Genomic DNA, 60948 nt, shown 5'->3' on the forward strand with positions numbered 1-60948 from the left:
ACAGCCAGGGTGTCTTCCCGAGAAGATTTTGTGTGTGTTTAGGCTACCCCACTGCCGCTTACTTAGATGCACAAACTCACGATAATAACAGGACATAACGAAACGACATCTTTTACCAGTAAAACATATGGGTCAATACGAAAGGGGTTTTGTCAGATATTCTTTGGTATCAAATTCAAGCTGATAGATCGTATTGATGCAATTTATTTGAATAGCATCATTGATACATGTCCTGAACTTCAATTCAAGTTGAATGTTTGTAAAAATGTAATTACTTATAGTATAGTAACAGTTTGATATCTAAGTCACCTTGAATGTTTTTTAGTGCAATTAGTCATAGTATACATGTAGAAACATTGGTAAATTAAGTGAATGGATTGTAAAACTCCAATTACTTATAGTACAGTGACATTGATAAATATCTCGATGTGGATATTATTCAAGTTGAAGGATTGTACAAATAAAAATTCAATTCCTCGATCCATGAGGCATTTGTCACTAAACGTTGTGACCACTGATGTAGTTTCATCTCTATTTTCAAATGTTCAGGACAATTTTTTCAAAATTGAAAGCAAATAGCACCTGACGTGTACTGAGAAAACAAGATGCAAAATGATGCACTTCCTCATAGATAACATCTTTGTGACATGTGGGTCTACAACATTTAGGCAAGAAGGAGGGATCCACGTGGGCACAAACTGTGTCCCCTTTCTTGCTGATCGGTTTCTTTACGAATATGAATCGGAATTTTTGCTCAAATAGCCAATTCCTTTCCACTAATTTACACATTGAAGTAGAGATCAAAGAGGCCAGTGAAATCGCGTCCATATTTAGATCCATAAATACGTTATCTGTATGACAAAACGGGTGACTTCAACCCTTCCAATAGCCAACTTTACCATGTCGAGCAATATTTAAACAGCTCCAGTCTGTGGTGTCTACATTTCACAAATTTTGAGATACAGTTGATTATGCTTTTTCTATGAAGATTTAAAGGAGCGTCATACGACTCTTGTTCAAGAGTTGTCAGATCGGGGCTCCATAAACTCCATAAAGTTTTCAAAACGTTCTAAGCTAGCTATGTGGATATCTGTTTCAAATTAAGGTTTGTATAAGTGCATATACTTCAAGCTATGTAACTCTGAAATGTCTTGATTTTAATGCAAAGTACAATCACGTCAAGTTATGCAACTTGGAAATATGTCTTGATATTTGGTACAATCACGTAGTCATTATAATGGGAAAGCGTGTACTTACTTTAACCATTGGCTACGAATACGTTCCGAATGCAGTAAAATACCTCACTAAATAAATCAACATTCAACGTAGCATCAACAATTTCCAAGCCACACGGGGACTCGCGCATAAAGGGAAGTATATATACATATATATTAATAAAATATTAATTTTGAAATGGGAATCATTTTTATTATGATGATTAGTTTCACTATTAACTTACGTAAGCTTATTAGAATTGATTTATCCCCGACCCAATAATGGTTGACTGAGTTCTGAAACCTTTATCGACAAAAGAGGCAACATCCGTACACTCATGCTCAACAGAGATCTTGCCCTTCTCACAATACCAAACTCATCCTTACCCTTGGAAGAACATGTCATTATCTCACGCGAATAAATAACCCAAACTAGTGGTTCCTATGTGAAAATCACTGGCAACAAAAGGCTACACAGTTTTGATAACGTGTACGCATTTGCCTAACACTAAATTTGAATGTCGATGATGAAAATTTTGAGATGGTCCCTAAATGTTGAAGCAAAATATAGCAAACAGTGATCGCACGATGACCTTTATGGTGACGTCACTCTTTGTTTGGCAGGGTCACGGGTAAACATATTCTAAGATCAGTTGTTAATGACACACATTTCACCATCTAGATATTTGTCATACGTGCTGAGGAGAAACCTAAGTAGTTTCTTTTCAGGGGTAACCTTCACATGAATCACTGACCCATAGAACTTGCCCAATGTCGCCGGAGTTGTGGAATTATCTAAAAATCTTAGAGCCTACAAGAGCAATACGGTGTACATAATTTCCGAGTGGTGAAGAATTACGTACTATTGAAGGCTAAAACTACTGTTGCAGTTAAACATTTGTTCATTTTCCATGCTATGAATCTTAGAAAGCATGCACTTACTCAACTACTTGATTTAATTAAACGTTATCATGGTTACTGATGTAAGTCCTCCCTCGTTATAATGCCAGTTTTCGTCCAGCAGAAATTATGGCATTATAAGCAGGGCGGCATTGTAACCAGGGCGGCGTTATAACCAAGGTGGCATTATAACCAGGGTGACATTATAACAAGGGCGGCATTATAAGCAGGGCGGCATTGTAACCAGGGCGGCGTTATAACCAAGGTGGCATTATAACCAGGGTGACATTATAACAAGGACGGCATTATAAGCAGGGCGGCATTGTAACCAGGGCGGCGTTATAACCAAGGTGGCATTATAACCAGGGCGGCATTATAAGCAGGGCGGCATTGTAACCAGGGCGGCGTTATAACCAAGGTGGCATTATAGCCATGACGGCATTGTAACCATGGCGGTATTATAAGCAGGGCGTCATTATCAAGGTGCCATTATAACCAGGCCGGCATAATAACCAGGGCGGCATTATGATAAGGGCGGCATTGTAACCAGGGCGGCGTTATAACCAAGATGGCATTGTAACCAGGGTGGCATTGTAACCAGGGCGGCATTGTAACCAGGACAGCATTATAAGCAGGGCGGCATTGTAACCAGGGCGGCGTTATAACCAGGGTGGCATTGTAACCAGGGCGGCATTGCAACCAGGGTGGCATTGTAACCAGGGCGGCATTATAATCAGGGCGGCATTGTAACCAGGACAGCATTATAACCAGGGCGGCATTATAACCAAGATGGCATTATAACCAGGGTGGCATTATAACCAGGGCGGCATTATAACCAGGGCGGCATTATAACCAGGGAGATAAAAAAACAGACATTAATGGCATGATGCATAGAAATGTGAAATGCCAAGATATTTTATCTTATGAAAAAAGGATATCAATATTAACATCAAACTAATTTGTTTGTAATTTTAAGTAAGTGAATCATTCCCTGATGGTATATATCTCTCTGTCTCTGAGTGTGTGTGTCTCTCTCTCTCCTAGTATATAGAGAGAGGGTATTAGAGAGAGAGAGAGAGAGAGAGAGAGAGAGAGAGAGAGAGAGAGAGAGAGAGAGAGAGGTGAGATTCAGTTGTGTGCAGAAGCGCACACATGAAGAAATTCACGTAATATTGACACGACACGAATTATTTTCAATTTTCATTTATCTCTTCAGGAAGAAGTGATTACATGCATCGACAACGTCGCTATAGTATGACGTCACAATGTATATATCAGGTTTATTTAGTACAGTACTGAGTTTGTTATAATACGAGCTCTTATACACATAGTTTACACGATCAACAACACGACTTTACATTTACATTTACACGACTCAAGTGACAACCAATTCCCCTCATGTGTTCATGCGTAAAAGACGTTCACTGTTACTGGATAGTTTTGGCAGTAATCGAGCTCATATGGGTTGAATCATCTTCCCGAGGCAAGGACGTCACCTGACTATAAAAGTCCAGTTTCCCTCCTTACCGAAATAGGCTGGGATTGCCATGCTCGATCGTAGCGCCATTAGTAGCTATTACGAGTTATGTCCCTTCTATGTACCTCCTATTGACCAATCAGATTCCACCTCTCTTATCACTTGCAATTGCTTCAAACGAAATGGCAGTGCCCAGTCAAGACAATATGATCGATAATCAACACCTATATTGTAATAAAACGGGCCTTACCTCGCGAAGTGCATCAAATCATTTGAGCACCTTGATTAATAACATGAAGAGATTTGAAAATATCTGTCCGCTTGGCGGTATACATGATTTTTAAATATGCACGATGAAATCCATGTTGTTTACAAGCGGATGCCTACTTCGCTACGCAATTTTGATCGGACTATGTATAGACTCGTTAGTCCAGCCAAAATGTAACTCCGGAATACCAGCCTAGTTGGAAAGATGGAAACTGGACTTTTATAGTCAAATAACTCCTTTGCCTCGGGACGATACAAATTATTACATTTCCGTGTGTCATGTGTATTATAGAAAGATTTGTCTTTGTATTACAATGTGTAATTATAAGAAAACAGTCATCATGTTTCTTTAGGCCGCTTTGAATAGTATTTCAGTTATATCAGGTCGTGTCAGCTAAATGTGGGAGGAAAGCCCGAAGTGTCACAGATTGTAGACGATAACTGAAGAGCACGGGTATGATAACTGAAGAGCACGGGTATGATAACTGAAGAACACGGGTATGATAACTGAAAAGCACGGGTATGAAAACTAAAGGGCGCGGGTATGATAACTGAAGAGCACAGGTATGATCTGAGGAGCAGGGTATGATATCAGACGACCAATGGTATGATAACTGAAGAGCACGGGTATGATAAATGACGAGCACCGGTTATAACTGAAGAGCACGGGTATGATAACTGAAGAGCACAGATATGATCTGAGGAGCAGGGTATGATAACAGACGACCAATGGTTTTGATAAGTGAAGAGCACGGGTATGATAACTGAAGAGCATGGGTATGATAACTGAAGAGCATGGGTATGATAACTGACGAGCACGGGTATGATAACTGAAGAGCACGGGTATAATAACTGAAGAGCATGGGTATGATAAATGACAAGCACGGGTATGATAACAGACGACCACGAGTATGATAAGTGAAGAGCACGAGTATGATAACTGACGAGTACGAGTATGATAACTGAAGAGCACGGGTATGACACTTCACTTCAGCAGTAGTAGTAGAAGCAGTAAATGAGGTGAGGTTTCCCGTTCAAGATTATTGCACTTATATAGCGACGCGTCATAGGACTCGTCATTTGGTACAATGAATCTATTGTACAGAATTATAAATAAAAAAATAAATAAATAATTAAATAAATAAATAAATAAATAAATAAATAAATAAATAAATAAATGTGTGTGTGTGTGTGTGTGTGTGTGTGTGTGTGTGTGTGTGTGTGTGTGTGTGTTTAACGTATTGAACCATCGACCAGGAGAGACGGTCTATGCACTACACAACGGAGGCAGACAGTCGTAGTAGTAGTAGTTGTAGAAACAGCAACGACAGTAGCCGTACTTGTAGTAGTAGCTGCAGTAGCAGAAGCAGAAGTAACATCAGTAGTAGTAATAGTAATAGTAGTGGTAGTAGTGGTAGTAGTAGAAGTAGTTATAGTATTAGCAGCAGCGGGAGTAGTAGTAGTGAGTGAGTTGGGTTTAACGCCGCTTTAACAGTATTCCAGTTATATCGCGGCGTGTCAGCTTAATGTGGGAGGTTAAATAAACAGTATTAAGTCGTGATATTGCTGGAATATTGCTAAACGCGGCGTAAAACCATACTCACTCACACACTCACTCAGTACAGCCTTGAAACATGGCTAACTGTGACCACGTATTAATCGCAATCCCAACAAGAGGCAGTGGGTTGACTTTACTGCCGCAACACGAGAATGCGTCGACTGTTATACGACAAGAATGGGGTCGGTTTCATTTTTTGCAAGCCATCTCATTGAAGGAGTTGACCTGCTATATGTTATAGAAAAAACACGGTAGCACTCGTAGGCATATCAGTATGTAAGTATTTCTGCGTGGGTTCACAGCCAGACGTCAGCACACGTTCCATGGATGTCAGCCGTTATCGAACGGTTAGTGCGAACTGTGGGTCGTTAGCCCCATGACACAGTCAGCGTCCACAGGCTGGGGTACAGTTGATTGTATGTATAGTCAACACAAGTCGTACATAACATGCGGATAACGTTAAGACCATAAAAGATATGTAGATAATATTAAGAAATAAGGGCGGTCGGGTAGCCTAGTGGTTAAAGGGTTCGCTCGTCACGCCGAAGACCCGAGTTCGATTCCCGACATAGGTACAATGTGTGAAGCCCATTTCTGGTGTCCCTCGTCGTGATATTGCTGGAATATTGCTTAAAGCGGCGTAAAACCATACTCATTTTTTCATTATTAAGAAATAATAACAGTGACAACATTTCATAACAAATGGGCGTTGATTGTTTCATGACAACCATCCGTGTGCATTGGGTCAGCTTTGGTCTGCAGAACCCTATGCTTGAACTCCCGTGAAGATTCGTGTTAGAATTGATTTTCAGGAGCCAGTGCTTGGACTCCCGTGAAGATTCGTGCTAGAATTGATTTTCAGGAGCCAATGCTTGGACACCCGTGAAGATCTGGGTTACAGTTGATCTTCAGCAACCAATTCTTGGACTTCAGTGAAGATTCGTGTTAGAATTGATCTTCAGCTACCCATGCTTGAACTCCCGTGAAGATTCCTGCTAGAATTGATTTTCAGGAGCCAATGCTTGGACTCCCGTGAAGATCTGGGTTAAAGATTATCTTCAGCAACCCATTCTTGGACTCCCGTGAAGATTCGTGTCATAATTGATCTTCAGCAACCCATGCTTGAACTCCCGTGAAGATTCCTGCTGGAATTGATTTTCAGGAGCCAAAGCTTGGACTCCTGTGAAGATCTGGATTAGAGTTGATCTTCAGCAACCCATTCTTGAACTCCAGTGAAGATTCGTGTTAGAATTGATCTTCAGCAACCCATGCTTGAACTCCCGTGAAGATTCCTGCTAGAATTGATTTTCAGGTGCCGATGCTTGGACTCCCGTGAAGATCTGGGTTAGACATGATCTTCAGCAACCAATTCTTGGACTTGGCTAGAATTGATCTTCAGGAATCAATGATTGGACTCCCGTGAAGATCAGAGTTAATATTGATCTTCAGCAATACGTGCGTATTTGTTTTTCTTTTGTAAATGGACATTCAAGGTTATTCTAATCGAGGAATGGCATATTGCATTGTTGTGATGGAAAAAATAGACAAAATATGTCGGTGTACATGTTTATCTGACCCCAAGACCATTACATTATCTTCAGTTTTTATAATCTCTCGTGGGGCGGTGGGGTAGCCTAGTGGTTTAAGCGTTCGCTCGTCACGCCGAAGACCCGGGTATGATGAGTGAAGCCCATTTCTGGTGTTCCCCGCCGTGATATTGCTCGAATATTGCTGAAAACCGCGCCAAACAATATTCACTTACGATAACCTCTCTTCTGGAGCAGGGCATGACTTGGTTTGAATCGTGAGGAGTATGACCCCAGAGTGTTACATAATCTTTCACTCTCTCTGCCACCTGTCGTCAGTCTATGTCTGGCCATGGTTTGGTTTGAATCGTGAGGAGTATGACCCCAGAGTGTTACATAATCTTCACTCTATCTGCCACCTGTCGTCAGTCTATGTCTGGCCATGGTTTGGTTTAAATAGCACTGGGTCATTAGTTCAGAGAATTATGCCACTTTGTCTGAGAATCTGACAGTTGGCCTGATAGTCAAAGCGTTTCACTGACACGCCGGAAACCCCGGTTAGATTACCAGCGTGAGTACAGTACATCTGTCGTAATGGGCGGTGGGTCCACACCAAGGTATTCGATTTCTACATTGCTCGTGTCTCTCGCCATCGTATGGCTGAATGGTGCTAAGAGCGGCGCAAAACTTCACTCATTCACTCTTCTGTCGTGCTAGAAAGACAGTGTGAGCTATAGAATCAAAGTTAGAGATATTTTAGTTTGTCTTTCCATTATTGATATAGATTTAGACACATCTCCCGCACATGAGCAATTTGATTGTGTAGTATCCTTAGGCAAGTGACTTTGTTTGAAATTTGCCTTTGTTCACCCAGCAATGAATGGGTACCCGGTAGTATGAGATGGAAATGTACCTAACCTTCTTGCGCCTCGCAAGAGCTAGGCTATTGTCTGACATGATTATTTTGCCAATACCCTGAATTTCTTGTTTTCGTCCAATCAACAACATCAACATCATACGAAAGGACGGGTACGGCATAAGCATTTGTGGCTAAAACGTTATTGTGAGAGTTCAGCTCTGAAATTCCGATTTTCTGAAGTGTGCATTTGTATTCTTTGATGTGAACATTCTGGAGCTTCTAAGTACGTATAGGCCTGACCTTCCACGAAATGGTCAATAACTCCTCCCCCAAGTAAACTGACCGATCCGCACTCTTCTACCTTGCCACGTTTCAGATGAAGAATGTTGCATTTGTCGAGATGAAAGGGCAGGCCAATATCAATAAAAAATAGGACTCGTCATTCGGTACAATGAATCTATTATACAGAATTATAAATAAATAAATAAATGAATAAATAAATGAAAGGTAACAACAAGTACCATGTTTAAACGTGACCATGACGCGGCGATCACCGACCTTCCGCTCTTCGAGCAGACGCTCCGACTACTAGACCACGGAGGCGTTCGCTTGTTTTGTTGTTGTTGTTGTTGTTGGTGGTGGTGTGTGTGTGTGTGTGTGTGCGTGCGTGCGTGCGTGCGTGCGTGCGTGCGTGCGTGCGTGCGTGTTTTCAAGTATATGATATACCAAAGTCGGGGCTAGGTCTTTTGTTGGTCATCATAGCATATTTTCGGACAGTTCCGAGCGGTTAGAAAAGGGGATCGAGGTGACCAAAATGGCGACTGTTATGGCCAAACAACTCTATTTCGTCAGTTCCGACAGAACCGTTCTTAGCGACTGGTTTCTGTCGCAATATTGACATCAGGCAGCCTCGGCATGAGATGCCGCCGACTTAGGTAGCTAACGCCATTACTTACTCACCCATAGGTTATTGTTTGTTTGTTGTTTAACGCCGCACTCAGCAATATTGCAGCTATATGACGTCGGATCTGGGCCAGACAATCCAGTGATTGACATCTTGAATATCGATCAACGCAATTGGGATACAACGACATGCATCAACCAAGTCAGCAAGCCAGAATACCCGATCCCGTTAGTCGCCTCTTACTACAAGCGTGGGTTCCTGAAGACCAATTCTAACATGGACTCTTCATGCGACTAGATGGTATTTAAACCATTACTCATCGTACCATAGGCGACGGTGAGTACTATCTTCATACAAGGTGATACAAACGACAAACAAATGTCAGTATATAGATATTTTAGGAACGCTTCTGTCAACATAGCGCCTTCCGCAGGCTGGTGATGAAGGCGGCCACACGGGACAGTCTTATCACGGCGGTCTTTAAGTAAGACTGGGCCAGCAGTTGACTGGTAACAATAGTACTGATTAACCAAGGATAATACACCCGGGAACAATCTAGGATTCGAACCCAGAAAACGTGGATCCCTGCTTGGCTAAGAGGCGCAGCGTCATTTATGCCCAAACATCCAGCTACAACGATGGAGACAACTTGAGTTACAATTTTCTAACCAGTAATACTCTACGTCGAGTCACGGTCTAAAGAATCTTAGAAGGGCCAATGTCGCCTTTACAAAAACAAGCAACACACTGTTCAAAATAATCAAACAACGACAGTGGAACAATGTCCCTCTAGGATTCCATACGTTCTGTTGACTTGCTGTGATATAACTGAAATAGGGTTCAAAACAGCGTTAAAGTCAACTGAGTCACTCACTTTCCACTATACAGTACACATACTGACGGGGAAAACAAAGTATACACTTCAAAACTGGATTTGACCAAAACATGACAAACGTTATCAAAACGTTACTGGGTTGAAACAGTCGTCGAAACAACGCAAACTTGAGGTCTAACTATGATACACTACTATCGAATAACCATTTTTTGTTTGTTGCATTTTCAGCTGACATCAAACATTGGTGTATAACTTCTTTTGCCCGGCAGTTTATGAGGTCTAGGTATATGGAGTTTTATTTTGCTGTTATAATAACGCATTTTAAAGTATTTACAACGCTTTTTTGTGAATCTATGGTTATTAACAAGAGTTAGTATTTTTAGAGTAGTAAAACAAACGCGAACTCCACACCATATCCGCGGTCACGACACAGAGTCAGGAGGAAGAGTGCTGCTGTCGCTGTGAGGAGCCCCGCGGTGGGGTGGGCGACGTCGTTGATACCACACGGACTCGGGGAAGGGGCTGGCTCCCTGAATGTGATCCGACCCTCCATGCCCGTGATCAGAGGGGAGGCTCTCTTGGCGTACTCAATGAACACGTCCGTGTCAACATTATCTGCAGCAGTAACATCGTTACATGTTTATAATGGTGAATATGATAAGAACAAAAAAAATATTCATGCTAAAAAATAGAGACTATCATTATCATCAGCATGCTCGGTCACAACGCGCGTTATCATACTTCATGTCAGAATCAGATCTGATCGGTTCACGTGATCTTGATGAAATACGATGTACCCCCACCTCCAGCCGACCCCTCCCCGCGAGGGAAATAGTTTCTGAGAGGGAGAAAAAATCCCGTGTACCCCGCCACGAAGAAAACAGGCTGCACATGGATTTTCTCAGCCGCACTCTTTTTCCGACTCAATGAAAGTCACGTAAAATAGCACAAGTTAACCTCGGCTCAAACGAACAGCTGCTTTCTATTATTATTTTTAATGCTTTAAAAAAAATTAAATTTCTTTTAATTCTGTCACAATATCAGATTAAAACATTTGCACTTATAACAGAGAGTGGATATTGTATTGTGGTTTACATGATGCCTTGAATCTTACATAGATTGCTGACTGTGTGTTATTATTGATTGTTTCCAATAACTTTGACTCTATTGCCAAAGAAAAACTGCAATGTTTCTCCAAGATAATGATTACAATACTCTAATTCGGTACTGTGTATTCTTTTATTATTAGCTTATCTTTCTACGATTGCTCATAAATATGGTGTTAACTACTTTCATGCCAGAACATCTTGCTCGATCCTACATGATCAAGGCCTATCCTCCAAATATGCAGTGTCAAAATGTTAATAATGCTATATATGTGTATATCACTGTGTATGTAACCACTGAAACTGGAAGAAGATTAAAACATGTCAGTAAGCTAAATTCGTTGCAGCAGGATCACTCAGGATACAAGGGGCTTTATGAGACACTCGGTAGGTTTTGTACCACTCGGCTCCCTCTACGAGCCGGCTACAATCCGGAGGCGAGTGGTATAAAAACTAACGATGGTCGCACAAAATCCCATGCACCCCGAGTGATCCTGCTACACCTTATGTTAGCCGTGATTCTATCGTTGTCCCTGACCTGCTCGGTCGCAACGGTCACCAGCTGTGGTTCAATCATTGTCGCTGACTTGCACGATCGCAGTGGTTGCCACCTGTGTCGCTGCCCTAGTGAACGAAATGTCTGTCCCAAGCAAACCTCAAACAAGCTTACCCAGCAGATGATGTTTAATTTTGTTGTCGTTGATGACAGCATATCCGTCTCTGCCGTTGGCGATGAAGGAGGTCATCAGGATATCATACACGGCCGTGTCATTGAGATCAACCAGCTGAGGGATGGGGCACGCCGTGCACTTGACCTTGACCCCCACGACCCTTTGACCTACAGGCATCTGCATGTCGTACACGAAGAAGATAACTTGATTAAAACGTAAATACTTGTGGAATACTGTAAGGGACATTCTCGCGATCTCGTCCTTTGGAAACGAGCTCAATATGCAAAAAACACGAGAATGCGAGATCGACAGAATGTCCCTTACAGTATTCCATACCTAACCGCAAACGTGTAACTATTCCTCGTAATTGTAGAACAACTATTATAATTGAAAGTGAGCGTGTATGGTTTAACTCCGCTTTAAGCAATATTTCAGTAACAGCACGGCAGGGGACACCAGAAATTGACTTCACACATTATACCCGGGCTTCACACATTATACCCGGGCTTCACACATTATACCCGGGCTTCACACATAATACCCGGGCTTCACACATTATACCCGGGCTTCACACATCATACCCGGGCTTCACACATTATACCCGGGCTTCACACATTATACCCGGGCTTCACACATAATACCCGGGCTTCACACATAATACCCGGGCTTCACACATTATACCCGGGCTTCACACATTATACCCGGGCTTCACACATTATACCCGGGCTTCACACATTATACCCGGGCTTCACACATAATACCCGGGCTTCACACATAATACCCGGGCTTCACACATTATACCCGGGCTTCACACATTATACCCGGGCTTCACACATTATACCCGGGCTTCACACATAATACCCGGGCTTCACACATTATACCCGGGCTTCACACATAATACCCGGGCTTCACACATTATACCCGGGCTTCACACATTATACCCCGGCTTGACGAGCGAACGCTTTAACCACTAGGCTACGCCACCGCCCCTAAGGGGTAAAGATTCAGGAGGTTAATTTCAAGCATTTTGTTTGGATCTGGGTACTCAGCCAAACATAAGTAATAGGAGCACATCTAGACTTATATTTGTAACTGGTTTCTCTGCAACTACTTTAAGGTCATATTAATCCAGTCTTCCATGTCTTTAGAACATGCTCGAATCTAATGGGGACAAGGGTGGCCCAGTCACAGGGCCACGGATAGCCATACTATACTGACTGTACTGATTACATTAAAAAAAGAGAAGGGAGGACACCTCCGCTGATCGAAAACCGAACAATTTTCTACCCCTACCTCTTTTTTTAATGTAATCAGTACAGTCAGTATAGTATGGCTATCCGTGGCCCTGTGGGCCCAGTCGTCTAAGGCGCCGCGATTCGCTGTGCAGAGTTGCGTCCCTTTGGGCATGCAAGAAACCTATGATTGTGGGTTCGAATCCCGGTTCGCCCCGATTATGTTTCGAGGTTTGTGAGCACCATACCCGTGCTCGTGGGTTTCACCGAAGTGGTAAACGCCTGAGACCTGCATCACTTCGGGCCTTCATCCCACATTAAGCTGACACGCTGTGATATAACTGGAATACTGTTAAAAGCGGCGTTAAACACAACTCAGTCACTCTAACCCTGATCTTCACGGGTCGTTCAACTATGAAGCTGTATGACGTAGCGTATGCAAAAAATTGCATATTGCCTACCTGATGTTTTGGTACGGTGGGGAGTGTTATGTAACATTACTTTTTCTTATTTCCACAATGTCGATAAGAGCATTATGACTTCACGCCCACAGGGGCTTGTAACGCAAAATTTAGCAGCAAGATATAGATGGTCACAAACGGGGTCAAAGTATTATAATACTATATGTCCCCGTCAGTGACCATATACGGTCTTGCAAGAGCTGCTAATCTTTGCGTTACAAGCCCCTGTGCTCACACAGTCGACTCGTTGAATTTTTAAGATTTATTTATGCAAGTATATTTTTGAATGGCCTCAATAAGCACCCACAGTGAATCCGACAAAATATACCGTGAAATTAAACTCCTTTTGAAGCTGTTTCCATACGTATGTCAAGCATGTTGTGACTGACAAATCAGATTTCGTGTTCATCAAGATATAGTCAGGCCTTGGATTGTCACACGCGAATGTACACAGTAGGTCGTTTGGTGGAGTTGTAAAATCCCCATTTTAAAACTTATCATATCACACGCTATGCATTTCTCCTTTCGATCTTAGTGTGGAAAAGCCATAGAACAAAGTTTCCAGCTTCAAAAATATCTCACCCGAACACATCCCAGCATCACCATGGTCACCACCCAAACAAATGGGTCACGAATTGTCATCCCGTGTATTACGTAGTTGGTCAAAGTTGTCTTGACAGCACTGAGGGAAGCGAGGTAGATCTATCAGAAGCCAACATATAAAGACGATGGAACAAAATCTGGAATTAAACGTTAACCTGACTTGTCTTAATAAAATGGATGTTTATCGAATAAAACAAAATCGCTAGACAGTTATTCTTGTGTAAAATGTGCCAGGTGTAGATTGACGCTTACCATTGTCAACACATTTTTCACTGTGTTGTCTTTATGCCAAACAATTAGCATTGGGCTTAAGCTAAGTGTGCCAGTTAAACAGCCTAGTTCGGCAAGGGTGGAAACTGGACTTTTAAAGTCAGTTAGCTCTCTTGCCTCGGGAAGATGTAAAAATACCTGTTACATAATTTCTCTAAAAATGTACACCACATTCACACTTGTCTAACCTAAAAGAGCTGTTTGTCGTACAATAACGTATTCTAGCTTTAGACACAGAATATGCATAATCATCATGTGGTGGATCCAGAGGCCTCCTTCTGAAATCCACAACCAGTACAGCTACCCTTTCCCCACCCACCCAGGGTAAAAACAGTTCATTTGAAAAATCTAAACACTCCACCCTCCTTTTGAAAAACAGTTTGTTTGAACAATCTAAACACACACCCTCCTTTTGAAATCCACAACCAGTAAAACTACAACCTCCCAACCCACCCGAGGTAAAAACACTTCGTTTAAAAAACCTAAACACACCTCCTCCTTTGGAAATCCACAACCAGTAAAACTACCCCCTCCCCTACCACCTAGGGTAAAAACAGTTCGTTTGAAAAAACCTAAACACACCTCCTCCTTTTGAAATCCACAACCAGTAAAACTACCCCCTTCCCCGCCCACCCAGAGTAAAAACAGTTTGTTTGAAAAATCTAAACACACCTCCTCCTTTTGAAATCCACAACCAGTACAACTACCACGGGCATGGTGCTGACAACCGGGAGAACCGGGATTCAAACCCATAATCATAAGTTTCTGGTGTGCCTAAGGGACGCAAATCTGCAAAGCGAATTGCGGCGCCTTAGATGACGGGGCCACCCGTACCCCAAGATCGAGGTTAGAAAAGTCTTCAGCAACCCAGACTTCTCGAAAGTGAGTGAGTATGGTTTTACGCCGCTTTTAGCAATATTCCAGCAATATCACGACGGGGGACACCAGAAATGGGCTTCACACATTGTACTCATGTCAGGAATCGAACCCGGGTCTTCGGCGTGACGAGCTAACGCTTTAACCACTAGGCTACCCGACCGCCCCAGCTTTTCGAAAGAGACGAATATGCTTGTTTTGTTGTGAGAGGCGACTAACGAATTCGGGCTGTTCGGGCCCGCTGACTTGGTTGATGCATGTCATCGTATCCAAATTGCGTAGAAGGATGCTCATGATGTAAATCACTGGACTGTCTGGTCCAGATTCAATTATTCACAGACCGCCGTCATGTAGCTTGAATATTGCTGAGTGCGTCGATAAACAACAAACCAAACCTAATAATCAGGTTGACAATATGCAATATGTTGCACACACTATCTAATATAGCTACATAGTTGAAAACTAAACATCTTAGGTATACCCATATCAAGTTTTCAAGACAGGGTGGAATCTTTCTGTTTAACTTTGCACGTGTATTTTGGCAGCTGATTGTGCACGTAAAGTAGTAAAACGTCTCAATACTGTATTGTCGAGAACAATACAACATGACGCCATCCGTTGTTCACGCCGTCACAAACTGATAACTTAACGTCATCATGAGATTAACTTCCACACTCCGGGGCAGTGGTGACTTGGCATAACACCACTGCCACGGGCTAATTTGCATATCACGTGACGCCTTTCTCAGAAATCAGAACAGAACGGACTAATTCAAGTATTTGGGGGCGCTTTACATATTGTTTTGCATAACTATATAGATATGCTACTTCAATCATATCCCAATTGCGGAGATCGATGCTAATGATGTCAATCACTGGATTGTCTGGTCCAGACTCGATTAGTTACAGACCGCCGTCATATAGATGGAATAATGCTGAGTGCGGCGTTAAACAACAAACACACATGCATTGTCACCTCTTGTGGTAAACTGAGGTGCTGAACGCCTATTCTCGACCCGGATCTTCACGGGTCTTGACAGGAGTAATGTTCCATAAGTGATTGTGATTTGAAACCTCTGATATATACCAATCTCAGTATGTAGAATCAGAACCGCTCATTTTAATGTCCTTCACCCAGAGACTAAAAGATATGTATTTGCAGAAATGGTTAGAATTAATGTCCAAATCAAATAAATGTTTATATTATAGAATCATGAAAAGTAATATTGAAATTGTGGTGTACCTTTGTAAACTTGAGTTTAACAAATTTAGAATTGCACTAGCACGATTTAGATGTTCCTCTCACAACTTGTATATAGAGACTGGTAGATATAATCACATTGATAGAAGAGACAGAATATGCACATTGTGTAACAACTTCAATTGAAGATGAGTTTCACTTTCTCCTGGTATGTCAAGCTTACAAACATTTACGTGATTAATATTTGCCATCTTTCTACTCTGTACACCCGGATGTCCATAAGTTTGTAGATCTTTTAACTTCATCTGATGATACTATGTTATGTAACCTGGCAACATGTGTTTATCACGCTATGTCACATAGAAACAGAATTGTTAGTTAGCAACCACGTCACCTACATGTAAATACGCATTGTACTATAGGCATGTGGCCTTTTAAGTACTGAATAAAACTGATTGAGTGGGATACACCAATCAGAATCGAGTATTTTTCAAATTCATGCCAGAAACAACGTTTGTAAACCAATCACATTGTTACAGACACTTCAATTCATTTCAGACTTTAATAATCCCTAGCAAAGTTTCAAATGTCGTATTCAGTAAATGTATCTCCTCTGAACTCGTTGGTGATAGCGGAGATATAGAGTGAATGCATTGGTTGAATGAGTATTTTGTATCTAAATTAAGGAAACATCGATACTGCCTGTTTACAAAGTAAGGTGCTGTACATGTTTATTAACATTGTTGTTTCACATAATTATAGTTCAAACTTGTATTTATTAAACGTAGGCACTGTATGTAGCTAAAACAGGGCTGTTTCACATAGTTATAGTTCAAACTTGTATTAATTAAACGTAGGCACTGTATGTAGCTAAACAGGGCTGTTTCACATAGTTATAGTTCAAACTTGTATTGATTAAACGTAGGCACTGTATGTAGCTAAAACAGGGCTGTTTCACATAGTTATAGTTCAAACTTGTATTAATTAAACGTAGGCACTGTATATAGCTAAACAGGGCTGTTTCACATAGTTATAGTTCAAACTTGTATTAATTAAACGAAGGCACTGTATATAGCTTAAACACTGTTGTTTCACAACGTTATACTTTAAAAAATGTATTAATTCGACCTAAAAATCCATGTATGTAATTCCCCAAATTCGGAAAAGAACCCCGGCAACCATAGGCTAAGAACGACAACCTTAATATATTCGCTAATATCCACCTGCCTTCCCCAATCAGATAATCCCGCTCCACGCGCTGACATCTGCAGCAGTTGACCCAGATACAGACACTCTGCAGACAGGCTGGGCCGTGTCTGCTAAAAATAGACTCTAATTTGCCTTCACACAGACATTGCGAGCCGCCATTTTGTGTCTGCCGATTTGTCTGTAAAAATCGACGTATAGTTTTAAATCCTGTTCAAAACCGCATTGCAGGTGCTGGCGTGGCCGCACAAATATACCTGTGAAATACATGTAGTTTCTGTCAAGGGTATACATGGCGACCGCAATGGATATTGACAGAGAGGAGCGCGAGACCAACATGAAGTTGATCCGTCTGATCTCGGCGCAGCCAGCGTTGTGGGATGCCAGGAGTCAGCACTATCGAGACAGGAGCTTTAAGAGCGAGGTGGTCAGAGATATTGGTCAGCAAATGAACTGGACAGGTGCGTGTTTTCATAACCTTGTGATAAATGTGTGGGTTTATTGTAAACGTTTTAGATATTGTCTCTTGCAGATCTGATAAAACCAGCATGTATTGTAAAATATCTGGAAGATTTTTTTACCATGTTTACAGTTGAGTATTTTGACACTTTTTTTAAATACTTTCTTGAAAGATTTAGATTTTTGACAAGTTAATTAACTTATGTAGATAAACATGATACATGAAGTGAATTAGATGATGACGATGATGATGATAATGATAATGAAGTGAGTAAGGATGGTTTTACGCCGCTTTTAGCAATATTCCAGTAATATCACGGCGGGGGACACCAGAAATGGGCTTCACATATTGCACTCATGCCGGGAATCGAACCCGGGTCTTCGGCGTAAAGAGTGGACGCTTTAACCTCTAGGCTACCCGACTGCCCTGATGATAATGAAATAGATGTGGTTTGTTTCGGGGGAATATCTGCTTCCTTACATCAATTGCTACAAGACTTTTATTGTCCAAAGTGTGTCTATATACGTCTTTGTATAGACAAAATGGATTGGGTGGTCAGACTCAATGACTTGGTTGATTGTTTGTCATTGTACCCGGACACCGTGAATCATTTGATATCAATATCTGCATGGATTGTCTGGTCCATATTCTGTAATTTACAGGCAGCTGTCGTATAGCTGAAATATTGTGTGGAGTTAAAACTGTCAAACTAGACTATGTATAGTGTAACGTAGGCGTTCTGGTAGGACTCACCGAAGTGAGCTGTCCGAATCAGCATTTGGAAATACCATTCTATAACAGAAGACACCACAACACAATTAAAGAAAAACACTTTCAGCACTCGTAAGGTTGGAGAATGCTTATCTCACACTGCACCAGAACTATAACGAGGGTGGTCCTTTGTCATGAGCGGTTGTCATGAACGAAGGACATTGATTTGTTCAGCTGCATAGCTAGCTGTTGCATACATTTAACAAAAGAAACTTTATATAATAAAACTCCCCAGCTATACCCAGATGTCATCTCTGTCAAAGGTGTGTTCCTTCGCAAATGTTGAGTAGTATTTTCCTGTTAGCCTGAAGATCTGGATACTGGAATTAAATAGCTATGCTATATTTTCATGATCCTATCTAATTTTCTCCAGATCATGCAGTTATCAAGAAGTTTGCCAACCTGCGGACATACTACACGAAGGAACTGAACAAGGAGCTGGTGAGTCAGGTCCACAGTCGGATGAAGGGCGACACGGAGGACACATACAAGTCCAAATGGCCGTACTACGATATGCTTGACAACTTCCTCAGAATGCAAGTCCGGACAGCAAAGAAAGTCCATACAAAAATGGTGAGGTGTTACTGTTAGGAATCTCTTACTACTCATTATCAACTGACTATGAAAGATAAAGCAGTTTGATTGGTTATTTTGTCAGGTGAGTGAGTTAATATTTAAAGTCACATCGGCATATTATACTCAATATTTCAGCCATATTGTGATGAGAAGTTATACATTAAGAATACACATATTTAGATTAAATCAATGTACGATAAAATAACTAGAATATCACAGATTAATATTTAGAACTAGCATACAACCATAAAAAGATATCACTATATGTAACAATACATTATAAAAAAGGGTTATAGATCGCCAGCAGCTGAAGATAGATCACCATGCTAGGGTCCATGGGGACTTACAGTACCTTTGCAACCTGCTTGGACCCAGGCAGGATTTACATCATCCCTTCAGGTCTTCAGGCAATTTTTGTCAAATTTAGCCAAAGTTAAATGAACACATATACTACGATTAAAAATGTGGCAGAGAAAAGTTACTTTGAAGGACGTGGTCTTACATACCCTCTCTGGGGGACAATCATTTTACACTTCTACATCCCCCATCAAGGGTACATCCACTAACAATCCAAGTCTATCAGGTCAAAAAAAGACTTGCTTGACCGTGATTCTCTCATCACAAGGGATGCAAAATGGAGGATCCTCACCTTTCAATAAATATTCATGAGTGTGTTTTGTCAGGACAAAGATACAAGATGGTGTGTTTAGGAATAACTTAGTGTTTTATCCTAACATCCTCTTTCACACAAATCAGTATGAGCGAGCGAGTTGGGTTTTATGCCGCTTTTAGCAATATCACCACAATGACCACAGCAAGGGACACCTGAAATGGAATTCACAAATTGTACCCATGTGAATGGAACCCTGTCCTGACGAGTAATCACTTTTACCACAAGTCTACCCACTCCATCACTAACCCGACGGGGCGGTCGGGTAGCCTGGTGGTTAAAGTGTTCGCCTGTCACGCCAAAGACCTGTGTTTGATTCCGGAAATGGGTAAAATGTGTGAAGCCAATTTCTGGTGTCCCCGCTGTGATTTTGCTGGAATATTGCTAAAAGTGGCATAAAACCATACTCACTCACTAACCAGAAACTGAAAGTGCAAAGACAAGTGATTGAGAGAGTGGGTTTATGGCAACTTTGAACTATATTAGAGTTATATCTTGGTGTGTCAGCTTACTGTGTGAAGGAAGCTGAAGTGATGAAGGACTTACCACTTACTTGAAACCAACAAGTGACATTATGGTGCAGATAAACCAAGAATCATACTATGGGTAATATGGATTTAAACCCGCAATTATCAGATTCTGCTAAGCATAAGAGACCTCGCACAGTAAATCTGGGATCCATTCAGCAAAGCGATCGTAATGCTAATGTGATCGTAACTCCCATACTTTAACATAAAGTTACAACAACCAGAACTACAGATAAGCAGCTTATTTGCATAAAATACCCCCTAAAATATTCAAAAGTACAGAAATGCATGCATTAAATGAAAAACTCAAGTTATAAAAACAGCTGGCATCAATACCCAATGAAGCTATTTCAGAGCATGCGTACAAAGGAGCTCATTTCCGAAACACAATTACAAGATAATTTACTTTCTGAGTCAAGCCTATATATTAAGAACAGTTTTATACATCTAAAACACCATTTCATTTTCATTGGGAATCTTAAAATATTCACTCATAACACCGATACTTTAACCTAGACTTACATCTGTGTGACTCTATGAAAGGTTTGTGGAATGGGGCCCATGGCCCTACTAAGAATGGATGCAAGAACAGGAGGTTGGGGAAAACTAACTTTGCTGATTGTTGTGTTGGACATCTTCTTTCAGGAAAGCCTTAATACAGACTCTCCCGGAGTGATGAGAGTAAACCTGGACAGTGACAGCATCGAGCACATATTTGAAGATGCAGATGACCAGTCAGAGGGAAGCAAGCTGGACAGTCCAGAAGCCAATCAGGACAATCGCCATGGCAACCATTACTTTGTGGATTGGGACGATGAGGCAGTTCCGCGGAAACTTATCAAACGTGAACCTGAGATGTATGTCTATGAGGCGGAAAATCGTTCGGACTCAGAACCGTCAAGTCATCGTCAAGTGGTGCCATCTATACCAGCATCCCCTAGCGTACCCCATCCAGTCCCACAACGTCTCATCAGTCACCATACTACACCCAGTCCTCATGCCACGCCCACCACCTCCTATGCCAGTCCGACTGTACTTTTTCAACCCGACATGGCACATACTGACGTAGAAGATGATATCTTTGCAAAATTAATATGTTTTCAGTTGAAACGTCTGAGGGATGGTAAGAGAAAAGAACTTTTAAAAATTAAAATCCAACAAATGATTGTTGAAACATTGTTTGAGGATGATTAGAATATCCTATTGCCCACTCGGCTCATTTTTGTTCCATCAAGTTCTCCATGCAAGGAAGGTCCCAGAGAGATTTGTTTCTAATGTTCCCTGTTTAATGATATTCAATACACTCAAGTCATGGAGTGAGTGAATGTTGTTTTAAGGCACCTATGGGGACCTGTTCTTCCCCGGAATCTCTATGGAGAGACAAAGATGGGTAGTGGGGACCTATTCTACTCCGGAATCTCTATTGGAGATAAACATGGGTAGTGGGAACCTATTCTACTCCGGAATCTCTATCGGGAGACAAACATGGGTAGTGGGGACCTATTCTACTCCGGAATCTCTATGGGGAGACAAACATGGGTAGTAGGGACCTATTCTACCCCGGAATCTCTATGGAGAGACAAAGATGGGTAGTGGGGACCTATTCTACTCCGGAATCTCTATGGGGAGACAAACATGGGTAGTGGGGACCTATTCTACTCCAGAATCTCTATGGGGAGACAAACATGAGTAGTGGGGACCTGTTTTACCCCAGAATCCCTATGAGGAGACAAACATGGGTAGTGGGGACCTATTCTACCCTGGAATCTCTGAGGAGACAAACACAGGTAGTAGTGACCTATTTTTCCCTAGAATCCCTACTGGGAGACAAGAATATGTATATATCGTGAAAACCGGGATGTATAGAAAGTTATTCCTCAGTAGTATATACACACATATACAATCATGTTCATTCCATTTCTTCCGACATTGTTGCAATAAACTGTTGTGAAGCCCTTGTTTGTAGTTATCCTCCAGCCACAGACATCAACAACAACAACAGGCGTTAGGACATTTATTCCCTGGTGTACACATTCAGTACACAAGTGTTCCAATGTTGGACCATCACATCGATATCACAGTGAAGTACACAGGGACGAGCAGCATATATCACACAGCACAGGACGACTTACCAGCTCTTGTACTTAAGTATGTTTTAAAAAAAGGAGGGGAAGAGAAAGCACATTTATCAGTCTGACATCTTTCAGCTATTAATCTTACTCAATTGAGGATCTTTAATATTGGTGGCTTTTGTGATTGAAAATAAGGGGAACTTATTACTGACTTTGGTGTTTTTCGCATAAGGAAATGCTTCTTGTTTTATCTAAAACATCCACACATCCAAAAACTCTTACAACATGTATAACAAGGTTTTTGTAACTCAAAGTAATGAGATATTACCAAACAAATTTCGAAACTCCACAATATTTTAGTGACTTCCGTCAAGACATAAAGAAATAGGTAACAAGCTTCACATTATTTTGTAAATAAATTCTCCAAACATGAACATCTTCAAAATTATATCCTGATTCATACTAAGTTTCTGTCGCCTAAATTCGGGTCATTTAATGTCTTTTCAAGACTCTAACTAGTGATTTCAAGGCCATACATACCATAACAGAACACAAAATAAGCTCTCAACTAATGTAAGGATTGCTAATAACACATGACTAAAATCATTACTTTACCCCCAAAACAGCAAAATAACTTAAAATGTACAATTTTACCCTCAGACCCATCAGTGATAGAAAGAATTATAGAAAGAACAAGGCAGGACTTGAATTAAGCTTTTCAACATTTTTCAAAGATTGAATGAAAAGGCATCACAGCTTGATAGGCTATTGTTCATTCTCATAAACTTTCACGAAACAGTATTTGTGACCGAGACAACAAGATACATATACATAACTGTGCAGTGCACCATGGGATAGCACCAACAAGTGAATAACACTTTATACAAGACAACTGCTCGGCCAATTACAGTAAGCTGTACAAAGGGAGCTAACTTCAACAACATTCTAAATTACCGTCCTGGTAAAAACAAAAAGTCTAGAGATGAAATCCCAGCATTATTCATAGGTCAGCATTGTCTCAGCATCAGCCACATTCTATGCCATGAAGATTATAACACCCTGGAGCCAGTGAATGGGCTTCATGCGTTGGTTGTACAGATGTGGGAATCAACCCCAGAACTTTGGTGTGACGAGTAAACGTTGTAACCACAAGGCTACCCCACCGCCCCCTTAACCTTTGGAAACATCACTGAGTGTACAAGCTGGCAGCAAACACAATGTCTCTCTTGATCATCGCGGAGGCCTCCTCCATCTTCTGGAAGAGTACAGGGTCCCCGATAATCCTGGCTGCGTTCCGCACGTCACGCAGCGTCTCATGCAGTCTTTGTATACAGCGCACAATGATCCCTTCTTGGACGTCAGTCAGGTCGGTAATCTCCGCAAATGGCTGAAATATCAACATATTTACTTTTGGTGGGAGGTCGAGTCAGGTCATGATGAAGCCTATAATGCTGACAGACCAAGGTCGGTTGGTTGGTTTGTTGTTTTACGCCGCACTCAGCAATATTCCAGCTATATGACGGTGGTCTGTAAATACTCAAGCCTGGACCAGACAATCCAGTGATCGACATCATGAGCATCAATACACGCAATTGGGATCGATGACATGCATCAACCAAGTCAGCGAGCCTGACCACCCAATCCCGTTGGTCGCCTTATACGACAAGCATAGTCAACAGACCAAAGATCATAATGAGCCTTTTTTTTGGTTTGTTTCTTGTTTAACACTGCACTCAGCAATCTTCCAGGTATATGTCGTTAAATAATAAAGTCAATCCAGTGATGAGCATCGGTCTACACAACTGGGACAGGATGACATGCATCAACCAAGTCAGTGAATCTCTAATTGATGTAACACCAACACCACCTGATCCTGGCATAACTTATGGCTAATGCTATAGTACACTGGTGCATGGAAGTAATAATGTCAATGATACGATACATTTAATTCAGAATTGATACATATTGTTATATAAATTGTTCTGATCACTTACACACTGTATCCAAATTGGAATTGAACATTTTCACTACCTTAGATGATTTGGTCAGATGGGTCACTTGAATGTACATTGAGTAATGGGGACATATTCTGCCCTAGAATCAAGCAAGACAAGCAAGAAGTACTGGGTCTATGCTGCCCTCGACTCCCTAAAGGGAGACAAGCATGAGATACTGGGGATCTATTCTGCACCAGAATCCCCACAGGGAGACAAGCATGAGGTACTGGGGATCTATTCTGCACCAGAATCCCCACAGGGAGACAAGCATGAGGTACTGGGGATCTATTCTGCACTAGAATCCCCACAGGGAGACAAGCATGAGGTACTGGGGATCTATTCTGCACCAGAATCCCCACAGGGAGACAAGCATGAGGTACTGGGGATCTATTCTGCACCAGAATCCCTATAGGGAGACAAGCATGAGGTACTGGGGATCTATTCTGCACCAGAATACCCACAGGGAGACAAGCATGAGGTACTGGGGATCTATTCTGCACCAGAATCCCCACAGGGAGACAAGCATGAGGTACTGGGGATCTATTCTGCACCAGAATACCCACAGGGAGACGAGCACAGTTTGGACTGTGCAAAACAACAATGTCTACTGACCATGCCTCTCGCCCACTCAAACACGACTTCCATGATGCCGATCTTGAATGTGGCTTTGTAGTCCTCCACTGGTACTACCATCCCATGTTGCCTCTGCAACTGACCGATACGCTCCGCAATCTCCAGGATCCGCTCATGGCCCTGAACATATAAATACTATAAAGTTTCTTCTCTAAAACAGCTGAACCTCGCTAACCAAAAATGATGAACTCAGGAATATATCTAGAATTCTAAACTAAGTGCCCTTAGCAGGCAAATTGGTACAAGATAATGATTTTGTTGAAAATTTGGATTTATTACAAGTTAATTTCCTAAATTCTCAGATATTGAAACATTGCATTTAGTAAACTAAGCATTAGTTTGTTTGTTTGATTGTTGTTTAACGCCATACTCGACAATAATCCAGCTATATGACGGTGGTCTGTTAATCCAGTCAGGACCAGACAATCCAGTGATTGACATCATGAGCATCAACCTACCTTATTGGGATACAATGACATGCATCAACCAAGTCAGCGATTCTGACCACCCACTCCCATTAGTTGCCTCTTAGGACAAGCATAGTCACCTTTTACAGCAAGCATGGGTTGCTGAAGACCTATTCTACCTCGGATCTTCACGGGTCGCTAAGCATTAAAGCCTCTCCTTCTTGTCCTCTCGTTTTCAGTGATATACAAGTTACCTCCAGAAAGCCATGACATCAGTAAGATCTATGTTAACATGAACTGGGATTATTTATGGCGATTTGCTGCAGGCATGGATAGGTCTATGTAAGTGAGTGAGTATGGTTTTACGCTGCTTTTAGCAATATTCCAGCAATATCACGGTGGGGGACACCAGAAATGGGCTTCACACATTGTACCCATGTCAGGAATCGAAGCCAGGTCTTCAGCATGACGAGCGAACACTTAAACCACTTGGCTACCTAACCGCCCCAGGTCTGTGTAAATCCCTGTAACTCTGTACATGGCTTAAAACTCCATTGACCTGGCTGCATTATTCATTGTTATTGTAAGTCAGAGTAATGGATAATATTAAATACTGAATGGATCTAACACTGCTTTGAGCAGTTTTCCAGTGATATTATGTCTAATCAGCTCAATGTCTGAGGGAAACCCCAAGACAAGCAGACTGCAGATGGTTTGTGAAATGTTTTGGGAGCCTGGGCATAGTGCTGACAAATCAAGGATCATGATCAGGGCGAATTTGGGATTTAGATCCTGGCACATCAAAGGGAAGCAACTACACACAGCAAACCCCCAGAGTCCCCCATATGTCAGATACATTCTACTGGTCCTTCAAATCAAACCACAAAGTGAATTGAACTGAAATGATGGGTCAGAGAATGAGCCTAATAAGTCCCAGTTCAACAATGATTAAAGCTTTCAAATCCTGTGACAGGTTGATCTCACCTTTTTGAGGGTGTCCGTGAGGTTGGGCTCGCTGCACTTCTTCTGCTCGAACACCATGCAGGAGAGGAGAGCAGCAATGTCTGTCGGGTGGAGGTCGGTAAGGGCATTCTCAAACACCAGCTCGGTGATCATCAGCTCGTTGCTGCTGATCTCACATGCCACACGACCTTTCAACTGGACTGCGTTGTTGGCATCGATGTAGTTCAAATCTTGTAATACCTAAACAGAATTGGAACATTATAAAGGCTCTCTAGCTCACCTGATGTTATTATGAATATTTGCTTAATCAGATTGTTTAGGTCATAACGGAAGAACAGGCTTGAATTTTCAAAAGTAAGATTCAAACAGTGCAAGGCTCTGAAGCTCCCCTGACTTTTCTGGATCATCATTATTATTATTATTGATGATATAATAATAGTCATAATCAAAAGGGTTAATGTGAATATGCAAAGATGAGAAACAGAAGATTCAATACCACAGAAAGGTATGTAAACTAACTTATGCCACAAGACATAAGAAGTCGACTAACGAAATCGGGTGGTCAGGCTCGCTGACTTGGTTGATGCATGTCATTGATCCCAATTGTGTGGATTGATATCAACTTCTTTGAGAGGCATTTAGAAGTTGGAGTACTAAGTAAGGATAAGATATATGGATGAACAACTTCTTTATTACAATTGGGAGCGATGGTTCGGCGTAGGTTCAAACACTGTTATCAAGCAAGTGATGTACTGAGTATGGTTGACAAGTATATGTACAGGTAGTAGGAATGTTTATACAGTAGGGCTGATTTAAGATGTACTTACACTGGACTGGAGAAGCCTGTTATATACACAAAAGGGTGAACATATCAACTGGGGAAGTCAGTAATATAAACAAAAGGGTGAAGCCAGTAATATAAACAAAAGGGTTATGACTGATTGGGATGTTTGATGAGTTGATGGTACGCCGGGGGTATGTAATAGCCTTGGTCACGTCGCTCCTAATTGTAATAAAGAAGTTGTTCATCCATATATTTATTCTTAAAAAGCTTTCAAGATAAACTTCATTAACATAGTGCCATGGCACAGAAGCTCTTTTAGAGGATAAATATTGAGCAGTTCTCAGTAAGTATTACAATTTTTGCTTCACACTGACTGGCTAGTTCATTCTATTGTGTCAGGTTTTTCATTGGTTTATAAGTCAGACAAAACACTCCCTCTTGGGTTTGGTTGAGAATGTTAATACTCTGTGCCGTTGGCAGTAAGGATTTCCCTTCTAGTGTTTACATTGTCATCCAAACTCTTGTTTTATCCTGTACATATCTCCTAGCTAGTCTCAATTACAGATACCTGTCCCTCAGAAAAATACTAATTCACTCAGGACAGAAATCCATAAATCTTCGTACAGTATTCTTAAAACTATTTGGCAAGGGGCAGATAACTCTAAATGACTGACCTTTATCCTCTGCTCATACTCCGGCAGCAGGGTGAGACTCTGGTCAGACAGCAGGTACTTGAGGTTCTCATACTCGGCTTGTATGGACATGTTCTTCTGGACATGGTGGAACTGGTGGGAGAAAGGGAGAAGTGAGCGACTGTTGTTACTATAAGCTTTAGGCACTGGGGTCACATTCTGTTCTGGTATCTACACAAGGAGAGAAGCATTGGGTTCTGGGGACCTACACTGGCCTGGAATCCCTACAGGGAGACAAGCATGGTGTACTGGGGACCTACCCAGCCCTGGAACCCCTATAGGGAGACAAGCATGGTGTACTGGGGACCTACTCAGCCCTGGAATCCCTACAGGGAGACAAGCATGGGGTACTGGGGACCTACTCAGCCCTGGAATCCCTACAGGGAGACAAGCATGGTGTACTGGGGACCTACCCAGCCCTGGAACCCCTACAGGGAGACAAGCATGGTGTACTGGGGACCTACCCAGCCCTGGAATCCCTACAGGGAGACAAGCATGGTGTACTGGGGACCTACCCAGCCCTGGAACCCCTACAGGGAGACAAGCATGGTGTACTGGGGACCTACCCAGCCCTGGAATCCCTACAGGGAGACAAGCATGGTGTACTGGGGACCTACCCAGCCCTGGAACCCCTACAGGGAGACAAGCATGGGGTACTGGGGACCTACCCAGCCCTGGAACCCCTACAGGGAGACAAGCATGGGGTACTGGGGACCTACCCAGCCCTGGAACCCCTACAGGGAGACAAGCATGGTGTACTGGGGACCTACCCAGCCCTGGAATCCCTATAGGGAGACAAGCATGGTGTACTGGGGACCTGCCCAGCCCTGGAACCCCTACAGGGAGACAAGCATGGTGTACTGGGGACCTGCCCAGCCCTGGAACCCCTACAGGGAGACAAGCATGGTGTACTGGGGACCTACCCAGCCCTGGAATCCCTACAGGGAGACAAGCATGGTGTACTGGGGACCTACCCAGCCCTGGAACCCCTATAGGGAGACAAGCATGGTGTACTGGGGACCTACCCAGCCCTGGAACCCCTACAGGGAGACAAGCATGGTGTACTGGGGACCTACCCAGCCCTGGAACCCCTACAGGGAGACAAGCATGGTGTACTGGGGACCTACCCAGCCCTGGAACCCCTACAGGGAGACCAGCATGGTGTACTGGGGACCTACCCAGCCCTGGAACTCCTACAGGGAGACAAGCATTAGGTACTGGGGACCTACCCAGCCCTGGAACCCCTACAGGGAGACAAGCATGGTGTACTGGGGACCTACCCAGCCCTGGAACCCCTACAGGGAGACAAGCATGGTGTACTGGGGACCTACCCAGCCCTCGAATCCCTACAGGGAGACAAGCATGGGGTACTGGGGACCTACCCAGCCCTGGAACCCCTACAGGGAGACAAGCATTAGGTACTGGGGACCTATCCTGCCCAAGAACCCCTACATTAAGACAAGCATTAGGTACTTGGACCTATCCTGCCCAGGAATCCCTACAGGAAGACAAGAAAGGGGTACTGGGGACCTATCCTGACCAGGAAGCCACACAGGGAGACAAGGATGTAGCATCATTATTAATTACATAATACATGCAGTGTTTGAAACAAAGGTGCAACAAAGGTTGACTTTGACTGTTAAGTTTTCAATACTTTTATACTATTATTACACATGTGCTTGTGTATAGAGTTTAATAACTAGCTGTACTTGGGCAATATGGACAATAAGCACTATGATATGAGTCTACTACTTATATCTGACGATACAATCAAAATTTCTGCTGACAGTTACAGTACTCACATGATCTTCAAACTTGGGACAGTTGATACATTGATATTTTCTTAGATTCTCTTCAAGGAACTGCAGTGACCGGAACTGCTCAACGAGACTGATGTCACGAAGGTGAAGGTCTTTCACAGGGTCAAGGCCACTCATACCAGACAGATTAGCTTCTGTCAGTCGCAGCAACTCCTGGGTTGTCATGGAAACAGACTGGCCGGGGGGATCATCTCTGTGTGTAAGTGAATGAGTGAGTGAGTGAGAGTAAACTTTGAACAGCATTTCAGTCCTATGATAGGATAGAGAGAGAGAAGTGAGATGGATCGTAGATCGTAGATGGTATGGTGCTGACAGTACAAGTATCTTCATGGAATCTTAAACAAATACGTAATCTTGACGAGTTCAATATACGAAAACAAGAACCCAAGCACCCAACCCCTGAGGTGGTCTGACCATACCGAGGTTGCAGTCAAATCATTTGTTCTGTTTTACAATAATTCACTTTAAAGTTTATGAAGCCAGTAAACTGTCCTCTGTTTCATTACAGTAACCTGGGAACTGAGAAATGTTACCACCAGATGTCATCTTGTTTTCAAGCAGACAAGTGTCAATATTCATCACATTACAGGTAAATACCGATCATGTGATGGGTCAATATTCAAGGTCAGTGTCAATCACATGATTTGGGGGTTATACATTGAAATGCATTGTTTTATCGAATGGTATGGATTAACCAATGGCACTGGAGATTCTTAACACAGATATAACGTTACATACTAAACGAGGAGCAGGTGAATCTGTCATGGAACCGAAACCACCTAAAACACACATTGGTGGAGAAAGAATTTACATTATGGAATAAGCATAGGCTACTGGGGACCAACTCTACTCTGGAATCCCCACAGGGAGACAAGCATAGGTTACTGGGGACCAACTCAACTCTGGAATCCCCACAGGGAAAAAAAGCGTAGGTTACTGGGGACCAACTCTATTCTGGAATCCCAACAGGTAGACAAGCATAGGTTACTGGGGACCAACTCTACTCTGGAATCCCCACAGGTAGACAAGCATAGGTTACTGGGGACCAACTCTATTCTGGAATCCCCATAGGGAGACAAGCATAGGTTACTGGGGAGCAACTCTACTCTGTAATCCCCACAGGCAGACAAGCATAGGTTACTGGGTACTAACTCAACTCTGGAATCCCCACAGGTAGACAAGCATAGGTTACTGGGGACCAACTCAACTCTGGAATCCCCACAGGTAGACAAGCATAGGTTACTGGGGACCAACTCAACTCTGGAATCCCCACAGGGAAAAAAAGCATAGGTTTCTGGGGACCAACTCAACTCTGGAATCCCCATAGGGAGACAAGCATAGGTTACTGGGGACCAACTCTATTCTGGAATCCCCACAGGGAGACAAGCATAGGTTACTGGGGACCAACTCTACTCTGGAATCCCCACAGGGAGACAAGCATAGGTTACTGGGGACCAACTCTACTCTGGAATCCCCACAGGGATACAAGCATAGGTTACTGGGGACCAACTCTATTCTGGAATCCCCACAGGGAGACAAGCATAGGTTACTGGGGACCAAATCTACTCTGGAATCCCCACAGGGAGAGAAGCATAGGTTACTGGGGACCAACTCAACTCTGGAATCCCCACAGGGAAAAAAAGCGTAGGTTACTGGGGACCAACTCTATTCTGGAATCCCCACAGGGAGACAAGCATAGGTTACTGGGGACCAACTCTACTCTGGAATCCCCACAGGGAGACAAGCATAGGTTACTGGGGACCAACTCTACTCTGGAATCCCCACAGGTAGACAAGCATAGGTTACTGGGGACCAACTCTATTCTGGAATCCCCATAGGGAGACAAGCATAGGTTACTGGGGACCAACTCAACTCTGGAATCCCCATAGGGAGACAAGCATAGGTTACTGGGGACCAACTCTATTCTGGAATCCCCACAGGGAGACAAGCATAGGTTACTGGGGACCAACTCTACTCTGGAATCCCCACAGGGAGACAAGCATAGGTTACTGGGGACCAACTCTACTCTGGAATCCCCACAGGGATACAAGCATAGGTTACTGGGGACCAACTCTATTCTGGAATCCCCACAGGGAGACAAGCATAGGTTACTGGGGACCAAATCTACTCTGGAATCCCCACAGGGAGAGAAGCATAGGTTACTGGGGACCAACTCAACTCTGGAATCCCCACAGGGAAAAAAAGCGTAGGTTACTGGGGACCAACTCTATTCTGGAATCCCCACAGGGAGACAAGCATAGGTTACTGGGGACCAACTCTACTCTGGAATCCCCACAGGGAGACAAGCATAGGTTTCTGGGGACCAACTCAACTCTGGAATCCCCATAGGGAGACAAGCATAGGTTACTGGGGACCAACTCTATTCTGGAATCCCCACAGGGAGACAAGCATAGGTTACTGGGGACCAACTCTACTCTGGAATCCCCACAGGGAGACAAGCATAGGTTACTGGGGACCAACTCTACTCTGGAATCCCCACAGGGATACAAGCATAGGTTACTGGGGACCAACTCTATTCTGGAATCCCCACAGGGAGACAAGCATAGGTTACTGGGGACCAAATCTACTCTGGAATCCCCACAGGGAGAGAAGCATAGGTTACTGGGGACCAACTCAACTCTGGAATCCCCACAGGGAAAAAAAGCGTAGGTTACTGGGGACCAACTCTATTCTGGAATCCCCACAGGGAGACAAGCATAGGTTACTGGGGACCAACTCTACTCTGGAATCCCCACAGGGAGACAAGCATAGGTTACTGGGGACCAACTCTACTCTGGAATCCCCACAGGTAGACAAGCATAGGTTACTGGGGACCAACTCTATTCTGGAATCCCCATAGGGAGACAAGCATAGGTTACTGGGGACCAACTCAACTCTGGAATCCCCATAGGGAGACAAGCATAGGTTACTGGGGACCAACTCTATTCTGGAATCCCCACAGGGAGACAAGCATAGGTTACTGGGGACCAACTCTACTCTGGAATCCCCACAGGGAGACAAGCATAGGTTACTGGGGACCAACTCTACTCTGGAATCCCCACAGGGATACAAGCATAGGTTACTGGGGACCAACTCTATTCTGGAATCCCCACAGGGAGACAAGCATAGGTTACTGGGGACCAAATCTACTCTGGAATCCCCACAGGGAGAGAAGCATAGGTTACTGGGGACCAACTCAACTCTGGAATCCCCACAGGGAAAAAAAGCGTAGGTTACTGGGGACCAACTCTATTCTGGAATCCCCACAGGGAGACAAGCATAGGTTACTGGGGACCAACTCTACTCTGGAATCCCCACAGGGAGACAAGCATAGGTTTCTGGGGACCAACTCTACTCTGGAATCCCCATAGGGAGACAAGCATAGGTTACTGGGGACCAACTCTACTCTGGAATCCCCATAGGGAGACAAGCATAGGTTACTGGGGACCAACTCTACTCTGTAATCCCCACAGGGAGACAAGCATAGGTTACTGGGGACCAACTCTACTCTGGAATCCCCTCAGGGAGACAAGCATAGGTTTCTGGGGACCAACTCTACTCTGGAATCCCCATAGGGAGACAAGCATAGGTTACTGGGGACCAACTCTACTCTGGAATCCCCATAGGGAGACAAGCATAGGCTAATGAGGACCAATTCTACTCTGGAATCCCCACAGGGAGACAAGCATAGGTTACTGTGGACCAACTCTACTCTGGAATTCCCCCAGACGAATGATTATAAACCTGACCACTTGTAGGTATCTGTCTGCACTGTTATAAGTTTCCATGCCGCTTTGAGCACTGTTTCATCAATTAGGTTGGGGTGAAACAGTACAGCAAGGTCAAGATAAGATATGAATCACGACACATAGGTCATGATATGATACATATTGCGATATTATTAGTAGTGAACTTGAATCCCTGATTGCAACACATTTCGTGAAAAAAATGCTGGGTGTCATTAAACAAGTAGCCAGTAATTTATTTTCGCAAGTTTAACATCTTGTGTTGATACAGAAAACAACTTATTGTGTATCATATCGTCGCATTAAATTCATGATGCACCAGTGCACTGATGGATCGTTTCACCACTATAATACAGTCAGGGATACTAAGAATAGGCTTCACATTGATAAGGGGAATCATATCAAGGCCTGACCATCACTCCCCTAATCCAGCCATCCTTTCAAAGCAGGGGGAGTCAACCATGGACAGGCGTACAACAAACCCACGAGTTCCAGATAACAGTGGGCGAATGATGTTTTATGCTGCAGTCTGCAATTTTCAGTTCATGTCATGTCAGCGTGTGTGTGCAGTCGTTCTAGTCATGTCTGCACAAATGCAGGGATTGAACCACCGACCTTCTCCTCTCTGGGCAGCTGCTGAGCTATATAAACTAGACCACAGGGGTTGCTCTTGTGACAAGCTAAAGGCGTGGCTAATCCGGAAAATTGATTTCGACAGAAACATTTTTGACAGACGAATAGCAGTAGTAAACTGAAAGAGAAAGCAAACAATGAATCAAGATGTAAGCAGAAGTTACGACCAAAATGTGTCGGGCATAGGACTTACTTAAATCTGAGTTGTTGTCGTTTCTGTACATCATTTATTATTTTGGTTGGATCCACCTTCAGCGTCTTTGTTGTCACAACACTAATTTCTTCCCCCTTCACCTTCACAACGTCATGCCAACATGGACCCTCGGGTTGAAACAGTTGCCGAGACAGGATTGGCGATGCCTCGGCAGAGTGTTTATCATTTTGAGCAGCCTCACTGTAATGTTTTTCACAAACAATAAGCACAGTAAATATTCTGTCGTTATTCTGCCCCATACTTGACTGTAGCACAACACCCAGTGTGTTCCTGTGACTTGAGTTGTCGATGACCACCACACGACCTGCAGACAATGCTTTAATGGCTGCCGGGTGGGTCAGGACCACGCTCTGCAAATACAGGATGCTAACATATCAAGGGCGGAACCAGCATTTTAAAAAGTGATTGTCCAAAATATCAAAATCCTCTCTCAGTCAATTTTACTGCCTATAACAACATACTACATTTGGTTTTCAAGGGGAGTGGGGGGGACCCCCTGGACCACCCCCCTGTCTGGATCCGCATGTGTATATAATGGAACGTGTTATTGATGCTATACTCCAGTCTGATAAACTTGGCATCAGGATCCAATAAATATGCAGATGAGGTCCCCTAGCAAGTTCTGCCTTTAAGCTCCATACATTGATGACAAGTTTAGATAGATGGGATGAAATTACAAGATTCAGACTAAATTGATAACAGCTATGGGTTAAACAAATCTTATTAGATTTACAAAATATTGAGTCATCAACTTGTGGTGATAAGGCTGAGTGAGAGGGTGATTGATTGTTAACACCACATCAGTAGTCCTCAAGCTATTCACAGCGAGGGATAGTTTTGAAAGAGTTGATTGAAGAATTGTCTTTAATATTTTTTTCCTTTATCAGAGTTATGTTTATGGAATTATATGCGTAAAAAATGATGTGCACACTGTAAATTCACACCAAAGTTTGGAACTCCATAAATGCAAAAAGATATTGAAAGTAATTTTTTTAAAATAAATATGTATGCAATAACTTCACAGGCTGCTATTTAAATATTTAATATTGTGTATTCCTGCAACACCAACCCACCTGCACCTTCTTCCGTAGGTCATGGTATTCCTTCCACGACTTGAAGTAGTTCTCAAGGTCGATAGAACACATGAAGCACTCCACCTCCTGAATGTCCTTGACCTTCTTGGCCAGCTGCTGAATGGCGTCCCTATGTTTCGTGGCATCCTTCTGAGCGTGAAACTCGGAGAAGCTCCTCTTCATCATGTCCTCCACTCGCAGCTGCTCGACCCGCAGCAGGTTCAGGATCATTGTGTACGTCAGGCGGAACTGAGACTCTAACTTTGTTGGTTTGCCCTGCAAGTATAATTAACCCTGATAACAACAGGTCCCCAGCACTCTGTTGCATGTGCCCCAGTAACAGGTCTTGCAGTTCAGTCAACGTAATGGCAAGCAAACCTTTATCATAGGGCATAAATAACCTCTAGATCTAAACATGCTAAATACGATGTAACACTATGTAACCTGCAGAGTAACACTATGTAATCTGAAGACCTTACGTAACCTCTATTTCTAAATACCATGTAACACTACGTAACCTGCAGACCTGACGTAACCTCCAGATCTAAATACCATGTAACACTATGTAACCTTCAGACCTTATGTAACCTCCAGATCTAAATACCATGTAACACTACGTAACCTTCAGACCTTACGTAACCTCCAGATCTAAATACCATGTAAAACTATGTAACCTGAAAACCTTACGTAACCTCCAGATCTAAATACCATGTAAACATATGTAACCTGCAGATCTAAATACCATGTAAATCTACGTAAACTGTAGACCTACATAATCTCTAGATCTAAATACATGTAAATCTTTGTAACCTGCAGACCTACGTAACCTCCAGATCTAAATACCATGTAAACATACATAACCTGCAGACCTACGTAACCTCCAGATCTAAATACCATGTAAACATGCGTAACCTGTAAACCTACGTAACCTGCAGACCTACAAAGTGCTGGTAGATCTATGCAACATATAGACCTAAGCACAATCTGGATGGGTAACTTGGGTACTTGCATCTGGTGGATCCTGGGCCATCTTCCCGAGGCAAGTGAGTTAACTGACTTTAAAAGTCCAGTTTCCACCCTTGCCGAACTAGGCTGGTATTATGGAGTTACATTTTGGCTGGACTAACGAGTCTATGCATAGTCCAATCAAAATTGCGCACTGAAATTGAAATCCAGTTCGTAAAGTGTCATGCAGATTACTGTCGACTGCAGGATTTGCAAGGCATGTGCACCGCTAACTCGATGTCAACAGATATTTTCAAAATCTTTTCATGCTTTTAAACAAGGTGCTCACGTGATTTGATGCACTTCGCGATGTAAGACTCGTTCTATCACAATATATATCTTGATCATCAATCAGACCGTCTTGACTGGGCGCCACCGTTTTGTTTGAAGCAAATGCAAGTGATATGAGAGGTTGAATCTGATTGGTTCATAGGAAAGGCATAGAAAGCACATAACTCGTAATAGCCACTGATGGCGCTACAATCGAGCCCAGTAATTCCAGCCTAGTTCGGCAAGGGTGGAAACTGGACTTTTAAAGTCAGTTGACTCTCTTGCCTCGGGAAGATGATCCTGGGCAGGATCTTGGTACCCACAGGACTACACGGACCCATGGTTAGTCATGTGATGTATTGTTTAATGACAATAGCAATAAATAAGACTAAAAAAAAGCATTAGAATTTGTACTTTAGTAAGTGTTATCACGAATATAACATTTGTTACAATGACAATAAAGCTCCATGGTTACACAACAAGCCACTAATGTTCGCATTTCTTTCTGACTATGCACACATTCCTTCTGTCTTTTATATGTTCAAGTAAAGATAAAGCTTCAGTCAACTTCAGTGTATGCATGATCAGTTCCTTTTACACATGTATTTAAATATTTTTTGTTAGGTTCCGGTACAATCAAACATTTTGTACCAAACTTGAGATCAAAAGTTGGTATGGTTGTGTAATATGGGGTAAATTTGGATTCATCCTAACCCTTATCTAGACCTAAGTACCATCTAGACCCATGTACCATCTAGACCTACTGTCCATCTAGACCTATGGCATCTAGGTCTATGTAGAAACTAGACCTGCGCACCCTCTAGACCACTCACCAGCATCATGCTGTGCAGATCGGAGACTTCAGGGACATCTCCCTTGCAGAGTATGATGACTGTTCCTGTCGTGTCCAGACCACGCCGTCCCGCCCGCCCAGCCATCTGGATGTACTCTCCCGGCAGTAAATCGCGGAATTTTGTTCCATCGTGTTTCCGTATTGAGTCGAACACCACGGTCCTGGCCGGCATGTTCACGCCCATAGCAAATGTCTCGGTGGCAAACAGGATCTACAAGATCACGAAAAAACATCTAAAAATGAGTCAGCGCGAGTATCAGTCAGCTGTTATCGCTATCCTAGTTATGGGACTCTAAGAATGGGCTTCCACATTGTACTGATGTATTTGTACAGAATAAAATCTCTGTGTATGGCATAATGATCAAACACGATAACTACAAGGTAATGGAAAAAGGCAGCCTTCTTCCTCTTATTTCAAACAGGCTAAGCAAAAGAATATGTATGACAATAATTGTACACACCTAAATAGATCAAAATTCAACATCTGCCACATCCATGATTAGTGGCCCTTCAATCATGATATATACCATGGAACCATTCACAACCAAAGCTTCGTTTTGGAAATATCTCCATATCTATCTCCATCTTCCTGAGGCAAGGGAGTTAACTGACTGTGAAAGTCCAGTTTCCACCCTTGCTGAACAAGGCTGGATTTTCTGGGTTTGATTGTAGTACCAGTGGCTATTACAAACTATGGTTGCAAATGAGTTCAAGCTATCTATCATAATACATGTGTACCAGGTATTATCATACACAGGACTCTGGAGGATGAGGTGAGGTGAAATGGGTTTAACGTCGCGTCCAAGATTATTGCACTTATATAGCGACGTGCATGTATGAGTGTGTGTTTGTGTGGCTGGTTGTTCTAGTCCGGACTAATGCCGATTTATAGTGCTAGCTCACTGAGATACCATGCCGCAGTTTAACATGAATACCCCACTCAGACACAGTATACTGACTCCGAGCCGACCAGTCCTTGTTTTAACCCCTAAATGCCGAGCGCCAGACAGAGTAACAACAAGTACCATCTCTTAACGTCTTTTGGTATGACGTGGCCAGGGATTGAACACATGACCTTCCGCTCTCTGGGCGGACGCTCTACAACTAGACCACGGAGACGGTCCTCTGGAGGATGAATCGCCATGGTTCTAAATACTCCCTCACCTTGACAAGGCCTTTCTGGAACAGCATCTCGACAACCTCCTTGAGGATGGGCAGGATCCCGCTGTGGTGGATGCCGAGCCCTCTCTTCAAGATGTCCTCCATGTTCCTGATCTGCGGCAAGTTGCGGTCGGGGGGCTTCAACTTGCTCACACATCGATGGAAGAAGATGTGGATCTCACTCTTCTCACTCTGTGTTGTCAGGTCAACGCTGCTCAGCTTGTCTGCATTTTCCTCTATCTTCTTCCGAGAGAAGGTGAAGGCCACCATTGGCAGCTTATCCTTCTTCTTCACCATGTCGATCAGCGACAGCCATACATTCTTGTCCTGAAGTGTGGAATGTGTTAATCATAAATGATTCTGTCTAATCCATAGTTCTCAGTCCTGTCCGGTTTAGACAGAGGTCAGCGGTAGAAACTAAAATTTTTAGTTCAGTAGTCCTTATAATGATAACATGCAAAGCCTTAATAAATGGCATTTTTTCTACTAGTCCTTATGATACCCTAACTTTTTGGCAGTTTGATAAGGACTATAGGACTAGTGCCAATTTCTAACGCTGGAGGTCCAGAATACTTAGAGTAAAGATGGAGGTTAAGAAATAGGAACAGCAGAATGAGACATCTTTTTCTTAATTGTAATAAATTTGGAAGTATAAATGTAACCAACAATGAGATAAAGGACCTCATGGGTGAAAAATCACATTTTGGCTTCTCAGTTCTAAACTATGGTATCTTAGGAACACTAAAATACAATTCACAAGTTTCAATTCATATTTATTACATGTTACATGGCATCAAACTTTTGGAATTATTTTCTGCAAAGTCCCATTTTCAAACTTATAACTGTTTATGTATATAAAATATAATTGCAGTTTTTAGATATAATGTTTGAGAAATCATGTTTTATTAGAAAACGAACTAATGAGAGAACACAAAGATATTTTTGTACAGTTCAAACACATAGCCATTTTTTACAGAGGTTAATTGATGTCAAACGTCCCTTTTTATGACGTCACAGCACACTTGTATCCTTGTGGGTCACACATAATGTCTGGTATTGACAGAAATTAGAGTCCGGTTTTGACTGATTGCAATGTACTTTGTCTACAGATCAACTGACCAAACATTACATAAATATGGAATAAAAAACATTTCATCAGAGTTCCTTGCAGTTAACCTAGTACCTCTACACCAGTTGGTGGCCCGTGAAGATCCGGGGTAGAATAGGTCTTCAGCTACCCATGCTTGCCCTAAAAGGCTACTATGCTTGTCGTAAGAGGCGACTGACGGGATCGGGTGGTCAGACTCGCTGACTTCGTTGATGCATGTCATCGTATCCCAATTGCTTGGATCGATGCTCATGGTATCAATCACTGGGTTGTCTGGGCCAGACTCGATTATTTACAGACTGCCGACATATAGCTGGAATATTGCTGAGTGCAGCGTTAAACAACAAGCCAACCAACCAACCAACATCACTGTGCTGGAAATCTTGTTCAAGTTTACCAACAGAGGAAGGGCAGTAATATGCTTACCTGTGCAGGGTTGCCTCCCCTTGTCCCCTTAGGCCCAAAGCTTTGTGAAGATTTGCTGGCACGTTCTTTCTTGGCCTCAACTGACTTGTTATATCTGCAATGTGGAACAAATCAATCACCATGAAAAAACCACATTGCCTCAAAACAAAATGATGTTCTTACTTCACAGGTTGTGAAACTGACTATATAATAATTTATTTTTATAATCAATTAATAAAACAATTTGAGACAAGAACTGAGAACAAAATTAGCATAATGTTGACACCTCGCCAACTCAAACTTAGGGGACCCATGAAGTAAAGATATTTGTACTTGTAGTTGCAGACAACTGGTGGCAAAGTAATGGTGGCCTGTAAATAACTGAATCCGGACCCAACAATCCAGTGATTGATATTATGAACAGCTCTCCACAGCCGCCCGGATACAATGACATACAATCAACCAAGTCACAGAGGCTGATCACCTAGTCACTTAAGTCATCTTATACACCAAACAGAGGTTGCTGGGGACCTATTCTAACCTGGAATTCCCTTGAAGAACCCACATATTATCTAAGATGCTGCATCTTCTCAACATCCTTCATATCAGCTTAATGTTGATGAATGCTCTTTGTGATCCAGTTCCTAGATGAGCATGGGTATGATGGAAACAAATTAACAAACAAGGAAGTAGGAGGTGAGTGAGTGAGTGAGTTGGGTTTAATGCCACTTTTAACAGTATTCCAGTTATATCACGGCATGTCAGCTTAAAGTGGGAGGAAAGCCTGAAGTGATGCAGATCTCAGACGTTTTCCACTTCGGTGAAACCCACGAGCAGAGGTATGGTCATGACAAACATAGAAACATAATCGGGGCGAACCAGGATTCAAACCCATAATCATAGGTTTGCGGCGTGCCCAAGGGATGCAACTCTGCACAGCGAATAGCAGCGCCTTAGATGACTGAGCCACCCATGCTCCCAAATAGGAGGTGAGGTGAAATGGGGTGCTTGTACTTATCAGGACTAATGCTGCTGGTTTTATAGTGCTAGCCCACTCAAATACCACGCTGCAGTTTAACATGAATACCCCCAATCCCCCACCCCCACTCTCCCTGACACAGTATACTGACTCCAAGCTGACCAGTCCTTGTTTTACCCCCATGCAGGGAAAGAACAAGTTCTATCTTTTCACGTCTTTTGGTACAGTGCAACCAGGGGATCGAACCACTGACCCTTCGGTCTCCAGTCAGACGCTCTATCCACTAGACCACGAAGGTGGTTCACAAACAACTTTGCACTTTAGACTACAAGGTAACATGTGACCCACAATCGATTTGCATTTTAGACTACAAGGTAACATGTGACCCACAATCGATTTGCATTTTAGACTACAAGGTAACATGTGACCCACAATCGATTTGCATTTTAGACTACAAGGTAACATGTGACCCACAATCGATTTTTGCTTTAGACTACAAGGTTACATGCGACCCACATTCGATTTGTGAATCAATAAACGAGTGACTATATATGATTCTTCTCACCCCTGGGTGACAAACTGTCCCTTTGAGTCGACAATGAGGAAGAGTTCGTTGCTGGTCTTGTTGCTGTTGCCTGTGTACAGGAAGTGCTCCAGGGGCACTGGTCGCTTCAGCGTGCTGATCACATAGATCTTCTTCCTCTTGATACGACTGAAATACAGTTGGACACAGTTAGTCAGGGAGTTGGATTTTACGTTTCTGTTGTTTTGTTTTATTTGTTTGTTATTTGTAACACCACACTCAGCAATATTCCAGCTATATGATGGCGGTCTGTAAATAATCAAATCTGGACCAGACAATCCAGTGATTGACATGAGCATCGATAAAATAATTGGAATACAATGACATGCATCAACCAAGTCAGGAAGCCCGAACATTTGATCCGTTGCCTCTTACAACAAGCATGTGGTGCTGAAGATCTTCACAGGTGGTGATGGAGTTCAAGGCTTTCATACCCTGTGACGGCCAGCACTCTATCGTTCTGGAAGACAAGGTTTGCAAGGTCTGTAAAAAAAAAGTCTGGATTAGACAATCCGGTGATTGACACCATGAGCATCGATCCAAGCAAATGGGATCAACCAAGTCAACGAGCATGACCACCTGACTTCGTTGCTTGCCTCTAACCACAAGCATAGGTTTCTGCAGACCAATTTAAACACAGATCTTCATGGGGGATCTTACCCAATCCAGTCAGCAAACTCCATGGTGTTTGGGACTGTGGCGGACAGCAAGATGATGTTAACGTGCTGCGGCAGCATGATCAACACCTCCTCCCACACAACGCCACGCTGGAACAACAACATCATCAACTACAGTCTGACAATAACAACATCACATGTGTAAGATGTACATTTACAGTCCGATTTTACTTCCTTTGTGACCTGATCTCACTTTGGAATGTCACGACTGTACAGAATGTGGGGATCAAACCCATACCTCGTGTAACAAGAGAAAGCATGAACCATATTGTCACATTTGCCATGAATTCTCAAGCTACAACAAGGCTGTTTTTCACAACAGATAATAAGAAGAATCAAACCCGTGCTTTGGCATGAGCAGCGAACACTTTAACTATGTTTGATAGGCATTACTTAGAAGCTGAAGGATGGCAAGACATCGGTATAGATCCTTATACCGTTGTCAGTCTTGCTTGACAACGGTATAAGGATCCATACCGAAACGTCGCTTTTCACAGTATTAAAGAAGTTGTTATCCATTAAATTGTGTCTATCTTGACACTTTAACTACTCGACCACCCCACTGCTCTGTAGGATTATGGTTTGTCCAGTGTCTGTGGGCTCACCTCGGAGTCATTGATGTAGTGGACTTCATCAAAGATTACCCATTCCAGGTCACGTATCACGTCAGACCCATTGTACAACATCGACCTGTAATTAGAGAACAATGTCAGACCCACTGTACAACATCGACCTGTAGTTGACCTGTCGACAACAACACCAACACCATTGTAGAAATTCTGCCTTGGAATCCCCACAGGGAGACCTATTCCACAGTAGGGAGACAAGGGGATGTATTCTACTCTGAAATCTTCATGGAGAGACAAGTATGGGTACTTCATCATCATCATCATCATCATCATCATCATCATTTCTTACCGGTATCATCATCATCATCATCATCATCATCATCATCATCATCATCATTTCTTACCGGAGAATCTCAGTTGTCATGATCAGACACGCGGCTGTCTGATTCAACTGTACATCTCCCGTCACGAGGCCGACGTCACCGAATGTGGTCTTGAAGTCTCGGAACTTTTGATTGGATAACGCCTTGATGGGGGATGTATACACAGTTCTGCAGAGTAGAAAATATATGCTTTACAAACCATACACATGTGGGAAATCAAACCTGGGGCTTTGGCGTGAAGAGCTAACACCTTAACCACGAGGCTATCCCACTGCCCCAATACTGACATGAACGTTTACCTGGTCATGTGTTTGAGAGAGAGAGCGATGGCGTACTCTGCCACCACGGTCTTCCCAGCGGAGGTGTGGGCAGCCACGAAGACACTTTCGTGTTTCTCAAGATGAAGGATAGCCTGCTTCTGGAAGATGTCCGGCTCAAATGGCCACTGTCGACAGAAATATTACTTTTAAATACTGGTATTATAATGGATTCTTTCTTTAGGTATTCAGTCATAGACTGGTTAGTTATAAAATACCTCATAAACCATGTGGGATATTCTCTGGTACCAGTCATTCACAAGTCAGTTGTAAAATACCTCATAAGAAATGTTTTGTATTCTCTCGTAAAAGGTTATTCGCATGTCAGCTCTATAATACCTTTTATCATACCTCCATGTCAGAATGATGAGATCTGATTGGTCCAGTGATCTTGATAAAAGACTTTATCATACCTCCATGTAAAAAATTTGAGATCTGATTGGTTCACATGATCTTGATAAAAGACTTTATCATACCTCCATGTCAAAACTATGAGATCTGATTGGTTCACATGATCTTGATAAAAGACTTTATCATACCTCCATGTCAGAATTATGAGATCTGATTGGTCCAGTGATCTTGATAAAATACTGTGTAACCCACCTTGGAGGGGAATAAATTTCTCAGTGGGGGAATAAGTTTCTTATACCCCGCCAGGAGCAAGTCAGGCTGCTTGTGGAGGTCTGAGAGACAGAATAAATCCCTTATACCACACTTCAAAGCAAAAAGTCACAAGTCAGTTCTAAAATACCTCACAAGAAATGTTCAGTACTCTCTTGTAAAAGGTTATTCACAAGTCAGCTCTATAATACCTTATAAGCCATGTCCGGTATTCTCTTGTAGAAGTCGTCGACTGGTTGGTTGATGTCCACTTTGACAGCCCACTGTTCCTTCACCTCCGCCGGGCGGGGAGTGGGAAGAACGGGGGCACTTGATTTCTCCACCTGGTCATAGCATTGTGCATGAGTGTAGTGTACGTACCTGTAAATTGTGTTAACTCCCACCCTACGACCTCAATACAAGACGATGTAACATTATCTTTATCTGCACTATGGCCTGACTTAGCTATACATAACCCAAATGAAACACTGTTCAAGTGGGGCTCTATCACATGGGCTAAAATTATTGAATGAGTAAATGTTTGTAAATGATCACCCAGCAGGACGTTTGGTAATATTACAAGATCAGAAAATAATTTAATATTTAAGTTACCTGCACTAAGTTCTCCAAGCTTTCACTCCTGGTCAGCGAGTCAGCAGGGGCCTTGGCAGCAGATTCCTGCAATACAGCACCAACATTCTGAACCAGTCTAAACACACTTGACAGCCAAGAACCAGTCTAAACATACCTGACAGCCATGAACCAGTTAAAACACACTTGACAGCCACGAACTGGTCTAAACACACTTGACAGCCACGAACCAGTCGAAACATACCCGACAGCCACGAACTGGTCTAAACACACTTGACAGCCAAGAACCAGTCTAAACACACTTGACAGCCATGAACCAGTCTAAACACACCTGACAGCCATGAACCAGTCTAAACACACCTGACAGCCACGAACCAGTCTAAACACACCTGACAGCCATGAACCAGTCTAAACACACTTGACAGCCATGAACCAGTCTAAACACACCTGACAGCCATGAACCAGTTTAAACACACTTGACAGCCATGAACCAGTCTAAACACACCTGACAGCCATGAACCGGTCTAAACACACCTGACAGCCATGAACCAGTTTAAACACACTTGACAGCCATGAACCGGTCTAAACACACCTGACAGCCATGAACCAGTCTAAACACACCTGACAGCCACGAACCAGTCTAAACACACCTGACAGCCATGAACCAGTCTAAACACATCTGATAGCCATGAACCAGTCTAAACACACCTGACAGCCATGAACCAGTTTAAACACACTTGACAGCCATGAACCAGTCTAAACACACCTGACAGCCATGAACCAGTCTAAACACACCTGACAGCCACGAACCAGTCTAAACACACCTGACAGCCATGAACCAGTCTAAACACATCTGATAGCCATGAACCAGTCTAAACACACCTGACAGCCATGAACCAGTTAAAACACATCTGATAGTCATGAACCAGTCTAAACACACCTGACAGCCATGAACCAGTCTAAACACACCTGACAGCCACGAACTGGTCTAAACACACCTGACAGCCATGAACCAGTTAAAACACATCTGATAGTCATGAACCAGTCTAAACACACCTGACAGCCATGAACCAGTCTAAACACACTTGACAGCCATGAACCAGTCTAAACACACCTGACAGCCATGAACCAGTCTAAACACACCTGACAGCCACGAACTAGTCTAAACACACCTGACAGCCATGAACCAGTCTAAACACACTTGACAGCCATGAACCAGTCTAAACACATCTGACAGCCATGAACCGGTCTAAACACACCTGACAGCCATGAACCAGTTTAAACACACTTGACAGCCATGAACCAGTCTAAACACACTTGACAGCCATGAACCAGTTTAAACACACCTGACAGCCATGAACCAGTCTAAACACACCTGACAGCCATGAACCAGTCTAAACACATCTGACAGCCATGAACTAGTCTAAACACACCTGACAGCCATGAACCAGTCTAAACACACTTGACAGCCATGAACCAGTCTAAACACATCTGACAGCCATGAACCAGTCTAAACACACCTGACAGCCATGAACCAGTCTAAACACACCTGACAGCCATGAACTAGTCTAAACACACCTGACAGCCATGAACCAGTCTAAACACACTTGACAGCCATGAACCAGTCTAAACACATCTGACAGCCATGAACCAGTCTAAACACACCTGACAGCCACGAACCAGTCTAAACACACCTGACAGCCATGAACCAGTCTAAACACATCTGATAGCCATGAACCAGTCTAAACACACCTGACAGCCATGAACCAGTTTAAACACACTTGACAGCCATGAACCAGTCTAAACACACCTGACAGCCATGAACCAGTCTAAACACACCTGACAGCCACGAACTGGTCTAAACACACCTGACAGCCATGAACCAGTTAAAACACATCTGATAGTCATGAACCAGTCTAAACACACCTGACAGCCATGAACCAGTCTAAACACACTTGACAGCCATGAACCAGTCTAAACACACCTGACAGCCATGAACCAGTCTAAACACACCTGACAGCCACGAACTAGTCTAAACACACCTGACAGCCATGAACCGGTCTAAACACACCTGACAGCCATGAACCAGTTAAAACACATCTGATAGTCATGAACCAGTCTAAACACACCTGACAGCCATGAACCAGTCTAAACACACTTGACAGCCATGAACCAGTCTAAACACACCTGACAGCCATGAACCAGTCTAAACACACCTGACAGCCACGAACCAGTCTAAACACACCTGACAGCCACGAACCAGTCTAAACACACCTGACAGCCATGAACCAGTCTAAACACACTTGACAGCCATGAACCAGTCTAGATGTGTTTTAACTGGTTCATGGCTGTCAGGTGTGTTTAGACTGGTTCATGGCTATCAGATGTGTTTAGACTGGTTCATGGCTGTCAGGTGTGTTTAGACTGGTTCGTGGCTGTCAGGTGTGTTTAGACTGGTTCATGGCTGTCAGGTGTGTTTAGACTGGTTCATGGCTGTCAAGTGTGTTTAAACTGGTTCATGGCTGTCAGGTGTGTTTAGACTGGTTCATGGCTATCAGATGTGTTTAGACTGGTTCATGGCTGTCAGGTGTGTTTAGACTGGTTCGTGGCTGTCAGGTGTGTTTAGACTGGTTCATGGCTGTCAGGTGTGTTTAGACCGGTTCATGGCTGTCAAGTGTGTTTAAACTGGTTCATGGCTGTCAGGTGTGTTTAGACTGGTTCATGGCCCTCAAATGTGTTTAGACCGGTTCATGGCTGTCAGGTGTGTTTAGACTAGTTCGTGGCTGTCAGGTGTGTTTAGACTGGTTCATGGCTGTCAGGTGTGTTTAGACTGGTTCATGGCTGTCAGGTGTGTTTAGACTGGTTCATGGCTGTCAGGTGTGTTTAGACTGGTTCATGGCTGTCAAGTGTGTTTAGACTGGTTCATGGCTGTCAGGTGTGTTTAGACTGGTTCGTGGCTGTCAGGTGTGTTTAGACTGGTTCGTGGCTGTCAGGTGTGTTTAGACTGGTTCATGGCTGTCAGGTGTGTTTAGACTGGTTCATGGCTGTCAAGTGTGTTTAGACTGGTTCATGGCTGTCAGGTGTGTTTAGACTGGTTCATGACTATCAGATGTGTTTTAACTGGTTCATGGCTGTCAGGTGTGTTTAGACCGGTTCATGGCTGTCAGGTGTGTTTAGACTAGTTCGTGGCTGTCAGGTGTGTTTAGACTGGTTCATGGCTGTCAGGTGTGTTTAGACTGGTTCATGGCCATGAACCAGTCTAAACACACCTGACAGCCACGAACTAGTCTAAACACACCTGACAGCCATGAACCGGTCTAAACACATTTGAGGGCCATGAGGGAGTGATGGAGGGAGGGAGGGGAGGGAGGGGAGCGAGTGATGGAGGGAGGGGAGGGAGTGATGGAGGGAGGGGAGGGAGTGATGGAGGGAGGGAGGGAGGGGAGGGAGGGGAGCAAGTGATGGAGGGAGGGGAGGGAGTGATTGAGGGAGTGATGGAGGGATGGAGGGAGGGGAGGGAGTGATGGGGGAAGGAAGGAGGGATGGAGGGAGGGAGTGATGGAGGGAGTGATGGAGGGAGGGAGTGATGGAGGGAGGGAGGGGAATGAGTGATGGAGGGAGGGGAGGGAGTGATGAAGGGAGGGGAGCAAGTGATGAAGGGAGGGGAGGGAGTGATGGAGGGAGGGGAGGGAGTGATGGAGGGAGGGAGGGAGTGATGGAGGGAGTGATGGAGGGATGGAGGGAGGGGAGGGAGTGATGGAGGGAGGGAAGGAGGAACTGAGGGAGGGAGTGATGGAGGGAGGGGAATGAGTGATGGAGGGAGGGGAGGGAGTGATGGAGGGAGGGAAGGGAGTGATGGAGGGAGGGGAGGGAGCGATGGAGGGAGGGGAGGGAGTGATGGAGGGAGGGGAGGGAATGATGGAGGGAGGGAAGGAGGAACGGAGTGATGGAGGGAGGGAATGGAGGGAGTGATGGAGGGAGGGAGGGGAGGGAGTGATGGAGGGAGTGATAGAGGGAGGGAGGCAGTGATGGAGGTAGGGGAGGGAGTGATGGAGGGATGGAGGGAGGAAGGGGAGGGAGTGATGGAGGGAGTGATGGAGGGATGGAGGGAGGGAGGGAGGGAAGGGAGTGATGGAGGGATGGAGGGAGGAAGGGGAGGGAGTGATGGAGGAAGGGGAGGGAGTGATGGAGGGAGGGATGGGAGGGAGTGATGGAGGGAGGAAGGGGAGGGAGTGATGGAGGAAGGGGAGGGAGTGATGGAGGGAGGGATGGGAGGGAGTGATGGAGGGAGGGGAGGGAGTGATGGAGGGAGGGGAGGGAGTGATGGAGGGAGGGAGGGAGCATGGAGCATGTAAAGTAATCAAACCTTTTCCTTCCCCTGTGGTTCTGTTTCTTCATCACTGTCACCAAGGTCAAGGTCGTCTCCGCCAGCTAAAATGTCTGCCAGATTGATGACATCAGCATTATGACTAGTTTTTCCCGATGTCTCAAATGTCATTCCAGCCTTCATACCTGGCGGAACTGTGAGCAAACCTAGAAACACAAGTGGAGATTGAGTGAGTGAGCGAATGTGTAAATCTAGAAACACAAGTGGAGATTGAGCGAGTGAGTGAATGTGTAAATCTAGAAAACACAAGTGGAGATTGAGTGTGTGAGTGAGTGAGTGAAAGTGTAAATCTAGAAAACACAAGTGGAGAGAGAGTGAGTGAGTGAAAGTGTAAATCTAGAAAAAACGCAAGTGGAGATTGAGTGAGTGAGTGAATGTGTAAATCTAGAAAACACAAGTGGAGATTGAGTGAGTGAGTGAATGTGTAAATCTAGAAAACACAAGTGGAGATTGAGTGAGTGAGTGAGTGAATGTGTAAATCTAGAAAACACAAGTGGAGATTGAGTGAGTGAGTGAGTGAGTGAGTGAGTGAATGTGTAAATCTAGAATTGCCAGTGGAGATTGAGTGAGTGTGTGAATGTGTAAATGTAGAAACACAAGTGGAGATTGAGTGAGTGAGTGAGTGAGTGAATGTGTAAATCTAGAATTGCCAGTGGAGATTGAGTGAGTGTGTGAATGTGTAAATGTAAAAACACAAGTGGAGATTGAGTGAGTGAGTGAGTAAGTGAGAGTGAATGTGTAAATCTAGAATTGCCAGTGAAGATTGAGTGAGTGTGTGAATGTGTAAATGTAGAAACACAAGTGGAGATTGAGTGAGTGAGTGAGTGAGTGAATGTGTAAATCTAGAATTGCCAGTGGAGATTGAGTGAGTGTGTGAATGTGTAAATGTAGAAACACAAGTGGAGATTGAGTGAGTGAGTGAGTGAGTGAATGTGTAAATCTAGAAACACAAGTGGAGATTGAGTGTTTGGATACCATGAGCTGTATATTTATGACTACGGAAGGAGCAATGATTCATAGGGTTGGTGAATGTATAAATTCACAAGCCCCTCAGTGATATTACTGACCGGTCCATTCAGTTTACGTCTACAGAATACTACTTGAACCACACCTTGTGGCAAATCTTGCATCTATTCTAATTAAATATAACTTCATTACCTTTCTCAAACTCGACAACAGCAGTTTCAACTCCACCATCCACAGCCTCCAGCTCAGGCTCATCCAGGCCTCCTGTGGCAATTATAGATCTCACATAAGTCTCCTGTGACACAGATCACCCATAAGTCCCTCCTGTGACAATCACAGATCACACATAAGTCCCTCCTGTGACACTCACAGATCACACATAAGTCCCTCCTGTGACAATCACAGATCACACACAAGTCTCATGTGACACTCACAGATAACACATAAGTCTCTCCTGTGACACTCACAGATCACACATAGGTCTCCTGTGACAATCAAAGATCACACATAAGTCTCCTGTGACACTCACAGATCACACATAAGTCCCTCCTGTGACAATCACAGATCACACACAAGTCTCATGTGACACTCACAGATCACACATAAGTCTCTCCTGTGACACTCACAGATCACACATAGGTCTCCTGCGACAATCAAAGATCACACATAAGTCTCCTGTGACACTCACAGATCACACATAAGTCCCTCCTGTGACAATCACAGATCACACACAAGTCTCATGTGACACTCACATATCACACATAAGTCTCTCCTGTGACACTCACAGATCACACATAAGTCTCTCCTGTGACACTCACAGATCACACATAGGTCTCCTGTGACAATCAAAGATCACACATAAGTCTACTGTGACACTCACAGATCACACATAAGTCTTTCCTGTGACAATCATAGATCACACATAAGTCTCCTGTGACAATCACAGATCACACATAAGTCTTTTCAGTGACAATCACAGATCACACATAAATTCCCTCCTGTGACAATCACAGATCACACACAAGTCTCCTGTGACACTCACAGATCACACATAAGTCCCTCCTGTGACAACCATAGATCACACATAAGTCTCCTGTGACAATCACAGATCACACATAAGTCTCCTGGGACAACCATAGATCACACATAAGTCTCTCCTGTGACACTCACAGATCACACATAATTCCCTCCTGTGACAACCATAGATCACCCATAAGTCCCTCCTGTGACAATCACAGATCACACATAAGTCCCTCCTTTGACAATCACAGATCACACATAAGTCTCTCCTGTGACAATCACAGATCACACATAAGTCTCCTGGGACAACCTTAGATCACACATAAGTCTCTCCTGTGACAACCATAGATCACATGTAAGTCTCCTGTGACAATCACAGATCACACATAAGTCTCTCCTGTGACAATCACAGATCACACATAAGTCTCTCCTGTGACAACCATAGATAACACGTAAGTCTCCTGAGACAATCACAGATCACACATAAGTCTCTCCTGTGACAATCACAGATCACACATAAGTCCCTCCTGTGACAATCACAGATCACCCATAAGTCTCTCCTGTGACAACCATAGATAACACGTAAGTCTCCTGTGACAATCACAGATAACACATAAGTCTCTCCTGTGACAATCACAGATCACACATAAGTCTCCTGTGACAATCAAAGATCACCCATAAGTCTCCTGTGACACTCACAGATCACACATAAGTCAATCCTGTGACAACCATAGATCACACATAAGTCTCCTGTGACAATCACAGATCACACATAAGTCTCGTGGGACAACCACAGATCACACATAAGTCCCTCCTGGGACAACCATAGATCACACATAAGTCTCTCCTGTGACAACCACAGATCACACATAAGTCCCTCCTGTGACAACCATAGATCACACATAATTCCCTCCTGTGACAATCACAGATCACACATAAGTCTCCTGTGACACTCACAGATCACACATAAGTCTCTCCTGTGACAATCACAGATCACACATAAGTCTCCTGTGACAATCAAAGATCACACATAAGTCTTTCCTGTGACAACCATAGATCACACATAAGTCTCCTGTGACAACCACAGATCACACATAAGTCTCCTGGGACAACCATAGATCACACATAAGTCTCCTGGGAAACTCACAGATCACACATAAGTCTCTCCTGTGACACTCACAGATCACACATAAGTCTCCTGGGACAATCACAGATCACACATAAGTCTCTCCTGTGACAACCATAGATCACCCATAAGTCTCCTGTGACAATCACAGATCACACATAAGTCTCCTGGGACAACCATAGATCACACATAAGTCTCTCCTGTGACAATCACAGATCACACATAATTCCCTCCTGGGACACTCACAGATCACACATAAGTCTCTCCTGTGACAATCACAGATCACACATAAGTCTCCTGTGACACTCACAGATCACACATAAGTCTTTCCTGTGACAATCACAGATCACACACAAGTCTCATGTGACAATCACAGATCACACATAAGTCTCTCCTGTGACACTCACAGATCACACATAGGTCTCCTGTGACAATCAAAGATCACACATAAGTCTCCTGTGACACTCACAGATCACACATAAGTCTCTCCTGTGACAATCACAGATCACACACAAGTCTCATGTGACACTCACAGATCACACATAAGTCTCTCCTGTGACACTCACAGATCACACATAGGTCTCCTGTGACAATCAAAGATCACACATAAGTCTCCTGTGACACTCACAGATCACACATAAGTCCCTCCTGTGACAATCACAGATCACACACAAGTCTCATGTGACACTCACAGATCACACATAAGTCTCTCCTGTGACACTCACAGATCACACATAGGTCTCCTGTGACAATCAAAGATCACACATAAGTCTACTGTGACACTCACAGATCACACATAAGTCTTTCCTGTGACAATCATAGATCACACATAAGTCTCCTGTGACAATCACAGATCACACATAAGTCTTTTCTGTGACAATCACAGATCACACATAAATTCCCTCCTGTGACAATCACAGATCACACACAAGTCTCCTGTGACACTCACAGATCACACATAAGTCCCTCCTGTGACAACCATAGATCACACATAAGTCTCCTGTGACAACCATAGATCACACATAAGTCTCTCCTGTGACACTCACAGATCACACATAATTACCTCCTGTGACAACCATAGATCACCCATAAGTCCCTCCTGTGACAATCACAGATCACACATAAGTCCCTCCTTTGACAATCACAGATCACACATAAGTCTCTCCTGTGACAATCACAGATCACACATAAGTCTCCTGGGACAACCTTAGATCACACATAAGTCTCTCCTGTGACAACCATAGATCACATGTAAGTCTCTTGTGACAATCACAGATCACACATAAGTCTCTCCTGTGACAATCACAGATCACACATAAGTCTCTCCTGTGACAACCATAGATAACACGTAAGTCTCCTGTGACAATCACAGATCACACATAAGTCTCTCTTGTGACAATCACAGATCACACATAAGTCCCTCCTGTGACAATCACAGATCACCCATAAGTCTCCTGTGACACTCACAGATCACACATAAGTCACTCCTGTGACAACCATAGATCACACATAAGTCTCCTGTGATAATCACAGATCACCCATAAGTCCCTCCTGGGACAACCATAGATCACACATAAGTCTCTCCTGTGACAACCACAGATCACACATAAGTCCCTCCTGTGACAACCATAGATCACACATAATTCCCTCCTGTGACAATCACAGATCACACATAATTCCCTCCTGTGACAATCACAGATCACACATAAGAATCCTGTGACACTCACAGATCACACATAAGTCTCTCCTGTGACAATCACAGATCACACATAAGTCTCCTGTGACACTCACAGATCACACATAAGTCTCTCCTGGGACAATCACAGATCACACATAAGTCTCCTGTGACAATCACAGATCACACATAAGTCTTTCCTGTGACAACCATAGATCACACATAAGTCTCCTGTGACAACCACAGATCACACATAAGTCTCCTGGGACAACCATAGATCACACATAAGTCTCCTGGGAAAGTCACAGATCACACATAAGTCTCCTGGGACAACCACAGATCACACATAAGTCTCCTGGGACAATCACAGATCACACATAAGTCTCTCCTGTGACAACCATAGATCACACATAAGTCCCTCCTGTGACACTCACAGATCACACATAAGTCTCTCCTGTGACAATCACAGATCACACATAAGTCTCCTGTGACACTCACAGATCACACATAAGTCTCTCCTGTGACAATCACAGATCACACATAAGTCTCCTGTGACACTCACAGATCACACATAAGTCCCTCCTGTGACAATCACAGATCACACATAAGTCTCCTGTGACACTCACAGATCACACATAAGTCCCTCCTGTGACAACCATAGATCACACATAAGTCTCCTGTGACAATCATAGATCACACATAAGTCTCTCCTGTGACAATCACAGATCACACATAAGTCTCCTGTGACACTCACAGATCACACATAAGTCCCTCCTGTGACAACCATAGATCACACATAAGTCTCCTGGGACAACCATAGATCACACATAAGTCTCTCCTGTGACACTCACAGATCACACACAAGTCTCTCCTGTGACACTCACAGATCACACACAAGTCTCTCCTGTGACAATCACAGATCACACACATGTCTCCTGTGACACTCACAGATCACACATAAGTCCCTCCTGTGACAATCACATATATATGAAATGCTGCCTAACCATTGCCATGACAAACATTCTGTGATAGTGTCCTGTCAATGTCCCGAGGTGGCTTTTGGACTGCCTTCTCTATATAATGGATCTACCAGAGAACTGAATAATAACCAGAGCCTCACAGAGACTTCTGTTGTACTGAGCCCCGGCCTGACCACCGTCCCAGGGAAGGTCTCACCTGGCCAGAAGGGGTAGTTCCCTGTGTTGCCCTTCACATCCTGACTCGCTGGCCCGGGGGGCCGTCTCAAAGATAAAGAGTTGTTAGCAGTTTTACCAGTGTCTGGAATATATTCCTGAAATGTGACAAACACTTACATAAGTATAACTTCTAAACCTTCAACATATTTGATACTTTCTTTCGTCTAGATCAATTTTGCCACAACATTAAACTTTAATTGTTTTACAAAAATGACCTCTGTCCAAAGGCGTCCTCTCGTGGCCTTCCTCTACTTGTATGGTGGTCTGTACTGGACATATTCACTTACCTCCTTGTACCCCAGGAGCTGTTCTGTTGTAGCCTTCCTCTACTTGTATGGTGGTCTGTACTGGACATATTCACTCACCTCCTTGTACCCCAGGAGCTGTTCTGTTGTAGCCTTCCTCTACTTGTATGGTGGTCTGTACTGGACATATTCACTCACCTCCTTGTACTCCAGGAGCTGTTCTGTTGTAGCCTTCCTCTACTTGTATGGTGGTCTGTACTGGGCATATTCACACTCACCTCCTTGTACCCCAGGAGCTGTCCTCTCGTGGCCTTCCTCTACTTGTATGGTGGTCTGTACTGGACATATTCACTCACCTCCTTGTACCCTAGGAGCTGTTCTGTTGTGGCCTTCCTCTACTTGTATGGTGGTCTGTACTGGACATATTCACACACCTCCTTGTACCCCAGTAGCTGTCCTCTCATGGCCTTCCTTTACTTGTATGGTGGTCTGTACTGGACATATTCACTCACCTCCTTGTACCCCAGTAGCTGTCCTGTTGTAGCATTCTGTTCTACTTGTATGTTGGTCTGTACTGGACATATTCACTTACCTCCTTGTACCCCAGGAGCTGTTCTGTTGTAGCCTTCCTCTACTTGTATGTTGGTCTGTACTGGACATATTCACTCACCTCCTTGTACCCCAGGAGCTGTTCTGTTGTAGCCTTCCTCTACTTGTATGTTGGTCTGTACTGGACATATTCACACACCTCCTTGTACCCCAGGAGCTGTTCTGTTGTAGCCTTCCTCTACTTGTATGGTGGTCTGTACTGGGCATATTCACTCACCTCCTTGTACCCCAGGAGCTGTCCTCTCGTGGCCTTCCTCTACTTGTATGGTGGTCTGTACTGGACATATTCACACACCTCCTTGTACCCCAGGAGCTGTTCTGTTGTAGCCTTCCTCTACTTGTATGGTGGTCTGTACTGGGCATATTCACTCACCTCCTTGTACCCCAGGAGCTGTCCTCTCGTGGCCTTCCTCTACTTGTATGGTGGTCTGTACTGGACATATTCACACACCTCCTTGTACCCCAGGAGCTGTTCTGTTGTAGCCTTCCTCTACTTGTATGGTGGTCTGTACTGGGCATATTCACTCACCTCCTTGTACCCCAGGAGCTGTCCTCTCGTGGCCTTCCTGTACTTGTATGGTGGTCTGTACTGGACATATTCACACTCACCTCCTTGTACCCCAGGAGCTGTCCTCTCGTGGCCTTCCTCTACTTGTATGGTGGTCTGTACTGGACATATTCACTCACCTCCTTGTACCCTAGGAGCTGTTCTGTTGTGGCCTTCCTCTACTTGTATGGTGGTCTGTACTGGACATATTCACACACCTCCTTGTACCCCAGGAGCTGTCCTCTCATGGCCTTCCTCTACTTGTATGGTGGTCTGTACTGGACATATTCACTCACCTCCTTGTACCCTAGGAGCTGTTCTGTTGTGGCCTTCCTCTACTTGTATGGTGGTCTGTACTGGACATATTCACACTCACCTCCTTGTACCCCAGGAGCTGTCCTGTCATGGCCTTCCTCTACTTGTATGGTGATCTGTATTGGACACATTCACTCACCTCCTTGTACCCCAGTAGCTGTCCTGTTGTAGCATTCCGTTCTACTTGTATGGTGGTCTGTACTGGACAAACACCTATTGACAACAAACGTTCAGGTTTTCTTTCTCTTGGCCAGAACCTGAAATGATATGCATCCTTGTACCAATTCCATACAATCCTGTCACATCTGCAGCAATTTTTGGATATTCCTGATACACTAAATCTCCCAGTGTAAATGAGCATATGACATGATAAGCTTCCTTAATTTCAAAGCTAAAAAGCCATTTTTCAAATAATAAAGTGACAGTGTATAAGAATAGGACATTTGATGTACAGAGCTGTGTCACTTAGCTTCTATGGCTAATAGATTGCTGAAGTCGAAATACAATTCCAGCTGTTGAGAAATGGCTTTGAAACAACAGGGTTAAACTGAAGCACTTCTCAAGTTTGTGTGAATCCTGGCTTCCATGACCTGCACAACGGTGATGTGAGGTGAGGTGAGGTGATGTGAGGTGAGGTGAGGTGAGGTGAGGTGAGGTGAAAGTGGGTTTACTGTCGCGTCCAAGATTATTGCGCTTATATAGCGACGTGCATGCACGTGTATGTGTGAGTGACTGCTTGTACTAGTCCGGACTGATGCCGATTTATAGTGCTAGCACACTGAGATACCATGCCGCAGTTTAACATGAATACCCCACTCAGACACAATATACTGACTCCGAGCCGACCTGTCCTTGTTTTAGCCCTTTAATGCCGAGCGCCAGACAGGGTAACAACAAGTACCATCTTTTAACGTCTTTTGGTATGACGCGGCCAGGGATTGAACCCCGGACCTTCCGCTCTCCGGGGGGACGCTCTACCACTAGACCATGGAGGTGGTCCTGCACAACTGTGAGTTTAGTATATAAATATTACTCAGTTGCCATGTTATGATCCATGATCTTCCAAAATCATATCCATGTTTGAAAGTTTCCCCACAGTAATAAATGACAACTAACTATCACATTCGTCAGTTCTTCCTGTTACATTATAATCAGCTGATACATCTTGACATACCTAGAAAATGTCTATATTTCCACCGCACTAACTGATGCTAAACATGCTAAAGGTGTGATAGTGTAAACACCAAACCCCCACTGATTCTGTGTTATACTTACTGCTGAGATCGGAGGACGTCATGAACTGGCAGCTGTTCAGGACAAGTGAGGTAGTGCTCCAGCTCTTCCTGTAGGGTTGGCAGAACAGGCGGCAGCCCACAAGGCAGCTGGAATACACACATAGGGGGTGGGTGAGTGAGCCTGAATGGGTGGGTTTTGTTTGTTTGTTTGTTGTTTAACACCATACTCAGCAATATTCCAGCTATATGACAGGGGTCTGTCAATAATCAAGTCTGGACCAGACAATCCAGTGATAGACACAGCACGATCATCGATCCACGCAATTGGGATACGATGACATGCACCAACCAAGTCGCCAAGCCTGACCACCCGATCCCGTTATTCGCCTCTTACAACAAGTGTAGTTGCCTTTTATGGCAAACATGGGTTACTGAAGACGAGTAGGTGGGTAAACGGATGGGTGAGTGGCTGGTTAGGTTATTTGGTGGGTGGATGAGGGAGGGAAGTATGGAGTTTGGTTTAGGTCACTGTTAGCAACAATCCCGCCACATCATGGCAGTTGAAGAATAGGCTCCACATTTGGCCCTGTGAGTCTACAATCACAAACCTACAAAATTATCTTTCAAATGAGAAAAAGCAATTGTGTAAATTGTTATTTTTTATGTTTGTTATAGATTTCACACAATCATTAAATGTGCACTTTAACTCTATTGATCGACAGTCGTTTATCCTCTCTCCAGACTAGCTCTAGATACCGTAATCAATGCCTTGTGTATAACTGACAAATTCCTGCTTTGTTGAAGCACATTATGAGCAGTGAGTGAGTATGGTTTTATGCCGCTTTTAGCAATATTCCAGCAATATTACGGCGGGGGACACCATAAATGGGCTTCACAGATTGTACCCATGTCGGGAATCGAACCCGTGACAAGCGAACGCTTTAACCACTAGACTAATGACCACCCCCATTATGAGCAGAGTAGTCATTAACTGCTAGACTGATCAACACCATCATATTACAGTTGACAGGCACAGTTAGTTTAGGATGATGAAGACTCCCTTTAATAAATTATTCAGTTCACTATGGCTTACAGTCTTTCGAGGCAAAACACACTGGTGATCTGTGGTTTCTACCGGGACGACTTCCACACCTCCATGACAACCAGTTTGGACCAGATCAAACTTCATTTCAGGCGTCTGCATCTTCTCAAGTTTCCAGTAACTTCTGGGAAGCCGATCTGCTGTAAAATCCTATTTACATTTTACAAGGAATTTTTGCAAGTTTTGTGTAAACAATGTTAAACTGTATCCCGACATGATGAATGGTCCAAGTGATGTGAGTAGAGCAAACAAAATTCATCACTGTTAGTTCCATTCATACTTTACAATGTTTACAATGAATTTGTTGGGTTTAACACCACTTTGAACCGTATTTCAGTTATAACACAGCATGTTGGCTCAATCAAGGAATATTTCTCAGGGTTATCTCTATATACATTAGCATCAATAATCAGAGTTTTCACATTGATGATGTGTAATTCATTATTTCATTCTCATCATGAAAAAAATACATTACAAAACATCAAACAAATTAACAGATATAATTGATATTAGAGAGGGTGTCGGACAGGAAGATGAATTAATAAGATGCATGAGTAGACAGATGCTGAATATCTGGTCTTGACCAGAAAGCAGAATTTGTTCCCTAAGGATGCTAAGGGGAGTCAACAAACCTTCAGATTGTGGATTGCACCTTCATGATCTTATGCAAGTTATACAATTTAACAGATTAACATCATTGGTGTTTGTAGTTGTTTTAGTAGTGTTTCTGTATGGTTTTTTTTCCATCTTACAGAGCATCTTCCTGAGGCAAGGCCGTTAACTGTACATAAAAGTCCAGTTTCCACCCTTGCCGAAGTAGGCTGGAATTCCAGGGGTTACATTTTGCCTGGATTAACGAGTCTTTGCATAGTCCAATCAGACATCCGGTTTGTAAACAACATGGTTTCAACTTGTAAAATTTCGGTCGACTGCAATATTTCCAATGTTTTTCATGTTTTTAATCAAGATGCTCAAGTGATTTGATGTGCACTTGTGAGGTAAGACCCGTATTATTACAATAGCGATCATGATTATGCGGCATTATTTCTTCAAATTACACTTTTAAAGGAAAACATAAAAAACTACAAACTTTCATGAATGCATGTATTTGATGTCCACAAATGTATGGGTATATAAATGTAAGCCAATATGTGGGTGTGCCAAAATATGTACCCACGAAAACAGGTGACACTGTAACCATAAGAAAGAGAAAGTAGCTGACTAAACAAATTGAAGCCGCGATCATTCGACGTGTGCTTTACGTCAAGTGTCACTTCAATGGACAGTTATATCCTGAATGTAATCAGTGTTCTTTCATGATGTTTGCATGTGACTTACCAACTTGAACAATCAATACTGGAGCACATACCGTGCAGACAGGTTACACGATATCACGTTCTCATGGGCGCAGCCATCTTGAATCGTGGGTTTGCCATAAATAGACTAGACTGTTGTAAACACTTGAGGCGTTTTCATTTCCTGAAGTGACTCGTTGTAAACGCGCCATAGTATTATATCATAAGTTGGAAATCAGATATATGTATATACCTTAGCTAAAAACAATTTGTTGGGGATTTTACGACATGGATCACTTTCATGTGCACGAGTCCAATCAATGTCGTAAAGTCCCCCACAATGTTTTAATTTATTTATATACATACAGAAGACTGACCCATCCGACATGATGTATCGATGCTCATGATATCAATCACTGGATTGTTTGGTCCAGACACGATTATTTATAGACCGTCGTCAAATAGGTGAAATATTGCTGAGTGCGGCGTTAAACATTATACAACAAACAAACAAACAAAATGAAAT

The 60948-nt window shown here is 43.4% G+C and overlaps 2 protein-coding genes across 2 annotated transcripts; one reads left to right on the forward strand and one right to left on the reverse strand.

Moving 5' to 3' along the window:
- The first annotated feature begins 17363 nt into the window (after positions 1-17363).
- Positions 17364-21395, forward strand: LOC139458830 (uncharacterized). Its single transcript, XM_071240258.1, has 3 exons — positions 17364-17626; positions 18770-18969; positions 20815-21395. The coding sequence occupies exons 1-3, from the start codon at positions 17458-17460 to the stop codon at positions 21361-21363; spliced, it is 918 nt and encodes a 305-aa protein (XP_071096359.1). The 5' UTR covers positions 17364-17457; the 3' UTR covers positions 21364-21395.
- Positions 21396-22176: 781 nt separating this feature from the next.
- LOC139459573 (superkiller complex protein 2-like) lies at positions 22177-60554 on the reverse strand. Its single transcript, XM_071241126.1, has 24 exons — positions 60466-60554; positions 59119-59267; positions 58066-58172; positions 56930-57047; positions 55055-55169; positions 50250-50321; positions 49071-49237; positions 44726-44791; positions 44326-44457; positions 43496-43641; positions 43218-43364; positions 42850-42934; positions 42228-42334; positions 41550-41696; positions 40027-40120; positions 38496-38819; positions 37312-37542; positions 35204-35479; positions 34110-34480; positions 29520-29730; positions 27700-27810; positions 26263-26481; positions 24851-24991; positions 22177-23628 (listed from the first exon to the last, which is right to left on the reverse strand). Exons 2-24 carry the CDS (start codon positions 59227-59229, stop codon positions 23428-23430), a joined length of 3699 nt encoding a protein of 1232 aa, XP_071097227.1. The 5' UTR covers positions 59230-59267; positions 60466-60554; the 3' UTR covers positions 22177-23427.
- Between the last annotated feature and the right edge of the window lie 394 nt (positions 60555-60948).

This window comes from Haliotis cracherodii, unplaced genomic scaffold (assembly GCF_022045235.1).
Source record: "Haliotis cracherodii isolate W230 unplaced genomic scaffold, xgHalCrac1.p SCAF_13, whole genome shotgun sequence".
Classification (NCBI taxonomy): Eukaryota; Metazoa; Mollusca; class Gastropoda; order Lepetellida; family Haliotidae; genus Haliotis; species Haliotis cracherodii.

Coding starts and splice junctions, on each gene's coding strand:
- LOC139458830 (XM_071240258.1), top strand. CDS start 17,458: ATGGCGACCGCAATGGATATTGACAGAGAGGAGCGCGAGACCAACATG. Junction 17,627..18,769: donor TCAGCAAATGAACTGGACAG/GTGCGTGTTTTC, acceptor AATTTTCTCCAG/ATCATGCAGTTATCAAGAAG. Junction 18,970..20,814: donor AGAAAGTCCATACAAAAATG/GTGAGGTGTTAC, acceptor ATCTTCTTTCAG/GAAAGCCTTAATACAGACTC.
- LOC139459573 (XM_071241126.1), bottom strand. CDS start 59,229: ATGCAGACGCCTGAAATGAAGTTTGATCTGGTCCAAACTGGTTGTCAT. Junction 57,048..58,065: donor GACGTCCTCCGATCTCAGCA/GTAAGTATAACA, acceptor ATATCATTTCAG/GTTCTGGCCAAGAGAAAGAA. Junction 49,238..50,249: donor TGTTGTCGAGTTTGAGAAAG/GTAATGAAGTTA, acceptor TTGTGTTTCTAG/GTTTGCTCACAGTTCCGCCA.